This window comes from Pyrus communis, chromosome 15 (genome assembly GCF_041283825.1).
Source record: "Pyrus communis isolate YQ-2024b chromosome 15, ASM4128382v1, whole genome shotgun sequence".
NCBI lineage: Eukaryota > Viridiplantae > Streptophyta > Magnoliopsida > Rosales > Rosaceae > Pyrus > Pyrus communis.
Genome location: NC_142579.1, coordinates 8,158,669 through 8,218,752, shown reverse-complemented (window position 1 = coordinate 8,218,752; position 60,084 = coordinate 8,158,669). Strand labels below are relative to the sequence as shown.

The 60,084-nt window shown below is 38.4% G+C and overlaps 4 protein-coding genes and 1 non-coding gene across 7 annotated transcripts; 2 read left to right on the top strand and 3 right to left on the bottom strand.

Annotated features, from left to right (window-relative positions):
• Positions 1-1,057: 1,057 nt before the first annotated feature.
• LOC137718599 (uncharacterized) lies at positions 1,058-3,109 on the bottom strand. Its single transcript, XM_068458152.2, has 2 exons — positions 2,115-3,109; positions 1,058-2,028 (listed from the first exon to the last, which is right to left on the bottom strand). Exons 1-2 carry the CDS (start codon positions 2,469-2,471, stop codon positions 1,408-1,410), a joined length of 978 nt encoding a protein of 325 aa, XP_068314253.2. The 5' UTR covers positions 2,472-3,109; the 3' UTR covers positions 1,058-1,407.
• A 25,240-nt stretch (positions 3,110-28,349) lies between these two features.
• TRNAW-CCA (transfer RNA tryptophan (anticodon CCA)) lies at positions 28,350-28,421 on the top strand. Its single transcript has one exon. It is a non-coding gene; the product is annotated as a tRNA-Trp (tRNA).
• A 12,005-nt stretch (positions 28,422-40,426) lies between these two features.
• LOC137747921 (phosphopantothenate--cysteine ligase 2) lies at positions 40,427-44,464 on the top strand. The gene is given in 12 exon segments (XM_068488051.2): positions 40,427-40,468; positions 40,595-40,648; positions 40,875-41,046; positions 41,149-41,272; positions 41,353-41,397; positions 41,507-41,592; positions 42,566-42,618; positions 42,716-42,775; positions 42,889-42,990; positions 43,481-43,600; positions 43,990-44,190; positions 44,192-44,464. Coding segments are annotated over 10 exon segments (978 nt in total). The 5' UTR covers positions 40,427-40,468; positions 40,595-40,648; positions 40,875-40,898; the 3' UTR covers positions 44,231-44,464.
• A 26-nt stretch (positions 44,465-44,490) lies between these two features.
• On the bottom strand, positions 44,491-46,931 carry LOC137747931 (uncharacterized). Its single transcript, XM_068488057.2, has 5 exons — positions 46,490-46,931; positions 46,305-46,379; positions 45,472-45,611; positions 45,180-45,317; positions 44,491-44,880 (listed from the first exon to the last, which is right to left on the bottom strand). Exons 1-5 carry the CDS (start codon positions 46,731-46,733, stop codon positions 44,671-44,673), a joined length of 807 nt encoding a protein of 268 aa, XP_068344158.1. The 5' UTR covers positions 46,734-46,931; the 3' UTR covers positions 44,491-44,670.
• Positions 46,932-49,264: 2,333 nt separating this feature from the next.
• Positions 49,265-52,543, bottom strand: LOC137748898 (transcription factor TGA7). 3 transcript variants are annotated; one of them, XM_068489108.2, is made up of 10 exons: positions 52,042-52,530; positions 51,864-51,921; positions 51,569-51,730; positions 51,383-51,460; positions 51,132-51,191; positions 50,965-51,042; positions 50,787-50,850; positions 50,378-50,649; positions 50,059-50,286; positions 49,265-49,633 (listed from the first exon to the last, which is right to left on the bottom strand). In XM_068489108.2, exons 3-10 carry the CDS (start codon positions 51,725-51,727, stop codon positions 49,481-49,483), a joined length of 1,092 nt encoding a protein of 363 aa, XP_068345209.2. In that variant the 5' UTR covers positions 51,728-51,730; positions 51,864-51,921; positions 52,042-52,530; the 3' UTR covers positions 49,265-49,480. The 3 variants fall into 3 exon arrangements, with proteins under 3 accessions (XP_068345209.2, XP_068345202.2, XP_068345195.2); XM_068489101.2 differs by lacking the exon at positions 51,864-51,921 and having other exon boundaries at positions 52,289-52,543; XM_068489094.2 differs by lacking the exon at positions 51,864-51,921 and having other exon boundaries at positions 52,042-52,180.
• Positions 52,544-60,084: the final 7,541 nt, after the last annotated feature.

The window sequence follows — 60,084 nt, the reverse complement described above, 5'->3', positions numbered from 1 at the left end:
TGGGTGACCCACTGGGAAGTTCTCCTGTGAGTTTCCAGAAACAAAACCGTGAAGACGTGGTCGGGGGCCAAAGCGGACAATATCGTGCTACGGTGGAGTCGAGCCCTGGATGTGGTGGAGCCCGGGTCGGGATGTGACATGACTTATTCAATATGATATCCTTTGGTGTATGCTTTTCCCAAATGATATAGTGTTGATAGATGAAATGCAGGAGAGAGTAAATGCGAAATTAACCTTTGGTGGGAAATGTTGGAATCTAAAGGTCTTTGCCTAAGTAGGTCAAAGACAGAGTATATGGAGTGCTTGTTCAACGATAATGAGGGTCCACATAAGATAACAGTAAGGATTGGAGATCAGGAAGTACTAAAGAATGGACGTTTTTGTTATCTTAGATCAATCTTGCAAAAGAACGGAGAATTAGATGAAGATCTCAACCATAGAATACAAGCTGGATGGGTGATGTTGAAGAGTGCATTTGGTGTGCTGTGCAATTGTTGTATGACACTAAAACTCAAGGGAAAATTTATAAGACGACAATAAGGCCATCAATGTTTTATGACACAAAATGTTGAGCGGTTAAGCATCAACACGTGCACAAAATGAGTGTAGCGAAAACTAGAATGCTTCGTTGGATGTGTGGGCACACAAAAAGTATAGGATTATGAATGAGGATATCCGAGGTAAAATAGGAGTGGCCACAATTGAAGATAAGATGAGAGAAAATCGGTTAAGGTGGTTTGTACATGGGAAACGAAAACCCACATATACTCTGGCTAAAATGCGTTATGAAACAGAGGCTAAGTGTGAAAGAGATAGAGGACCTAGGAAGACTTGAAAAGAGATTTTAAGAAAGAGAACTGTTATTGGCACTTCAAAAATCTCATTTTACACTCTAAACTTTTTATATTTAGAAAGAAAAATACAATTGTGAGGAGTGTAAAATGAGATTTTTGAAGTACTAATAACACTTCTCTTAAGAAAAGATAGGAGTATTTGAGCTAATGAAATATTTGGCATAAAACCGCAACAGCATTCACCTATGTATTTAGCTGATCTATTTAGTGAAATAAGACTTTATTGGTGTGGTTTAAAAATAAAAACTCTTCATGAATACAACCATGGTAACTGGTAACTACTTGTTGATGAGTCTATGCTACATCAAATCTTAGATTACACGAACGAGAATTCAAACTTGATTATAGACGAATAACTATTAACTATTAGAACAAGAGAGAAGAAGACACTCGAGAGAAAGTGAAAAGTCTAAAAAAAAAAAAAAAAAAAAAAAAAAAGAAAAAAAAAAGAACTTTAAAAATACAAACATAAGTAAGAAGGAGGGTTAAAAAGGTACAACAAAACCCTACTAATTAACTCCTCTACTCTGTAATTTTTTTTAGTTATTTACTTTTACCTATGACCGCAAAAGTCCAAAAGCTTCTTCCTCCCCTCAACAATTTCATCAAAGAAATCATCAAGTTGGTTCACAATATTCTCCGCACCGGATCTCAACACCCCAAAACACTCTCTCAAGTTGTCCACTCCCTCCCTAATCCCGCCGCCCTCCTCCTCCCACTCCACCACTCCCTGTGGCCCCCTCCTCTCGAGATCCCCCCTCAGCTCCTCCATCGCCGCCTTCGACCTCCTGAACTCCCACATCAGAACCCCCGGCCTCTCCCTGATCTGCCTGATCTCCGCCGCAACCCTCTGCTGCAGCCTCGCCGTCGATACCATGAACGACGATCCGAAGATCACGCACCCCTCGTTGTACCCTCCCCTGCAGAAGCTCGACTCCTCCTCCGGCCAGCAGAACACCAGTCCGTACAGCAGGATAATTAGCAGCAGCGAGCTCACGTTCCTCATTGCGTACAGGACTCCCCTGAACCCATTAAATCCATTGAGCTTCGATTCGATGGAGACGCTTTCGTCGAATTTGAGCGACAGCGGCTGGATTCTCGTCTCCATCAGCCCCCTGTTCTCTTCCTCCAATCCGAACGCCTGTCGCCGACACCCAGAAATCGCGCGCACCACCTGTTTGATGAAATGCCACAACGAATCAGTCAAACGTATTAAGCAAGTTAAAGATTGTGAATTTGTGATCGAATTGAATAACCCACCTGGCGAGAGAGCTGGGGAGTGAGATGGCGGTGGGAGTCGAGGGTGGAGGTGATGTTGAGGCCGGAAGTGTGGTAATTCTCCATGGCGGAGACGGCGGACTTGAGGACATGGCAGGCTTCCCAAAGCTTGGAGCTTTCGTCCATGTACTCGTCGAGCCACTTGTCTCCGACGGGCAAATGGAGCTTCTGGACGAGAAGGGTCAGCTGGGAGTGGAAAGATCGAAGAAGGGAAAGAGCCCTTTGGAGGAATTGGATTGACATAAAGTTGTTGGAAAGAAAAACCCTTTCGAGATCGTCGATCCCTCGAGTCAGAAACGAGTAGAAGCCATTGACAGAGTTGGTAGATGAAGGATCCATTTTTAATCTTCCTCTCCTTTTCAATTTCTTTTCAAATTTCTTTTGTTTTGCTTGTGTTTGAAAGCTTGAAATTTTGTGTGGGTTTAAAAAACAGAGGGTGGTATTTAAATGATGAGAGGAAGAAGAAGGAGGGGAGAGAGAGAGAGAGAGAGAGAGAGGAATGGGATTCTAAGGAGGGAATAGCTTTACAAGTAGAAGAAGAAGAAGCTCAGGTTTCTAAGGTTGAAAACGACTGTTGGGAGCAATGATGGGTGTTTCCTATAGAGGGAAAATGATGAATGGTAATATGCCATTTTCATTGTTTAATGGGATGGGATGAAGGGATGTGTGGAAAATAATTATAAAGACATAAGATTTATAAAACAAAACAAAATAGAAGCCTCCAAAAATACCCAAAAAAGAAACTATCTGTATCTGCGTGTGCGTCTTCTTAGTTCAGAGAGAGAAGCTAGAGAGAGAGAGAGAGAGAGAGAGAGAGAGAGAGAGAGAGAGAGAGAGAGGAGTTTTGGGTCATTGGCTAATTAGCAGAGGAGAGGTATACTTATACAAGAAACAGAAACAGAGCATGAAGTTTTCATGAGCCAGCTCCCTTCCAATTTCTTGCTTTCTGCCTTTCATTTCTCCCACTTATTTAAAGCAGCATGCCCAATTGCCCATGATCAATTTTTATACATGTAGGGTGGGGGGTGGGGAGAAAAAATGGCTAGAGAGAGATGGCGAGAGAGAGGTGCAAATGCAAGTGGGTATGTTTACAAAATTTTAGTTGGAATTGTGTATCATTTTTATTTTTGGATTTGAGGTTCTTGGTTTGCAAAGTGTTTGACTGGATTGACCGACTTTTTTCTCTCTTGTTTCTACTTCTACTATCAGTTCTTCATCTTCTAGTTCCTTTGGTTTCAATATTATTTGTTGGGTAATATTAGGAAGACACTAATTAAATTAAATTTTTTAAATCATATGACGTGGTTGTTGATAATTGAATTATCACTTAAGTTTAAATGTTGATTAATGTGCTTATTTTTTATTCGTAATACATGACATAATTTGTAAATTTAATCTAAAAATTGCTCTACCTAAAATTGCATGCTCTTTGGCTTCTTCTTTCCTCCTTTCCTTCCTCGAGCTACTGACTTGGCTCCTTATTTCCCCTTCTACTCTATTGAAATTCGTGGGATTTTCTATTTCCTAGATATTTTTCTTGTTTTGTTGATTTTTTCAAAAAATGGAATGATGAGGTTCCTTGTATGTTGTAATTTGTCTGGTAATTTTTTAACCTTTTTACCAATTCCAACCATGCATAAATCAGTCTTTTTAGGCCAAATTTCTCTTTTAATATGTAACTTCTACATGCTCGTTTTCTTAATCATTTGGTGACCAATGATTCAAAGTTATTTACGTTGAATTTAACATCAACTCTTGAAATTAAACATTAAAAAATATCTATTTATTCTTCACTCTTAATATCAAAACAAACGATATGTGATTGTATTACTTGATTATTAGATGATCAAGAGAACATTTATATTAATATATAATTTATAGTTAGTTACTTTTTTTCCTTGGGGACAAAATGGATGATGCTTCTTCACGAATTATGCTTTCAAGTTGAATTGAATATCAATACATGACCCAATAAATTAATCCTAGCCGTTTAATGGTACTCTTCAGGACCCATCTAACGGCGGAGAAAGCAAACCAAAGTGTGAAACGATCAACTGCATGGGTCCCAAAATTTTGATGCACCCAATGGGATTATGCATGATTAAGTTGGCTTTAAGACAATAATATATGGGTAATATAAATATGTTTAAAGTTAAGAGGGGTTTTATGTGTGTGTATGTTTATTGCTTAACAAGAATTATGAATTAATTAATTGTTTTCGTTTAATAATTATGAAAATTTTATTTAATTATTTAAAGGGGTCTTTTGTTTCTTGATGTGGGGAAGGAGGGGGGGACCAGGAAATCTAATTTATGTTGGGTTATGTGCAGTTTAGTTTTGATTTTATTTTAGTCTGGTTGGGTGCTCGTGGGTTTTTGGAAAATATGAAATGACCTTAAGAGGATGTTGGTCTTTTGAGATTTCATTGGAAACTGAAATAGAGAAGAAGCTTATTTAGGATCGGGTAATGCTAGAGAGATTAAAATTCTAAGGTTAAATTTTTTCATAATCCTTGTGGTTACACGACACTTTTAATGTGACCCTTGTGGTGAAAAAGTTGTTAATTAAACCCTCATAGTGAGTCTTGTTAGCAATTGAGGTCCAATCCAAACTTCTGTTAGTCTTCCGTTAAATAAACTCATGTGACTATCACATGGATGGGTTAAATTCATCATTTCAATCCAAATTACATTGTATGTGGTGGACATCTAGTATGACTTTAGGGTTTAACTGAAATTAGATTTTACATAAAAAAAAAAATGAAAAAGAAAAACACAACGCAGTGAAACTAAACCTATAAAACCATGTCAATGGCTAGGAGAAGAGGTGAACGTGAAGTCGTGCCTAATTTCTTAGGTATGATTTCGTTTGGAAATCCTAATACTTTTAATAAACTATTGTTTTCTTTTTTAATGTCAACACGTCTTTGATCATAAGTTAGAGACTTAGTCTTATTTGAATTTTAATTCTTCTATCAATTTGTACCAGTCTACATATATGCCTTTCAATTTTGTCTTTAATTGGTAGTGTGGTTTGATGTAGGCTGTTGTCTTGCAGTACACAACCTTTCAATGCACCTTGGAGACCTCCTTGAATGACCTCTGCAATATCATCAAATGCTAAAAATCCTTGGAGACCTTCTGGAATGGCCCCAATGCACAACATGCAAAATCAACAAATGAAAAAGCACACTACCTTGCAAAAAAAAAAAAAATGATGAAGCGAAGGGAATTGAATTTGTTTTGTGAAAAACTAGATTATTTGTTTATTTTGTGGAAAACATTTTTAATGACTTTTTGTTATGATGAACCACAATATATTGTGGAAGACATACTTTTGTTTTTGTTTGTTTGTTTGTTTTTTTTTTTTTTTTTTTTTTTGGGGTGGGTGGGGGGGGGGGGGGTGGGGTTGGATATATGCTTTTGTCATTAGTGTGCAAAATACATTATGGTATGAGAAATGAAGTTATCTTTTCTTTTGTGAACGGTTAATGTAAATTATCTCCCCTTTGTTTCAATTTGCTTTGTATACTGGAATCAGATACCAACTCACAAGAGAAACAAGTGTATGTCATAACTCATCTAGAAAGAACACATGTATACAGTATACCTAAGTCATGCTAGATGTCTATGGAATAGGATGTCATTTGGATTGAAATGGTGAATTTGACTCATCCACGTGATAGTCACATAGTTTATTTAACAGAACACTAACGGAAGTTTGGATTTGGACCTCAATTGCTAACAGGGCTTACCACAAGAGTTTAATTAATAACTTTTTCACCACAAGGGTCACATTGAAAGTACTGTGTCATCACAGGGACCAAGAAAAAAATTTGGATTGTTATTTAAATGTTGATTAACGTTTTTATTTTCTATTAGTGATTCATCATTTGATTTGCTAATTTGATTTAAAAATTTGTTCTCCCGAGTATTATCTTTTAGGACCAGTGTTTGAGGTGGAGGGCATTGATCTGAGTGTCCCTAGTTTTATGGTTTACACTAAAACGGATGGTGGTGGTGATGTTACCATCTTCGTACTTTTATCTTTTTTTATACAGCTATATTAGCAAATGAGAGATTAGGCTACGAGACACAATGGATAAAAACTACTACCATAAAATTACAATTTTAGTACCAATTGGTGTGATATTGTTTTAATCGTTTTCATTTCATGTGACCTTGTTTTAGGTGAAAAGGACATTATTTTGAATAAAATTCAAGCTGTCTTGGATCCAAAATTTATTTAACTATCAAACTGAGCCAATAAACCTTAATTATCCTAGTAGTGGATTTATTTTATTTATTTTTAATTTGTTTTTCTAGGTGAACTGTAATAATTGAATTGTTCACCTACTGAATTCCATCCCATATATAGGTTGCCGTACCCCATACTCACCATTATACTCGCCATTATAGTAGAGAACGCATAAAGGAAGAAGATGGCTTGCCCTCTACTTTTTGAAAAGAGTCATATTTTGAGATTTGTTTACAATACATATAACATATATGTATTTTATACAATCACTACATGATCGTCGTGGTAATTATGTTAAATACATGTAAGTACTACAACAGTCTTCATATTTTGAATCCAACAAGACCACCATGGAAAGAGAAAAATCTTTGTTGCACAGTTACAACGCTACCATAACGTTTCTTGTTAATAGTACAATGTCATGCAACACCATAGTAACGATCTATTACTAACACACAAGACGTCACAAAATGGGTATATTCTGACCATGGAAGGACTTCTCCAAGTGAAGTGACAAGCGATCTGCTTAAATTAATTATACGCAACATAAAGGGAGAAAACTACTTATTTAGTTCGGAATTTTGTTCAATGTTGCATGCAAGGAGTTCCCATTTTTGCCAAGCAAACAAAGGGGCTTCCTAGAATCCATATTTTGCCAAGTGAAAACGGGTGGCTGTGGATTTAGGATCCGGTGGGTGGGTGAGGGGTTGTTTGATTATTAATGGTAAAATAAACTTTCCCATAGAAAGTATAAGGAAAATCGCAAGTTATTTTGGTGGTTAGGCTATCTCCAATTTAAAGCTGAGATATTTCAAAATTTAACCCATTAGGTGAATAATTAAAAATTTAATTAGGCTATCTCCTATTAGGCTATCTCCTAGGATTGCTTTCACGCGAACTTGCTTAACTTCGGAGTTCCGATGGAATCCGAAGCCAGTGAGGTCCCAAAAGGCCTCGTGCTAGGTAGAGATGGAAATATACATATAAGGCTTACAAGATCCACTCCCCTGGGCGATGTGGGATGTTACATGTATAAACTATCTTGTTTTATATTTACGAACATTTTAATGCAAAAAAATTCAAATTCTCAAATTCTCAAAAAAAAAAAAAAAAAAAGTAGTGAAATATGAGAAAATTGATTTATTTTTTTGGATAGTGAACAAATGGATGTGTATTTATAGAGTTTTGGTGTTAGATCTAATTTGGATTAATTAATAATATTATTTTGACTGTTGGAATTAAATTTGAATCGTTGGATCTTTTTTATTACCATTAAAATTGATTAAATTGGATTTGAGTCGTTGAATTTAAAAAGGCATGTAGTTGTGTGAGCCGCACTTAATCAAAACCCAAGAGGCGCTCCAGCCAATAGGTGCCAACGACGCTTCAATCTAGGTCGTAGAAAGCATTCCATGCGCACAGACAAAAACCCACCCCCAAACCCAAAATCCCAAAATTCTCACTCTCAAAATACATTCCTTGGAGAGGTAGTGGGCCAAATTTTGGGGTTTTTTATTTTATTTTTTGTCATCCTCTTGGAGACAGCCTTGAGACTTACTTCTTCAACTCATTGGGTTTCAGATTCAAATTCTACTTCAAACTAGAACAAAATTGTTAGCATTTTTTTTTTTTTTACAGTTGAAAAAAAAGGTTGACACCCCATGTTGATCCATCATTTGAGGTGAAAGTAAACGCAATTGATGGCTAGATTTGTCCAACACATCCCTTTCATCCTCATCATGATAATTACCAATAAAAGTCTATTGAAGAATGTTTCATTTTCTTCTTGAAATGAGCTTTGATGGACACAACTGGATGATGGTCCAGAACCACACCACCCCCCCCCCTCTCTCTCTCTCTCTCTCTCTCTCTCTCTCTCTCTCTCTCTCTCTCTCTCTCTCTCTCTCTCTCTCTCTCTCTCTCTCTCTCAAGCATGAAAATGATACAAAAGGAATGAGTCGAATGACTGTTTTATTGCAATTCGAATGAGTCGAATGACTGTTTTATTGCAATTCAAATTAGGAGACAATGAAAACCCTAAAAAGCAGAGGAAAGAGTTGGTTGTATCGAGAGAGTTTGACCTGTTTTATATGATGTGGAACTTTTGATTTGAATGTTTGGTTATGTGAGTTTTTATGAAGTGCATGATTCATGTCGGCAATGTATATGGAGTGTTTACGTATCCGTAATCGGAATGAACACGTAGAATTGAATTTCGATTACGGAGTACTCCGGTATTTACTAAACATTGAGGAATCAAAAAAGCAGTGGGACTCACACAAATTTTGAAATTCAATTCCTTGTATTGGTGGAATTGGATTCCTTAGATATAGGTGGTAATCTAATTCCTGATTGCTTGGGCAATTAGAATGACACTTTTGTTCCCTTTATGCCCTCACTTACTTTTTTTATTTCCAAGACTATTCCTTATAAACCCATTAACCCTAGTTTAATTATGCAGAACTCCTTACTTTTTTATTTTTATTTCCATGCTCATTCACATTATGCACAACTCCATGCATATGCCGAAGAGAAGAAACTACAATTTGAGCAAGAAAATTTAAATATTAAAGTAAATACTTAAATTTATAAAAAAAAATAAAATAAACAAAAGCATTTTAGTGTGTCTATGAAATAAAAAAGCAATTTAATTTTTTTCTTACCATTATATGTTATATCAAATTTTATTAAAAAAAGTATAAAATATTTGATTTGGGACAAGGGCATTTTAGTAATCATACTGGTTTACACTCCGATTCTCCTAAATTAGTAAACAGCTTTATGGAATTAGTGTCATTTCTATTCCGATTCCAGAACATTTATATAAATAGCTTTAACAGGAATCTGATTCCGACTTTTTCTCATTCCAACTCCTCCTCCTCAATTCAATTCCTCCTATTTTCATTACGGTTATGTAAACACGCCAATAGTGCAGTAAAACATAAAACTTTCGATTTGAATCTTTAATTTTAAGATCTTACTTAGAAATGTGTCAATTACAAATTAAGTTGAAGCTTATTAGAATTTAGGTCGATCCAATAAGCACTGTTTAAGTTGAAGTTTACTCGAAATAGAACTAGCTCAGTGCGTTTCAGTTGGAATTCACGTTGAAGTCTCGAAGATTTTGCTTGATGACTAGTAGCTATTAGGTGGATTTGGTGTGAACCATTTTTCTTTCTTCTAAAAAGATACAATGCCATTAAAACAACTTAATTAGCTGTGTAGAGTCGACGATCAAATATGTATAATTTACTAGTATGAAAGTATGAAAATACACATAACACGTGCTATCAAATTGACGTTGCGAGTCATTGCCTCGGTGGTTAGTGTTTTTTATTTTATAACTTTTCATCTCATATTCATTGCATCTTAGATTTAAACCTTATTTCTCGTTTTATTGAAACTTACTAAAAACTTGACATTGTGCGTTTTAACTATTGAATCTTTAAATATAAAAACATTTTTCTTTTTCTTTTTTATAGCGAGATATCATCTTCAATACTAATGACTTTTGAATTTTTATTTTATTTTTAATAAACGATATTATCTATACCAAGAGAAAAGTGGGTGGACTTGGCATCACAATGGGCTATTAATAATGTGGTTCAAATTTACGTTTGACAAGAATCAAACCTAAGAACTCTCACTTACAAGTGAAGAGAAATACCATTAGATCGTAGTATTAAATGACGAAAATGTTAATTAAAAGAGTTGAAGAAGAAACTTGCTTCTATTGACCTATGGTAAAATATGAAATGTCTATCAACTTATGCCAAAATATAAAATTTGTTTTAACTAAACTAAATGTTCTAAATAAAAAGACATTGAATTACGATTTTTTACTGATAAGAGTATAGTTTCGGTGTCAGAATAGGTTATGTAATTTGTATTTTTTTTAACAAGGGATAACTGGTGGCGAACCACAGTTATCTCCTACTTTCGGGTTGAGAATTACCCCTATCCATAATCACAACCAAGCAGATTCATAACTTACAAAATATCGAACTCAAGAACCCGCTTACTATTTGATCTGCGCTCTTTGTTCCCCTTCTTGTTGTGCAAACTTATATCCAACTGAGATTAAATTTGAAGTATAAACAGTTCAACCAAAAAATAAGTTGGGAAGGGCGTTATGGTCTTTGAGCAGCAAAGATGCTCCACTTATCACAGACACGAGCAAATCACTGCCTTATTTGGTAAAAAGTGCATAAGTTAATTAGCTAAAGCTAGGTTAAAGTATCAGCGGTTTTTGCATCTAGAACACATGGCAACGAGAAAACAAAACGATAATATATTCTTTGAAGTATATAGTTTACTTTTGTTCTGAGACAACCTGATTAACATATTCGGGGAAATTCTCAAATAAACTAAAGAAAAATAAATGAAGTTTATGCCTTCAAATTCAATCATGTAGTTTTCTGGGGGCTTCTGTTCTGTACCACATAAAAGAATAATCAATAATCTTATGCTATCATTTTTATCATCAATATATTCGCAGATATGACTTAATCGGGTTCGAGTAGTGCATTCTTATTATGCACTCGAGATCGAATTTTCTTTCTAGTAAGTTATATGAATTTAGCATGAACTATCTACCATTCGCCAACGAAAACAAAAATAGTAATATATATTAAGTTATAGTATGTTAACTATAGCAAATGGTCCAATGAAAATGCAGTAGAATTCCACGTCAGGTATGCTCCTTGGTCTTATGCACGAGGCACAAAACTGGCAAAAATACATGTAATTCCTTAGTTGAAAACTTTGAGAGGACGTGTGTCATTTGACTGTGGTCATGGATGGGATAAAATTTCTTTAGTATTTTCGGGCCCCATTAAAGATTAGTCATACATTTGGAATGTGGGATATGTCATGCTTCCGGGAAAAAAATAGTTAGAGTATGCTAGTATAAAATTTGCAAAGGTCATACAATTTGTTTACGAAATTATTTTATTATTTTTAATTTTTGGGTAAAGTACATTTTACCACCTTAGATTTGTGGTTGATTTCAATTCCTTACAACATCTTTAAAATATTTCACTTTCATACTTCAAGTACTATTTTATTTCAATATAGTACCTCCGTTACATTTTTCATCTATTGATCCGTTAAAAGCTGATGTGACTGCCAAATTTGTGCCATGTGGCAACAAATTTTTTTTTATTCATTTAAAAATAATTAATTAAAGAAAAGTCATTTTAAAAAAAAAAACATAAATCGTCTTCCCCGACCCACCCCCTTTTCCCATCACCCCTCCCAAAAATCCCACATCACCCACCACCAAAAATCCCACCTGAGCCCACCCCTTCCGTCGGTGGGACCTAGACCTGACCGGCCGGGGTTCGAACTTGATCGGGTCGCTGGTCAAGCCCCAACCAAAAATGGAGCTCAACGACATCAAGAGGCGCCAAAGTCGGCTTGCACCAGGGCCAAAGTTCCCGGTCGCTGAGGGAGACCACTTGGGTGAGCTGGTTGCTGCTTGGGTGAGACCACTCGGGAGGGAGAAGAGGGGTGGGGGTGGGGGAAGATGGGTTGGAGCAACACCGTAGGCCTTGCATCGTCGGGTAAGCCAGAGGAGTTGCGTGGAGGTGAATTGAGGGAGAAACGGAGAAAGGTGAAGAGGGAGGAGAGGGATAGGGTAGGGGGTTGCGAGGGAGGGAGGTGGATTGGGGGGAAGATGGGTTATGGGTTGGTTTTATTTATTTATTTATTTATTTTAATATAATTTTTCTTTAATTAATTATTTTTAAATGAATAAAAAATTATTATTTTTGCCACGTGCCACAAATTTGGCAGCCACGTGACACAAATGTGACAGTCACATCAGCTCTTAATGGATCAATGGATGGAAAATGTAATGGAGGTACTATATTGAAATAAAATAGTATTTGAGGTATGAAAGTGAAATGTTTTAAAGATGTTGTAAGGAATTAAAATCGATCCCAAATCTGAGGTGGTAAAGTATAATTTATCCTTATTTTTTTATATGAGATTGCCAAAGATGGTTGACAATAATCAAGATAATCATATATGATTTAGCGGAATTCTTGTTTTATTAATCGATTATTTTAAGGTAAAGTTAGTGGGAAACCTCATCATTGTTATTATTGTTTCAAGCATATTTGTACCCAATACAATGTATTTATTTTTCTTCAAGATATTGTAGTAGCTACATTATCTGTCCATATATTTTACTATCGAGCACCAAATCTTTCTTTTCAATTGACTTAGGTGCTAGGATTCTCAATCATGCGGATGAAATCAACCCAAAAAAAAATCATGTTGATGGAATCTTACGATATGTGTTTCTTTTTGTGGAGAACTCAAACCGATCTTGAACAAGCGACATTGGTTGGCTCTCGCTTTTTTTTCTTTACCTTAATAAAAGCTCTTTTTTGTTGCATTTGAGAAAACGAACTCCGAACCTATTCTAATTCTAATCTTAATTTATTATTTTCACTTGGCTCATCAATGGAGCACGAATAACCCCATACATAGAGAAGCCTTCACACACTAATTCACTAACACAATACAGTTCTACATGTTACGCTTCAGTGCAAGCCGAAATGATTCAACTAGTTAGGATATCCATTTTATAGAAACAAACTACTAGATTCTCCACAATGACGATAGATATTGAAGAAAGGGGTCAAGTAAAAGAATAACACTTGCATTTTTTCTTGGTGGGATAAACTTATTCTTACTTGCAAATAATGTACCTTCATCACAGAAATTTTATAATCAGAACAGTTCAATTTTTTAATTTCATTCGAAAAAAGGGTTCATCGTTAATATGCTATTTGGTACCTAAATCATTGATCTATTTGAGTAAGAAATACCTTCTTCTTCTCACCTTGGATTTATAGCCTTTTCTTACCTACATTGATGATAGTGAGAGGTTTCCAAGAGCTAGCCATATATAATTCTTTCTTTGCTGCTTTTTGGTATCAAACTAGGCAAAAACCCACTTCAGGATTCCTTCGCACTATAGGGTTCCTTTCCCTTCAACCCCTCTCTCTCTTTCTCTCACTAGTCACTACCCTAAAAGGAGGAGGAGGAGCATTCCAAAAGTTTATTTTATATAGTGCTTTATAGGCTTTATATACAACTAAACTGGAAGACCTAAAAAAGGGCCTCCAGCTAGGAAACCCTAGTTTCCGCGAGCACGCATGATTTTTGTTAGAATATGCAATTGCGTGAAGGGTTCTATTACTATATCACGATGTGCACGAGTGGGAGCTGCATGCGACGTGGTGCCAAATAAGTGGTTGAAACCTTTCAGTGGTTCATTAGCCCAAAACCTCCAAAGGGGGTGGGAAACAAAAAAAACATCTAAAATTTAGGCCCAAAACCTCTTCAAACGGTGTATTTTGGGTGTCGGAAAAATATGATTTTGGGGTTGGAGGTGGGAATTTGGGATTGCTTTCCACTTTTGAAGTGGGCCGAGGGCCCAATATTTCTCCACCAGCAGGTGAAACAAGCCCACGCGGCCCCGACGATATAGATCCATCAAAGCAGACAAGAGTGTCTCCGCACAGGCGTACCGACCTCGTCCTCTCTACGGTCCAGATTACAGAGGCGTTGCCATCCAATGGCTGGCGCGCGTGCTCTGGGTTTTGATCCAATGTAGTGCGCCCTACTGCATCAGTTTAATCAATTTTATACCCAATGGCTCAAATCTAATTTAATCAATTTTAACGGTAAAAATAGATTCAATGGCTCAAATTTAAATCTAACGGTCAAAATAATATTATTAATTAACCCAAAAGAGAACCAACACCAAAACTCTACATATACCCATCCATTTATTTGAAATTTTAATTTCTTTTACATCAATTATTTTTTTCTTCCAGAATTCGAATACTTTTACATCAAAATGTTCAAAAAAATAAAACAAAATAGATAATACAAAAACTAATTCCAAAATTATTCGCAAAAAGAATCTATGAAATACAAAAGTTTAACCAATTATAAAGGTGGGGTGAGAATTATAGGTTCTTTACCATTGTTGGAAAAAAAACTAACTCAACTCATATGTATAGATGAATAATTGAAACTACAGGGCTAATTTTTGGAATTTATACCCTTAAGTTAGAAATAGCCTAAAGATAGACATTTCTGTTTGTTCACAAATTTTCACCTCACAAACAAAAAAAACTCAAAAATGTGCTCGGTGGGTTGACGTTTAAAGCCACGGATAACAACTTTGGAAAAAAGTGTCTACTTTTATTCATCAAACAAGAAACGACTTTATGATATTTTTCTTATCTTGTGTATAAAATTAAAAATACAGGAAACACTTTCACGTGTGGTCTCTTTTTTCCTTTGTAAGCTTGATTGTTGGGCACTTGGGCTTACATCGAAATTCAGAGATTGATAAAATGGATGTTTAAGGCCTCTGCCTTGAATTGTTAAGTAAAATCAAATCAAACTCAATAAAATAAGATAGAAGAGAGAGACTAGAACCCATAATCGCCTGATTAGAAGTCAGAGGCCTTATCCATTAGGCCACGGGCGCTAATTGTAAGTATTCTGTCTGTTTGTGGTTCAGTATGGATTAAAGGGAACCCTAAAACAAACCAAATGCATTTTTTTTTTAATTTTTTTTTTAAGTACAACGATATTTTTATATTAATGAAAAGGGGGGCTTCGGCAAAACCATGCAATGGGTATTGAATTTGACATTCACGAGATTCGAACCTAAGACCTCTCACTTCCAAGTAAAGAAGAATAACACCAGATCGTTATAAAACAAACCAATGCTGTTTTACAGCAATTTATTCAAAGTAGTAGTACTCAGTTTAGATTTGAACGATCATATATCAATTCAAGAATGTTATTTCACTCCGACAGATCCACGAGAGATTATATCTGTGGAGCCTAAAATAATGCCAAAAATTCTAGAGGCGACATTTTTATTCAAGAAAGACAAGATTGCACTCAAATAAATGGGCAGGCTTCTCAGATGCTCCCATGCGCAGCTCACACCCCTGAAGGTCTCAATAGCTGAATACGACTGCCCACAGCTCACCTGCCATTGACAAGGAATTAAAGATAATGATTAATTACCCAAATCCTATCTTTAATACATTCATAATTGAAGATTGGCTCTAATCAAGTAAGTAATCCCAATTTAAATAAATTAGGGATAATCTCAAGATATTATTTCCTATTTAATATCTTGAGAATATTTTGAGATTATTTCTCCATAAACACCTTGGCCAACAAGATGCCACCACGTGTAGGTAAAGCCCTGACATTGTGGCCGGCCCTATCCCTATAAATACGCCATATTCTACCAAATTTTCAGAGCTTTTACTACCCCTAAAAAAGCCCTAAACACTTTACTCTCTCAGAGAAACTGACTTAGGCATCGGAGATCCATTGGCCTAAGCCCCTACCTCATGGGCGCGTGAGGCTTAGGTCTTTGATCAAAGGTGTTGATTGTTTTGCAGGTGCATTTTCGTTAAGACTGAAGACGGCATAAATTTGCATCGAAAAATTGGTGCTTTCATTGAGAGCTGATTCAAATACTCGAAGAAGCCTCTTGCATTTGTTTCTTGAATTTTCTGTTACGTTGAATTTCTCACACGTTGTATCAATTAATCTTTCTTAGAAAAGTTTCTTGATCAATCCCTGGAGAAATGATACAATGGTAGGAAATTTAGAAACTACAACGAACGGAACCCTGTATGTACAAGGATTTGGACCGGAGAGTGGAGATGAGAACATAACCCCACGACGATGATCCTCAAGGTTTAACGCGACGACAGGAGGAGCCCCACCGCCGCGGAGCCGCACCACTACCATTGCCGTGACCCAGCAGCTGCGGCAAGGCCACTAGGCCACAACACCACTTCTATCGCCGTTGCCCTTGCATCGCCACATCCAACCAAACCCTAGGCAGGAGGCCCAGGTCCACTTCCAACCCATGGGTAGGAAACCCAAAACTTGGCAGTTGCCACACCAGGGCGAGAGCATGAGGCCCAAACCCGAGCCTAGAACACAGCAGCTGCTGCCAACTAGGTTCAACGAAGCCCAGGCCACCTAGCCAACATGCGGCCAGGAGGGCCTAAGGCAAGCAGGCGCCGGTCCAATGTGCCCCTTGACTCGCTCTGGCAATCCGGCCCAATCCAATCTAAGCCCACCTCCGGTGATCCAGATTCCGACCACCGGTCTCGCGATATATTTAGGGTTATTTTTACCTCAATTTTTTGCAGGAATGCCCACTTTGGGCTCAAGTTTTGTACCTACAGTCTACTACACTTTCACCACACATGGAGATGCCCATTTCCCAGGCTTTTCCAATCTAAATGGCAAGCACCACTTGCCCAATCAGGTTGCCAATTTAACAAGCACCTTTGTGCAGTAGACCAACTTGGTGAACCAGTTCCTCGAGTGTATCGAGATGTAGTGCGCCCCAGACGAGGTGTCCCGAAGCAAGGCAATGGAGGAAGAATGTGACTCATTCCAATGACGTCCTAGCAAAGAGCCGCTCAGCTTACCACGAACCGTGTGTTCGGGTAGTGTGCACTATAGTTTGGGCCTTCAGGGAAACTTCTTCTCCCGCCTAGATGCACAGAGAAACATTCATTCTGACTTGGCTCACAAATCAGTGTACATTCGAGGTTGAGTCCATACTCCGATGAGCACTCAGGACATTCCAGGGGAAGCGTCCACACGAGGCTAGGCCCACAAGGAGATCTTTATACGAGGCACCGAAATAGGTAGCCACATGACGAATAGAGAAGAGCACGAGAGCAGTCCAGCTTAAGTTCTACTGGTAGCCCCCGCCAAGCGCGACGACAAGTAGCATAGAGTGAACCACGTGCACTGCAACTGTGGCACAGACGAGTAAGACATACTAAAGAGCAACGTGGACCAGCATGTCAACACCGGAGACAGTTGGAGGCTTCGTTGCCCTACCAAGCACAAATCCAGGAGGAAGTACAAAGGCTCGTAACGGAACAGCTACGCGGATTCCAACACATTGATACTACCGACGATGCCCTTCATAAAGATGTGGCCAACCTTAACAGGTCACCTTTTATGGACAAGGTCGAGCAGACAGAACCACCGCGGAAGTTTAGCCCGCCGCATTTCACATTGTTCAAAGGAGATGAAGATCCGGACAGGCACCTGATGCATTACTGGAGAGCCATGACCCTCTACGCCAATAATGACGCCCTTATGTGCAAGATCTTTACCACGACACTCCAAGACGAAGCGCAAGATTGGTTTCACACCCTATCGCCACGCTCGATCCGGAACTTCAGTGAACTTTCCTTGGTTTTCACCAAGGAATATTCGTTATACTGATCGATCAAGAAAAAGTCTGACCACCTCTTCAACATGAAAAATGACCTGAAGGAGTCGCTCCACACATACGTCAATAAGTTCAAGGCAGAGAAGGCGAAAATCTTTAGATATGATGACAGCATCGCATGCTTAGCTTTCTGAAAAGGGCTTCTAGCAGATCACCCATTTTTCGGAGAATTAATCATGGACGAGAACCTAACCCTGACGAACTCTTATGCTTTGGCATAAAAACACTCTCTCTGGGATAAGGAAAAGTGCTTCCAGAAGTCGCATGAGCAACAGCGTAAAGATGCATAATCAACTTAGAAGAAGGCCAGCGATAAACCGCTCAATAACAAAAACAAGCCAGGAAGTAGACGTAGGGACCGATCCCTGACGAAGGGAGGTACGGCACCCAAGACGTACACCAAGTTCTTAGTCCTGATCAACCAGATCCTTTGCGACCTCAAGGACAAGCTGTGGTTTAAGTTGCCACCATTCCTGAAGGGGAACACCTCCAAGATGGACCAGACGAAGTATTGCGTTTTCAAAGGCCCCAGGCACACAACCAACGACTGCACCATGTGGAAAATGTACCTTGAGCAGCTCGTGAATGAAGGCAAATGCGATTAGTATGTCGACAGGCCAGCTGCCCTGCCAAGGTGAAAGCAGATGCCGAGGCCGAACCCTCAACCAAGACAATTCGAATCAACAGAATTTTTGCCGAATCCGAGCATCTAGAGGTTACTAACAACTCCAAGAAGAGGAAGATTTAGCAGGCGAGATCAGTCTATCAAGTTTAAGCCATATATGCTGTACTTGAACCAATCGTTAGCTTCACCGAACAGGATGCTGAGGGAATAGACTTTCCCCACGATGACGCATTGGTGATTTCTATCCAACTGGCCTATACTATCGTTGACATAATTATGGTAGACAACGGCAGCTCAGTCAACATCCTACAACTGTCAGTCATCCAGAAAATGGGCTTGGAAAACACGATCCAACGCAAAGCAGATATCTTGACCAGATTCAACGGATTCACCTCAATTGTCATTGGCACTATGACACTCGATGTAACTAGCCCACCGATCATCTCATCCCAAACTTTCATAATTGTCAGCAACCTATTTTTCCATAATGGGATATTGGGTCGAACTTGGCTAATGAAGATTGGAGCTGTGACCTTGATCGAGTACCAAAAAATCCTATTTCGCATCCCGGAAGGAACAGTTGAAGAGATCAAAGGCGACTAGGCCATGTCTTGGAGATGCACTGTACAAGTTCTTAAGGAGTTGAAGAAGAAGTCTTTCACCCAAGCAGTAGCAGTTGAAGTCAACAATGCCCTGGAAGATGAATCAGGATGGAAACTCGAGGATGACGCCGAAGACACCATTCTTAACCCTCACCAGCCAGAAAAGACGGCTAGAATTGGCTCACGATTGAGTCTGATAGAGAAGCAGGAACTCATGGTTTTCCTTAGGGTACCTTGGAACCCAATGAAGTGCACTTTTGGCGTCTCATCAGGCCGATTCTTAGGGTACCTTGTAACCCAACGAGGAATCGAGGCTCATCCAAGACAGATCAAAGCGATCCTAAACATGAAATCGCCCATAACTCTGAAGGAGATCCAAAGTCTGATTGGACGAGAAGCCGCACTTAATCGTTTCCTCTCGCGATCCACCGATCGATGCAAGCCTTTCTTCAAGGCAATCAAAAAGGTGCAGAAGGACAAATGAGATGACGAGTACAAGAAAGCAGTTTAGGACCTGAAGCAGTACTTAACATCACCTCCACTACTATCCAAGCCGTAAGCATCGGAGAATTTGTATATCTATCTGGCGGTATCAGAAGTAGCAATAAGCTCAGCCCTCATACGAGAAAAGCTAGGGGCCCAACTGCCTATATTCTATACATCTAAAACTCTTATCGATGCGGAAACCAGATACTCGAAGATTGAAAAGCTAATTTTGATGCTAGTTGTTGCAGCTTAGAAGCTCAGACCCTACTTTCAAGGGCATCCATTCATCATTATGACCCAGTACCCACTGCGATCAATTTTGCATAGTCTAGACGCTTTTCAACGAGTGATGAAGTGGGTGTTGGAACTCAGCCAATACGGCTTAACATACCAGCCCCGCATGGTAATAAAAGCCTATGCATTGGCGGACTTCGTAGCGGAATTCACCCTAAGCCTGAAGAATGCATCAACTCAGCCCGAAGATGCCCCGGAGGCAGCCAGGCACGCCGTAGTTGCACCAGCCCCTCCTACATGAGATTTTTGGCATTTGCACGTCGATGGATTGTCCAACTACTAAGGATCGGGGGCAGGCCTAGTTCGTACTACTCCAGATATTTTGATGCTCGAGCAGGCGATCACTCTAAGCTTCAAGACGTCAAATAATGAAGCAGAGTATGAAGCCCATTAGCAGGTCTCCGATTGGCAAAACACCTAGCGGTGAAGAAGCTTGCGATCTATTCCGATTCCTAGCTGATCGCCAACCAAACCTCAGGATAATATGTAGCGAATCATCTAAGGATAAAACGATACCTCGAGAAGGTATGAGATTAGCTAGCGACATTCCAGGCGTACACATTCACTCACGTTCCACGAGCAGAAAACGCCTACGCAGACGTACTAGGAAGCCTAGGCTCCGCACTAAACCATCAATTTAGGCGTTCTATCCCAGTCGAGTATTTGGAAAAGCCAATCATAGATGAGGAACCAGCAAACGAGGTGGTGTAGATCAGCATAACCTCGAGTTGGCAAGATCCCATTATTGATTACATAGTCAATGAAACGTTCCCCATATATAGAATGGAATCCAGGAAGCTCTAGATGAAGGCAGCACACTATTACATGTGGAACGACATGCTCATTCAAAGATCCATTTCAAGACCATATCTCCGCTGCTTATCGTTTCCTGATAACTTGAAGGTTCTTAGCTTAATCCACGAAGACGTATGTGGAAACCATTTTGGAGGCCATTCCTTAGTGCAAAAAGCTCTTAACGCTAGCTATTACTTGCCAACCATGCATTAAGGCGCCAAAGAGTATGTACAAATGTGCGACAACTGCCAGTGCTTCAAGCCTATGCCCGCACCACCTGCCAGCAAACTCCATCCGCAGACGAGCCCTTAGCCATTCATGTAGTGGACAATTGACTTGGTAGGACCAATGCCGCCTGTTACTGGGGGCAGATGCATGATGATCGTGGAGACCGATTACTTCACAAAATGGGACGAAGCCGAACCCATGACTATAACTACCCAGACGGACATAGAGCGTTTCATATGGAAGAACATCATTTGCCGCTTCGGCATCCCACACTCCATCGTCACCAATAATGGTCCGCCGTTCGTGGGTAAAGACTTAGTGAAGTTCTTCGAAAAATATGGCATTAAGCATCACATGTCCACGCCCTGGTACCTGCAGGGCAACGGGCAGGCCAAGGCGTCCAACAAGATAATCTTCAATTGCCTTAAGAAGACCCTCTCAGACAAGAAGGGCAAGTGGCCAAATGAGCTTCCTGGTGTTTTATGGGCATATCGCACCACCAAAAGATAAGCAACCGGTGAAACGTAATTCTCCCTGACGTATGGTTCCGAGGCGATCATTCCTCCCAACGTCGTGGTGCCAAACATTAGCACTATACTACTGAATTTCAAGCAGAATGAAAAAGAGATGGCCATAAACTTAGACTTGGCAAAGAAAGAGTGCAAGAAGGTTATCACCCGCATTACGGCCTATTAGCAACAACTCCACTCCAGCTACAACAAAAGGGTGAAAATCCGGCAATTCTAGCTAGAAGACTTAATCCTCAGAAAGACCTTCATCATTGCCCGATGGGAAGGCTTCAAAAAGATGGCTCATATCTGGGAAGGTCCGTACAAAATCAACCGAGTAGGCGGAAGGGGCAGCTACACCCTTACTACCATGAACGACAAAGAAATCAACAAGCAGTTGAATGTCTACAACCTGAGGAAGTACTACGTGTGACTTCCTACCATTCCTTGGACTCTGTTCAAGATGAAAAAAGTTCGAATACTCAAGCAGCTTGACAAACAAAACCTCGCATGCCGATGATTATCATTTGTTATACCATTACTGCCTACGAGCAAAGTTAATAAAATCCTCTATTCTCAATGAAGATTGAAAGAATTATTCACAAGCCTGGGCTGAATGCATAAACAAACTGACCAACCATGTGACAAGCAGAAGATACCCTCTTCCCTGCAGATATGGCGTGAGCTCTCTAGTGCAAGAAGGTAAATTAATTCCTCCAACACTCATCTGGGTAAGCTTTTCAGCATAAGAGGGTAAACTAATTCCTCGACCACTCATGTGACAAGTAGAAGACTCCTTCTACCCTGCAGACATGGCATGTGCTCTCCAATAAGGAGAGGGTAAACTAATCTAGAATATCCAGACGTGGATGGGTGGTACAACTGCTTAGTTTCCCTTAAATGCAATGACTACCTGAGCCGGACGACTCCCAGAATTAGCCAAGATAGTCCTTCCCCTAGAATGGACTTAGTCGACTGAAGGATTCAATTTCGTGGGATCCCGAGTCTCTAACTGGAAGAGATGCTAAGTGCAGGACACCTGCCCATGGAAGAGTTGGCGTGACAAGATGGTCCGTCCTCGACGTATAAGTCTTCATGAAAGTGGCTTGGTTTTAAAGTGTTATAATACTAGTTAAGCGACCTACGGAATCAAGTTACAACTAAGAAAGATGTGGCATCTGAAACGCGATTCTGCCTACACTTCATGCCTAAAACACTTCCGAGAGCTAGGGACGACACCTAAAATGGTTACGTGGGTCGTTTGCTTCTGTAAGTAAAACGCCCATCCGACGACTTGAAGGCTGGCAGCCCAAGGCAATCTGTAAACCGAGATAAACACCTTATATGACTACGCGTACTCGTTTGCTTACTTAAAAGCAACGATTTTGGCCGATGGTCTACGATTTAAGTTTTGCTGGGATAAAGCCGAGGTACGACTATATCAACTATGCAGACCTCTTCTGTTTTCTACGAGAAGCATGAGTCCGACCGATGGCTCTATAAGTTAAAAACCTCGCAACATGCCCTATCGACTTTTCTAAGGTATCTGATTCATGTTTGCTTGTTGCCCTTAGGAAATTTTATTCAATTTTGTTAGGTTTGTCATTTGTTTGTGTTGAGAGAGAGAGACAAAGACAGAGACAGAGATTTTAGCTTATTTATACTATTTTTGTGGTTTGATCTGCAGGAATTTGTTTTTCTGAAACCTTTGTTTGGTAAAGTTTGGAGCTTTAAATTGATTTCAAGTGAATTGACTATATTTTTGTACTGCCATTTTTCGGGTTGATGAACTTAGCTTGGGCAGCCAATGATATTGTTTATATCATATTCAGTCAATAACAAAAATGGTGTATTAAGATACCTGGATGCAGAAGTTTTATGTGACAGTTCTTGTGCATTGTATTTACTTTATATGTGATGTTAAATTGTTACATTTGGTTTCGTTTGATATTTGAAGGCCAAGGCTCAAGAAGCTACTCAAAGCCGAAATACAACCATAGTGGCTATGCAGACTCTTCTGCTTTCTACGAAAAACATGTGTCCGGCCGCTGGCCCTATAGGTTAAAAATTTCGCAATACACCCCAGGAGGGCTAAAGCTTGTGAAGCCATTCGAAGCCAAGATTGATAGCTATAGTAGCTACGCGAACTTGCCTGCTTCCTATGGAGGTAACGAGTTTGGCTGTTAGCTTTATAAGTTAGAAATCTCACACTTTTTCCTATTGCTGGTAAAGCTTTAGAAGCCCCGAAGATAAAGCTAAAACCTAAGTGACGATGTCGGATCGGTTGCTTCATTGAGGCAGCTCACCCGGCCGACCGTCCTAGGATAAAGTTTTGCAAAAAAAACATGGCGAAATAGAAGGATGAAGCAAAACAAGGAAAGTTGTTTATTAAATTTCTAGCAAATTGGTAAACCAGCTCGAAGGCCAACAATGTTCAAATAAAGTAGAACATAAAGGAAATGAAGAAAATTCCTACGTCTAAGCAAAAAGACTACTTCTTGGCAACCTGCGCGACCATTGGTTCCTCGACTGCCAAGCCTTCAGCAGCCGCACTGCTCATTGCAGCCAAAGTTTCCATTAGCTTATCCTCAATCGCCCCTGCCTGGACTGCCCCACCCTCATCTGCTTTACCAAAGGTAGCCTTAAACGAGAAATCAAGCAGATTAATTGGGGAAATGAAGAAAGTCTTGAAGTCTTTCTCGGAAAACTCATAATCCGACGGCCTACCCCGAAGATGGTCTACATAGCCAAGCTTGTAGAAATTAACCTGACAAGAAGCAAGTGCCACTTCGTGACCATCTTTCTCATTCTTCAGCTACATATTCTCCTCAATAAGCCCAATGTAAGCACCCTGCAACTCATCCAGTTCATTTCTCAGGTTTTCGTTAACAGACAACGCACCTTGTAGATCAACTTCCTTGGACTCAAGCTTACTAGCAACCTCATTGAGATGAGACACTACAATATGCATGAAGATAAGCTCCTCATCCTTGGCAAAACAAGTAGATCGTAGCTCCGAATTGACATATTCAAGGTCCTTGACCATTGGAGAAACATGATCGACTTCATTCTCTGCAGCTTCCAACATTACTTGAGTCGCACTAAGTTTAGTCTTCAAGTTGACGACCTCTTGATGAGCGATCTCCAGCTACACATAAGTGGGGGCAAAAACATCAGACCCCTTCAAAACGGCGAGTTCAGATTCAAGCTTCTAGGTCTTTTTAGCAGTTGAGCCAAGTTGAGCAAAGTTGAGCCATCAATGCCACTTCGGCATCCTTAGAACACTTAGACAACATCCTGATCAACGCGTATAGAGTAAGCAGGACGCTTTGCAAAAGTGTCTGAGTGGATGACAACTTTCTTGACACTGTTAATGAACTTGGCGCAAGCATCAACATCTTCAAGCAGGTCATCCTTCAGCAATGCACAAACCTCGGGAAACTTACTAGCTCCAAACTTGGTGGATCTCTCACACTTACCCTTGCAAGCAGATTTCCCCTTCTCAGCAGATGAGTTAGTCATGGCAGAATGAGGAATAAGCCCATGTGCCATCTTAAAAGCAGAATCCACCTTTCCACTCTTCATAGCGGTGAGCCTTTCAGAAGCCGAACTAAACTTAGCTCCCGATGAACTCTTTGATACAAACCTGGACAATAGGAGCACCACCGAACCCTTCCGTTGGGTAAGCCTCTCAACAATGTATGTGGTCACCTTCGAAGTAGCAGATTTTATAGGCTCAGGCTTAACGATTTTCTTCGCCCCCTTAAGGGAAGTTAGATTAATGACAAGCTTCTCAGCAGCATACGAGCTCTCACGGGCAGCAGAAGAAGTCCTTAGCTTCTTCTTGGCCAAAGGCTCACAAGCAGGTGAAGAAGATTTATTCTTTCTACCTTCATTGGCAGTAAGCTCTACAGCAGTGATCGGACGAGCCAACGCCTTGTCATTTATCCGTCTTATCTATTCATTCGGAGGCAGACCATCTTTCTCCCGACGAAGAAAGCTGAGCAGCTAGCACTACTCACGGTACTCAGCAGGAATGCCCAAGGCAATGTGCACTTTCTTCATATCTGCCAAAGTCCTTGGGGTTGAGCCAAACTCCGAATCTACACAAAGTGAGAATGACGATTAATAATTATGATTAATAATTTGAAGTCATGGAGCAGCTCGACAAAAATTCAAGCAGGATAAGAAGGAAGCAGTTCACTTACCACTGATAAAGGTAGTCGGGATACGCAGCTTAGGAGAAGAGTCAAACTCCCACTCCCCGCTCACTTCCAATGTGTCTCTCACTCACTCATGATCGCCTTTGCAAGAAACATCAAGCAGCTTAGGGGTAGACCTCAGCTGCCCTACACCTTCCTTGTGGCTAATCTCGAAGAAGTACCATAACTCATTTATGGTCAAGCCAAGATCAAAGAACCTGCTCAAGTTCGAGAATCCCACCATCGCATAAACTGCATTTGGGGAACATTGAGCAGACGCGGATTTCATGGAGCAGATCACCTCCTGGAAAAGACGCGGCATGGGAAAAGTAAATCCCAACACGAAGTAATATAGATGGAATTTGATGGCCCTTTTCTTAGCAGTAGCGCCCTTACCGCATGGTTCATGGCCGCTGTCATCTTTCACCAGTTTGACACAAATCCCTGACGGAATCATATGCTTGTACGCCTCAAGAAAATCCTGAAACAGCTTGTCGGAATTGATCTTGACATGCGCAGCCTTGAAATAGCCCACCTTAACGGTACAAAGATGAAGGATATTCGTCATTTTTGCGGTCAGATGAAGACATCTTAAAGTCTCTGCAAAAAGCACGAAGAAAAATATTTAGAGAGTAGCTCGCGAGAATAATAATAATAATAATAATAATAATAATAATAATTGCAAGCCTAGTGCCCCCGCACCAGGCCTCATGGTCCTCACATTTCCTTGCAAGCAGCTCGGCCTAACTCAGGCGGAGGCCCACGCCTTCTCTCCCATTCTCCTCAGCGCGCTAGGCGCCCCAAGAAACAGGCCTAGGCCTTACGACCCAAGCTGCACGAGATGGTTCGAGACGGTCTCTCCTACTCTTTCGCCTCACAGTTGTACATGCCTATGCCCAACAGTGCTCCTAGCAGGCCCCGTGGCTTACTACCTAGTCCAATAAAGAAGGGGGGGGGGGGCGAGTGCCCATGCCTCTCACCATCTCTGCTACATTCTAGCAAGGCCCAAGGCATCTCGACCCAGTCTCCCTTTCTCTCTCTCGCCTACCATAGCAGACCCAAGTCTGCTCTAACATGATTGACCCCGGCCGAGCTCACCTAGATGGGCTAGAGCCTCAGGGCTCGCCTAGCCTAGCCCAGCGTTCCAGCGCACCACGAATTGCATCGTGACATCCTTGCCATGCGTTTCTCACCTCCTCGGCCCCCGCCGAGCCAATTTTTTAAGTCCCAAGACTCCCAAAAAATTCAAGCAGAAGAAAATTCAAAATTTTCTTACCTTGATGAGGCACAGAGAAGAAGAACAACAACGAGAGACGACTCTTTGCAAGGGCAAAAGAAGAAGAATGCTAAGGGAGGGGGAAGAAAAAAATTTCCTATGGCTTCTCTTCCTTGTTGGAATAATGATTGCTCTCCAAATTTATTTAATCCACTGCTTAAGGAAGAATTAAATAGGTATTGGTTCCCTTTCCTAGAAGAGGTCTATCTCCAAATCAAGAAAGAAGATCAAGTTCAAATTGGGAAACAATTCTAGCATCTTGGGATTCCTACACCTATTATGATTTTCCTATGTGCAGCCTAGTAGGTGTAGGGGAATTTGTGGAGCCTAAAATAATCCCAAAAGTTCTAGAGCCGACACATGGACTTTTATTCAAGAAAGATAAGATTGCCCCCAAATAAATAGGCAGGCTTCTCAGATGCTTCCACGCGCAGCTCACACCCCTCAAGGTCTTAGCAGCTGAATACGACTGCCCACAGCTCACCTGCCCTTGGCAAGGAATTAAAGATAAGGATTAATTACCAAAATCCTATCTTTAATACATTCCTAATTGAAGATTGACTCCAATCAAGTAAGTAATTTCAATTTAAATAAATTAGGGATAATTACACCATTATCTCAAGATATTATTTCCTATTTAATATCTTGAGAATATTTTGAGAATATTTCTCCATAAACACCTTGGCCAATAGGATGCTGTCATGTGTAGGGTAAAACTCTAACATTGTGGCCGACCTTATCCCTATAAATACCCCATATTCTATCAAAATTTCAGAGCTTTTGCTACCCCTAAAAAAGCCCCAAATACTTTACTCTCTCAGAGAAACTGACTTAGGCATCAGAGATCCATATGCCTAAACCCCCCCACCTCGTGGGCACGTGAGGCTTAGGTCTTTAATCAAAGGTGTTGATTGTTTTGCAGGTGCATTTTCGTCAAGACTAAAGACGGCGGAAATTTGCATCGACAATATCCATACAAAGAGAGACCGTTGTATCTATACCTCATGCTGACCCTTTTTACAAGTTTTTTTGCAAATTTAATTTTACACTGCAAAAGTGAGAGACCATATCCACCTTTCTCTTCTATACAACTCGACAGCTATCAACACAACATTGACGCTGAGTTTGTGTCTTTCTGTCTATGTTGTTGCAATAGTCACCAAGAGTGACATTTTCTATGAGCATATCACACTGCACAAGCCATTCACCCGATCTTGAAAGGTGTTCGTGTACGGAAGGCCACGATGTGGAGGATCACGAAGAGAGAAATTAGCCAAGTGTCAGCTCGACGTCAGTTGCGGGAGGTGAAGAAAAAGAGCTTGGGTTCTTGGAGAGTTTCGGGAGCTGATAAGGATTGATGTCGATCTGGGTCTGAAGCTTGGGTCGGTCGGCGACCATTGTCGGTTGCTCTCTTTTTCTCAACAAGAATGTGAGGATATGGGGTATTGGGGTTTTCTCGGAGAAGATGACTCAGTGGTTTCTAGCTGCTATGCGGTTGGGGCTCTGGCGGGAAGGCTCTTTGAACCCTTTTTGTAGCGTGCTTAAAGAGTTGAAATGACGTCGCCCAACAGATTTAAACTTAGGATTTTACATATTAATAAGAGATGATTAATAACCGGATTCGTGGCACAATGGTAGCGCGTCTGACTCCAGATCAGAAGGTTGCATGTTTGATTCATGTCGGGTTCAATACCCTGTACCGGTTTTATTTTTTTGTTATTTATTTTGGTTGGTACTATAAAAATAAGTAAAAACTCCCCACATTCTTTGTTTTCCCCAATTTCCATGATATAATTAGTTGCATTCTCCTAAATCTTTTAAATTGTTATTCTACAAGAATTAGTGTTTTACGATGCTATTTGATATATATAAAAATAAAAATAAACACACACTTTCTAGAGAAGCACAAGCTAGACGATTTTTCAAAATTGTTCACTCTTATCAAAGATAATATGTTTTTAAATTTTAATTCTTGATATTCACGTTTGAATTTTAAATAGATTTTATGCTATCTTGTGTACTATATATAATTTTACATAAAACATCTAAAGAATATGACAAAAGTTTGTACTTGAGAAAGTTATGAACATTATTCCCCCTTAATATGTTTTTCTTTTGAAATAATTAGGACTCAAACTTAGAAAAATTGCCAATTCTCTTTAGGGTGCGTTTGTTTGGCCTCGTTACTGGGACTGAACTGGATTGGACTACTTACTAATGTAGTCCTATGTTTGGTTTGTAACTTTGTATTAGGACTAAATTAAATGGGACTAAAGGATACTCACATGGACTAGAGGCCTTGCTAGAAGTTCTTAGCAAGACCCTCCACAAACCACGGGACTCGCTAAGACTATCTCTGTTAGCCCTTTTCGCTTCACCCCTGCTTCTTCTTCTTCGCTCCCACATCCATTTTCATCTTCTTCCTCCTCTCTGCTTCGCCCCTTTGCGAATTCTGGGCTTCGTTCTTTTGGATCTCGAATGAATTTTCTTCGATTTGCAGATCGTTGGGAGGAAATGGGCATTGTGGCGGCGATTTGCTTCGAGCGTCGTCGTGACCGCCATGGATGCCAAACCCTTGCAAGCTTCAATTCCCAACGCTTTAGCCCACAACGCATTAAGGCCTCCAATAGCCACTCCCGATTTGGTCTCCCCCACCATTTCTAACATGCCAATAATTTTTTTCCGATCAAATCCTTGAAGAAAACTGCTCCATCCTCTCCAAGTTTCTTATTCTTCTGCAACCTCTGCCATTAGGTAAAGACGATTGCCTCTCTTTTTTTCCTTCAATTTTTTAATTTTTTCACATGGGTTGCTTGGTGCTATGTTGTTGCTGATTAGCGTCATAAAAAACTGGGAAATTCCAATGGAAAATAATCAAAATATATGGTTTTCTGAAAAGAGAGTAAATTGGGATTGTATATTGTGGATGCAAATTTCCGCCTTCTTGATCTTGGAAAAAATTGCACCTACAAAACAATTAACACCTTAGGTCAAGGCCAAGAGCCTCACTCGCCCACGATGAATTTGGAGGGGGGGCTTTGGCCAAAGAACCTCCAATGCCAAAGTTGAATTTAGAGAGAAAAAGTGTTTGGAGAGTTTTTGGAGTTTTACAAGAGTGTGGAACTAGGTTTTTAGAGAAAAATGGGTAGTATTTATAGGGCATGGCCGGTCCTCTTTGGAGAAAAGGTGGCCGGCCTTTGAGATGCTTTTTGTGTGCATTTTGTGGTTTAATGTGTGAGTTATTTGGCAATTAATGGATTAATTAGGTAATTAATCCATTAATTAGCCAATTAACACATTTTGGGAATGAATATTTTGGAGGTTATGTAATTTATGTGGAATATTTTGTAAGTTATGGAATGATAGCTAATTGATTAGCTAAAAGAGGGGAAAAAAGGTAAAAATATATGGAATGAAATAGGTTTTGGGAGTTACCTTGTAGAAGGGATTTGAGGAGATGGATTTTGAACTTGTTACCTATTTTGGGCACTTTTGACTCGGTTGATGGATGATTCTCCACTGCTCGCGTGTAGGAAACCCGGTGTGTCTCATGGGTAATTTTGTCCTCTTCACCTAAAAATCCACGTGTTGTCTCTTGATTATTTTTGGTTCCACAAATGCCCCCACACTTGCTGAGCTACTCGTAGGAAAGGGCAGCAGGTGTAGAGATCTTCTTGCTCTAGGAAACTTAGGACTGCTTCTTATTTTGATGTAGATTCCCTCTTTAATATGAAATTAGATCTTTCTAGGAAAGGGAAATAAATTTCTCTCAAAGCCTATTTAAGTCCACCTTAAGTGGGTTGTTAAATCAATTTTGGAGAGCGATTTATTCTACCCTACACGAGAGAGAAAGCTTAGAGGATATTTGTTCCCCTTCCCTTAGTAATCTTCTACACTTGCCCGTGCAAAGGATCGTCTTTCGTTGCTTTCTTTGTTTTCTCTATGCCACACCGATGTAAGAAAAATTTAATTCTCCTTGTCTTCTTTTTGGGAGGTGCTGCCACGAAGCAATCGTCGGGGTGGTACGGCATGTCAGCTGGTAGGGGCCAGAAGTCGGTCTTGTCATGGTACGGCATGTCGGCTGCCACGAAGCATTTGATCTTTTAAGCTATGTGGCCTTCTCGCACTAGAGAGCTTACCTAGATGGGTGTTGGGGAATTAGTTTACCCTCTCGCACTGGAGAGCAATTAGTTTACCCTCTCGCACTGGAAAGCAATTAGTTTATCCTCTCACACTAGAGAGTAAACTCATACGGGTGTCGGGGAATTGGTTTACCCTTTCGCACTGTTTATCCTTTCGCATTGGAGAGCAAACCCATACAGGTGTAGGGGAATTGGTATACCCTCTTGCACTGGAGAGCAGACCCATACGGGTGTCGGGGAATTGGTTTACCCTCTCGCACTGGAGAACAATTAGTTTATCCTTTCGCATTTGGAGAACAGACCTAGAAAGGGTTTTTAGCAGTTTTTGTGGACAGCAGTTGAGCCAGGCTTATGAATAACTTCTTGAATCTTCATTGAGAATAAAGAAATAAATCAACTATGCCGGAATGTAGAAACTGCATAACAAACTGGATAATCTTCAGCTTGTGAAGCCTTATTCATCGAGCTGCTTAAGACTTCGAACTTATTTGGAAAAAAAATCAAACGAGGTTTAGGGGATGATGAAGACTTCCCCTGCTTATGTAGGCCGTTTTGTTGACCTGTCAAGATACTCGTCGCATCGGCCCTCATTTGTCAACTTTGTGAATGTTGATGCGAAATATATAAGCACACAAATTAAACCCTCTTTTCGACAATTGTAGTATAGATATAAGTAGGGATCGTTCTAGGCCGGGGATTAGGAGGGATTGCTAATCTAATGATAATTGACTCAAAGATGTGAAAATATGTTTTAAAACACTTTAAATAGACTCACAAGACTCTTACTAACTTATATGACTCAAAACAAACTTTAAAGACTCAAAACAACCAAAAACAACCAAAAAGACTAAATTTAGACTCTATGACTTAATTTGGACGAAAATACACTTGGTTTTGACTCTAAAGACTCAAAAAGACTCTTTTGGACAAATTTGGAACAAATAAGAAAGGGGGTTTTGATTTTGGACGAATTTTAAAAGAAACAAGTGTCTTAAAACTTTAAAACAGATTTTGGACGAAAATAAGAAAAACTAATGGATGATGGGATAGCCAAGGGATACTTCTCCACACATGATACTTTCTAACATAAATTGATTTCCAGTTGCTTTTCCGATAAACCATGAACCTCAATACCCCAGATTAACCGTGACATCACTAATTAACCCTCAGATTTCCCTTAAGTTAGTGGATTGGATGACATCATACGACAACCCAAAGCATTCTTCAAAAAGTCCCCTACATGACATCATAATAGAGATACGGTTAAAGATCATTACGTTCAATGGAAACCATAAGTATTGACAAAGCACTTGTAACTATGACATCATGATACGCATGCTAGGAATTTACTTAACATGATTGTGAAAACAACCTTAACTACTTGTGAATATAAGTTTGTGACGATTATGTGAAACACCCTTATATTCTAGCCCCAAATTCAAGCATGCAAATTAAGTAGGCCTCCCTAATAAACATACAAGAATAAGTTATCCATCAAACGGTTAAGTAAACTGCATTCGCAATTTATGAAATCACAACTGGAATTAATCAAATCATATTATAATTGTAATCATGGTTTCAAAGCATCCCTAGGCTAAAACGAGTTTAGCCTCTCATGTTCATGACAAAACAAAGCAATATAGATTTAAACATTGAAAATAAAAGATAGATTACACCTAGACACGTCCAACACTCCAACTTGAATGTACAAACGTCCAAGGCTTGGTCTTCCTTCTCCTCCTCCTTGCTAGGTCACGGCACAAGGGTCTATGGTGAGTTTGTGGACGATTTTCTGGATTTTGGATGGTTTTAGGTATATATGGTGGTGCGGCAAGGGGTTATGGTGGTGTATGGAGGTTGGGATGGATGTATGGAAGTAGGGGAATGATGGATGGGTGGTTGCAAGGTCACGGCAAAGGTTGATTTCTGAAGGGATGTATGAATGTTGTGTGAAGGGATGGTGATCATTAAATGGCACGGCAAGGCTGTTTATATAGGCTAGTTTTGGCACACTTAGTGTAGGAAAAGGATTGCCTAATCCCATTGGAAAAAGGTTAACTCAAGGCAGAAATTAAGTGGGATTTGGAATAGGGAATTCAGCTAGGATTTAGGGATTCTAGAAGTATATGTGCGGCAAGGGCTGTAGGGATAAGATAAGGCTTCTAAAAAGAAGGGTTTAGAACAGATTCCTAATCCTAAAGGGATATGAACATGTGATATGAGAGTAGGATAAGGTTTTCAATTCCTAAACCTACTAGGAGTGGTGTATATGCGGCATACAAAGGAATGAGGGTCTAGAACCTGTTCTAAGTGTTTTAGATATATATCTAATCCCACCTAAATAGCTAAGTTTAAGTCCCCACCTGATTTGGATAGGAAAGAATAGGATAATGTTAGAGATAGGATAGGATAAGGTTTGGATAAGATCCCTTGTTTCTTGCTTCTTCCTTATCTTCATTGGAATAGAACTTCTTCCACCAGATTTGTAGCCTTTCCTAGCTCTTCTAGTCTTCAATTTCGTCCATCCTCATTGCTACATGATTAAGCTATCCAATCCATGCCCAAAAATGCTCCAAATAGCCTCAAAATGCACTTTCTTGCTCCTTTTGCCATTAGGACCTAAAAACACACGAAAATACTTTAAACGACTGAAATACATAGTAATTAACTCACTAAGTGTAAGGAAACAACACAACTAAGTAGCATAAATATGCTCCTATCAAATGTTTCATGCGCTGAGTCTTCTTTGGTCCGGGAATGTTCCATGTGCTTCTTTTCCGACTCGTTTTTGTTAGACTGCTTAGCCTCATCCCATTGTGCATGCTTTTCTGCCAAAGCATATGAAGCTGCTAGGGTCAATTTTTCTCCTATGATCAGTTTTTCAAATAAAGGATGTTCGATGGGAAGCACATTTCTGAATGCTGCCGTTGTTATATCTTCGTAGCAGCCAACAATCTTAGCTTTCTCCGCTTTGAACCTCTTGACATAATAGCGAATTGTCTCCCAAGGGTCTTTTACAATGCTGAAGAGATGGTCGGATGTCCTTTTGATTGAGCGGTTAGCTGAATACTCCTTAGTGAAAACAAAGGAAAGTTCGTTAAAACTCCAAATTGATTGTGGCGGTAGAGTGTGAAACTAGTCTTGCGCCTCATCTTGTAGAGTTATGGTAAAATTTTTGCACATAAGTGCATCGTTGTTCCTGTAGAAGATCATGGTACTACGGTAGTGCTTGAGATGTTGATCTAGATCTTCGTCTCCCTTGTACGGAATAAAGTGAGGTATAGTGAACCAGCGAGGTGGATCTGTCTACTTGATCTCATTCGTGAATGGTGACATGCTTATGTTGGTCATGTCTTGTCGAAGCTCATCGTCAACAACCTCGTTATGTTGGAAATTACCCAATCGTTCATAAAAGATCTTCTTAACTTCTTCTTGAATTTGCCTCTGTTGGGGCAGTGAAACTTTCGGTTGCCCCTAGTTGTGACCTATGGGTTTGGGCTGCTCTTCCTTATGCTCGACACATCTATGTCGCGGCTGCAGTGTATATGGCATGTTCCTGGCAGGCGAACGAGCTGCTCGCAGGTTACCGGTTGAACTTGAGTCCGATTGAGTGACTGCTTCTCTCCAACTGTTGTGCTGCCTACTCCAATGTGAGGTGGTGAATACTCTTTGCGAGCCTAGTTATGAATGAACATTTCGCCTGAAAGGTTGTCCATATTGATAATTGGAGTGTGACCTCAACCATGAACGCGTGCTCGTCCATGGGCTTAATCGGGAATATACGCTCCTCCGCATGCTAAGACGAGAATATACGTTATCCCAAGGACCCAAGCGGGAGTGTAAACTTCTAGAACGCTCAGATCGTGGCTGGTTGATAGGCTACTTGCCTGGATGCTGGTGGAGAGGTTCATCTGCCCTTGTCCTACTTCGGGACACTTCGTCCGGGGCACGTTGGATCTCAGTACGTTGCAAGAGTTGATTCACCAAGGTTGTCTATTGTGCAAGTGCCCTCGTCAACTCTATGACTTGTCGAGACAAGTGTTGTTCACTATTTGAATTGGAAGAGCTTGGAAGAAATGTGCCTCCTTGAGCAGTGGAAGTGTGGTGGGCTCCAGGCCCGAGATTTGAGTTGAGAAATGTCAAATTCGTGAAGAAATGTGGTGAAAATGCCCTCGTCTTGATGGTAGGTTCGGATGGTTGAGATAGTCTTGGGCCAACTTGGGCTGCTTGGGAGGCCACGGGAGCAGGCTGGGCCACAAGAGTGGGTTGCTCGGTGGGAGCCACTGAAGCAGGCTGGGCTGCAGGAGCATGCTGAGTCGTGAGAGCAGGCTTGGCCACGAGAGCAGGCTACTCAGTGCATGATGCATGCGAATGCGAGGCTTGGGCTCCGCTTGGTAACACATTGGGCTCGCGTTGGGCTTGGAGTGACATGGCTTGGGTTGTGGCCTTTGCAAGCTTGGATGGCATGGCTTGGGCCGTGGTAGTGGTGCCATGGACCTTGCCATGGGTGGTGGTCGTGGTGGCCACCGCGGTGGTTGCCAGGGTGGTGCCCTTAGCGGTGATGCCACTCCACCTATGATTACATTTAGCCTCGTGGATCGCCGCGGTCCCATTTCTTGAATATTGAAATTTTCACTTGCAGAATTTTCTAAATCTCTAGCCATTGTATTTCTTTTTTACGTTTTATCAAAGAATCTTTGCAAATAAAAAATTCTAATAATAAGAACGTACAAAAATATACAAATGGACAAGAAAAAATAGAGAAAAACCTTTTATGCGAGAGTCTTCTACGAGTGTGTGTACTTCAGCTCTCAATGAAAGCACTAATTTGTGGATGCAAATTTCCGCCTTCTTGATCTTGGACAAAATTGCACCTACAAAACAATTAACACCTTAGGTTAAGGCCAAGAGCCTCACACGTCCACGATGAATTGGGGGGGGGGGGCTTTGGCCGAAGAACCTCCGATGCCAAAGTTAGAATTTAGAGAGAAAAAGTGTTTGGAGAGTTTTTGGAGTTTTACAAGAGTGTGGAACTAGGTTTTTAGAGAAAAATGGGTAGTATTTATAGGGCATGGCCGGTCCCCTTTGGAGAAAAGGTGGCCGGCCTTTGGGATGCTTTTGTGTGCATTTTGTGGTTTAATGTGTGAGTTAATTGGCAATTAATGGATTAATTAGGTAATTAATCCATTAATTAGCCAATTAACGCATTTTTGGAATGAATATTTTGGAGGTTATGTAATTTATGTGGAATATTTTGCAAGTTATGGAATGATAGCTAATTGATTAGCTAAAAGAGGGAAAAAGAGGTAAAAATATATGGAATGAAATAGGTTCTGGGAGTTACCTGGTTGAAGGGATTTGAGGAGATGGATTTTGAACTTGTTACCTATTTTGAGCACTCTTGACTTGGTTGATGGATGATTCTCCACCGCTCGCGTGTAGGAAATCCGGTGTGTTTCAAGGGTAATTTTGTCCTCTTTACCTAAAAATCCACGTGTCATCTCTTGATTATTTTTGGCTCCACATATATGGTTTACTGATTGCATAATGTTCTTGTAAGGAAGGGTGGTGTATAATGTGCACTCGAGTAGGAACGACAGAGAGATGGCAACAATGTTCTTAGATCCTACATTTTACAATGTTTTTCAAACGTTGTGGAACAAATGGGCTTTCCGCTGTTTGTTTTTGAATATTTATTATCGGTTTGTTGCAGTGAGTTCTCCATGCATTTCAATGCTTGTCGTATTAAAGTTTTTCAGGTTCATGATGTTGTGGTTAAATCCATGAAGGAGTCAGCATCCAAGAAGCTTCTGAATGCGAGCCAAGTAAAATGATAATTAGTTGTCCTGTGAGAAAAGTAAAACGATAATTAGGTGCAATTTGTGATTGAAAAGTAGTATTAAGGACAAAGAATTGTGTGCCCCAGCATGTGAGCTCGTCTATTTCCTATCAAGTCAACAATTTGATGCAGATGCAAGGCTTTGGATGCAGATGCAGAGCCTTGGAGTTTGAGTGTTGTTTTTGGTAAATTATTAATAAATTATCTTAATAGAAAAGGAATTAAAATGGAACTTTTTTTTTTGGTAAAAAAAAAATGAAACTATTTTCATTATTCTGCTTCTTAGTCCGACACTGCATCAAACGCTTCACTAAGTCAGTCTAGCTTAGTCTAGTCTAAGCCAATCCAACTTAGTCCTTGAAGCTAGTCCAGTCCAAGATAATCCGATACAACAAACGCACCCTTAATGTCTAATTTCTACTCATTTCATCCATTTTTTTTTTTTAATTTCTAATACATCAATATTTTTACAGTAAAGGGAGAAAGAGTTAGGTTAAACCATAAAATGAACAGCCTAATTTGGTATCGAGTTCAGCATGTACCACTTAGCCTAAACCCTCATTTCATCCAAAGTCAGCATGTACCACTTAGCAATGTCCTGTGTTTTTTTCCTTTTAGAATTTTTGGTGTCTTTGGGGGGCGTTTGTTTGCCCTCACTAAGTTGGACTGGACTTGACTGGACTAGCTATTAGTCCAATACTGTGTTTGTTCCATGCTGGGACTAACTTTAATGAGACTAAAGGGGACTAGCATGGACAAAACCCTTCACTAAGAGGTCTTAACGAGACCCCCCAATAACCATGAGACTAGCTAAGACTATCCTCTCTTTCTCGTTCTCGTCATGATCAACGACCACTCCCGACAGACTCCTCGTCATCTCCGGTCACCTAGATCAATCATTAACTTTCCGACTCCCTTTCAGATCCATTTCACAACCAACTTTCATATAAAATATACCAAATTGAAGCTGGGAGTGACAAGATTACGATTTTACCTGAATAGAGGCCAAAATGTGGTCGAATGTGGCCGAAAAATGGCTTGGAAGTCTCGGCCTATTTGGGCTTCTTCAAATCCATGACAGATTCGAGCATTCAAAGCTAAGATCTCGGTCTAGGGATGGTGATGAATTTTTTGGCGGTGCTAACTTCATCCAATTTAACGAGGGTTGGCCGGAAAACACATCGGGAAACTTGCAACTCGTCGGGAAAATTGGAGCCGTGAGGTTCCATTCGAACAACACATAGCTAGAGAGGGAGGGAGGACAGAGAAATAGACACTGGAATCAATAAGGAGTTTGACCAGAAATGAGAAAGAGACATGAATTGAGAGGTCTAAGAGGAAAAAAAGAGGGAGAGGGTGGGACGATGAGAGAAGAGGGAAAGAGTGGGACGGAAATCGTAGGAAAAGATGAAGAAAAAGATAAGATCATAATAAAATATTAATAATTTATATATTAAATAATATAATATTAGAATTTGTTATTATCCAGCTTCTTAGTCCAATACTGCACCAAACGCTTCACTAAGTTAGTCCAGTTTAGTCTAGTCTAAGGCAGTCCGGCTTAGTCCTTGAAGCTAATCCAGTCCGAGATAGTCCGGCGCAACAAACGCCCCCTTGATGTATTGTAGACGTTTTCAATGTAACTATAGGTCTAATCAATAAATATTAGTCTGTGTTAAACTAAATAGAAAAAAAACTTACTCAACTAATTCTTTTTGTTTTTGTTTTTTATTAAAAGGAAAACAACCGATGACGAATTATGATTATTCACCCTTTTTAGGTCTTGCAACGTATCGAACTCAGTACCTCTTTTTTTTTCTTTCTTTTCTTTAGGAAGCAGTTGCTCACGCTTTACCATTGAGCCACTTATCGTGGTTTCTTACTTATAAGTAAAGAGAAATACAAATTGTAGTATTAAGAGGAATACCAATAAATTATTTTTGGACTATTTTACTACAACAACTCACACTCATACACCCAGCACCGCATCAAACCTTATGTTTAAAAAGTTGGAGCATTTTTGCCCACTGTCATAACTATAGTGTATGCTTATCATACATTTAATTATTTGTCATATATCATTTCACTTAACTCTAGTTAACTTTCACATTAAATATTACTTTTGCAATTTTGAAAAAAATTAACCAATGTTAATTGAAATGATGCATGACAAATGATTAGGTATATGGTGAATATACACCAAAGTTTTAGGGTGGTGAACAGTATCCCGTGCTTTTTTCCCTTTAGAATTTTTGGGGTCTTTGATGTACTCTAGACGTTTTCAATGTAAGTATAAGTTTATTCAATAAATATTAGTGTGTATTAAAAAAAATTAAAAAAACTTACTCAACTAAATTATTTTTGTTTTTTCTAAACAAAGAGACAACTAGTAGGGAATCATGATTATCCACCATTTTTGGGTTTGAAAGAATCAAGTTTGGAATTGCACTCTACTTGTGGCCACGATTAAGCAGATTCACAGCTTACAAAGTATCGAACTTATGACCTTTTTCTTTAGGGACTTGTGGTTCGCAATTTTCCATTAGGCCACCTGTCTTGATTTCTCACTTATAGTAAAGAGAAATACCATCTAATCATACTATTAAGAAGAATACCACTAAATTATTTTTGGACTATTTTACTACAACAACTCTGGTCACACTCACACATCCAGCCAACACCATAAGACCATCTCCAACCGAATGGTCCAGAGGGTCAAATGATCGAAAATAGCCCAAAAATTGTCTCAAACTAAGGGCCAAGCCAAAAGGGCTCATGGACCTCACGAGACAAGAAAGGGCCAACCGGCTGGCCCAAAGGAGCTAGCCAACTAGCCCCGGGCAATGCCATAAATTTGAAACCAACAGCTAGCTGACATCAGTTATCGTTATTTGAATTTAATTTTTTTGGACCAAATTTTTTTTAAAAGTATTTAATTATAGGCCCAAAAAGTATGTTTAGTTAAATGTTTGGATGTTCTTTTTACATGCTTTAGTACTTGCTCAAATCTCTCTCACAGCTGATGTGGGACTCCCACCCACTTCCATTTTTTTTTAGTTTTTTTTTTTTTATACTTTCTCTCCCACAGCCGATGTTGGACTCTCCCACCCACTTCCTTTTTTATTTTTTTATTTTTTATATTCTAAATAAAACCTCTTACATTTGACTTGAAATATATAAGTTGTATTTTTTAAATTTTAGTTGTAGTTTTTAAATTTAAATAATAAATTATGTTTGTCCCTATAGCCCTCGATTAGAAATAATTTTTTGTCACACGGCTATATTTGGCATGTGGCCTTCTGGCCCCTCGGTTGGAGATGGTAAGAAATATGACATGCATTGTTCATTAAAATATTAATTTTTTGAAAAACTAAAGGGTTAAAATGAGCTCTCTGCAAGGTTGGAGATGGGCTAACAAAATCAAGCTCGTCCCTCTGCCCCCAAGAAACATCCGAACACTGCTGCTTCAATTTCAGGTTTCTTCGGTTTTCTCAATTTATTTTTTATTTTTTATTTAATTGTGGCGCTGTTTAATTTTTATTTAATTTTCATCACATTGACCTTGGATATTTTACCCTCCACTGTAAACAGAAAAAAAACAGTTGAGAGGTCGTTAAAAAGTTAAAAAACTTTGTTTTTATCCTTTATATTTTCGCGGGAATCAACGGCTACGAAACGTTTCACCGTTCGATACTTCCCAGAATATTGAATCACCGTTCGATTTTCAGCAGCTGCTCTCAGCTCTCTCACTGTAGGTAGTTTTTGTTTTGGGAAATTTTTCGAATTGGGATCATTGCTCTGCTTTCGAATTTTGAATTTGCTCTCAATTCAAATATATTGTGGAATTTCATGACTAATTTTTTATTTTTTCTGATTTGTAGTGAAGTTCTGGTTTGAAATCCCACATACATATGTGGGCTTTGGGAATTTAAGGGGTATATTTTCCCCAATGTACAGTCACCTACCATGATCCTTGGGTTTTTTTTTTTAATTTTTTTTTTTTACACTTTGTGTGGTCAATATTTATCTGAAAACAATTGGTTTTATTCCGTATCATTTCTAACATGATAAAATCTGATCTTTTAGTCCTTTTCCTACTTATATATGGTTATTAATTATGTTTATGTGAAAATTGAGGGTTTTTTGTGGGTTTTTGACAAGGAATTGGCTGTAGGGCAACTTCAAATGGCTTTATCAAATGGGTTGGAAGCTCAAAAAGAAATACCGGATGCTGAAATCAAGTCATTTTTCGACTCAGCTCCTCCTTTGAAGAACAGTGATGATATCAGTGGAAAGCTTGAGGGATTTGTGAAGAAGAATTCGACACCTTCTGGTATGTTTACCTTTTGATTTGTCGCATTTATATTTTTCATTTCTTTTTCTGGGTGATAGAGTATGGTTAAGTGGATTTTAATTGATTTGAAATGTGATGTAGGAAGTGGAGGAGCTAGGAGGGTTGTGTGTGTGACATCAGGTGGCACCACCATTCCTCTGGAGCAACGATGTGTTCGCTACATAGACAACTTCAGCTCAGGTCACAGGGGAGCAGCATCCACAGAGTATATCACCCTGCAAATCAATAAATATGCATTCTTTAGTAATACTGACTTATGGATTAGACATATCTGTAACGTTGCAGGTACTTTTTGAAGGCAGGTTATGCTGTTATTTTTCTATATCGAAGGTTATTTCTGATTCTACCATTTTACATATCATTTGGTCATTTCAACAATTTAACACGATAGAAGAGAATTGTAACTAAACTTTTTGGATTATTCCACAATTTTATGCAGGGGTACTTGCCAGCCATATTGCAGATCACTTCCCGCTGATCCTTTGCTTGAATGTTTTGAATATACGGATGACTCAAATATTAACGGTTTGTAGTTAGTATTTGCAAAATGATTATATGTGTCTTTTCTCTTTCTATGTAGAACAAACAATGGACATGGATGACGGGAGAGAAACTTATGTTTCCTTCTCTCTAGTTTAGGGATCAAGAATGATACTTAACTTCTTGAATACCAGTACATTAGCAACAAATTACTTCTACCTTGAGAAAAGGCATGAGATAGAAACACATTCATTGTGCAATGGATATTTAATTACATTTCTCAAATAAGTAATATTGATGCCCTAGCTAACAATGGGTCTCTTACAAACCTTAAAGGCAAGTAATAAGCTTTTGACTCCTTGATGGCAATAGCTTTTGAGTACTGGTTGATTCTTGACTATTGGCATTAGAGCCAACCGCAATGTGCAGGTTAAAGTTCCGTAAGATGCTAGTGGCTTGATTAAAATGCCTAGGCATACATGCGTGTAGTGCTAAGTCATTAAAACTCTTAGATTATACCCAAAAGAAGAGTGTGATTGGTCTCGTATCATAGAGTAGGCTGATTTAACTCAGCTTCGAAAGCAGGCTGGAAGGTTATATCCAAAAGGTTAGAGTATTAAGCCCTGAAGACTCTAGCTTTTGAGGCTGTTCTTGAGGAAAAATTTAAAAAACAAGAACTCAATTATCAGAGGAAAACCAAGCTGTTTTTGTCTGCATTAGTAATAGAGATGTCAAACTTTCTGCTTGTCAGCTACATTGATGTTTCCATTTGTTTTGACATGTTTGTGTGGGCAACTATGATATTAGATTTTTGTATGCTATTATAGGATTTGATTGTAGAGTTTAATTATCAGAGTTGGTTTTGTGCTTGATGATTGGGTTTTGGGGAGATGGGAGACAGGAATTTTTGAAGTTTTATTTGCAGCTTTGTGGTGATGTTGAAAGTTAAATCTGACAATATTATACATATCTTTGACAGTCCTTATTGAGATGACTAAATCTTGTATTATATTTCCAGTGTGCCAGTCACATTCAGAAGCAGTGAGGAATGCCATCACTGAAAGTCATGCCGTACGACCACTTATATTTATCTTTCATTGAGTATTATATGTATTTACTTATTGCATATTTAAACTTCCTTTATATGTGGGGATTTATTCTGTTGCAGGCAGTAACAGGAGGCCTCTTGTTAAAACTTCCCTTCACAACCATATTTGAGTATCTTCAGGTTCGCTTCAGTTGGTTATTAACTTCCCTTCACAACCATATTTGAGTGTCTGGGTTTTAGATATAACAGTTATCCTCCTATGCTTGACTAATCTGTCTTTGCATTTTGGGCAGATGTTGCAGATGATTGCTTTTTCAATAAGAAGTCTCGGGCCACATGCAATTCTTTACCTTGCAGCTGCAGTGTCTGACTTTTATGTTCCTTGGAAAAGCATGGTAATGGTTTAATATATTGAAAAGTTATGTCATACTTGCTCTGGCTGCATTCTGTAACTCAATCGACAGATGACAAAAGCAACCCCTTTTAGAAATTGCTAGAGGACATATTTTTTTCTCGATATTCCTTGAAATGCGTAGAAATGACTTGATTGTGAATTTTGAAAGCTTGATAGCATTTCTTTAAGGGCATATATATGAATCTCTGCAGTTAGATAACATAATCCAGTCCTTTGCAAATTTATACAGGACATGTTTATGATCACAATATTCCTTTGAATATATAGGAATGGGTTGACATGTGAATCTTGGATGTTTAATTAATAGCTTGTTTGAATGAAAAAACTGTTATATAAGCAGATCAGTGGTCCGAAAGTTGCTTATGAAATAAAGGAAAAAGAATCATAATACTCCATCTTGTGTTGTGTATAAGTTTCATCCAAGTCTAAGCATTAGCTGCACCATTTCTTAGCAAAGCATGATTGTGCAGGCAGAACACAAAATTCAGTCAGGATCTGGTCCATTGGACATGCGACTTGTTCAGGTGCCAAAGATGCTATTAGTGCTGAGGAAAGACTGGGCGCCAACGGCCTTCTGTATATCATTTAAGGTTAGATAGAAGCTTCTGCTTATTTCTAATTACTGGCATTTCCATTCATTAGTTCACTTGCTGCACTTTAGCGGAAGAGCTATTTTTTACTTGCATCCATAGACTATCTATATGAGATTTTTTTTTTTTTTTGGTCGAGAAGGGTTGAGGGCGTGGCTGGGTAGCAGTAACCTGAAAATGACATATTTCTGGTAGGGGTTTTTCGTTTAACAGATCTTCCTCGACATGCATGATGCAGTCATATATGTGTACCTCTAAATAATCAAAATCATACCCCTTACCCTTTTAGCTTTGTCATATAATTTTCATCTGCTAAAAGTTTTTGACAGATTACAAGATGCAGTATTACTTTTTGGAGTTAAAAACCTTTGACATGCTTGCCAAAACAGCTAGAGACGGATTCGAAGATTCTTTTGGAGAAGGCTGATATGGCTCTTAAGAAGTACAAGGTGCATATGGTTGTAGCAAATGAGCTTTCAACCCGCAAGGAAGAGGTTGTAGTTGTCAGACGCAATGAAAAGATATCAGTTCGCCGAAACCAGTCTCTGGGTGTTGATGATGTGGAGAAACCGCTTATTGACCTTATCGTGGGGAAGACATTCGGCTTATCTCGAGAATCCTGATTTATGATAAGTATGCTTGATTTCATCCGACAGCGGACCAGTGCAACAAACAGTTCCTATTCTGTTCAAGGTAGCTGTTTTATGTCAGCGTAGAATGTAGCTGTTTTATGTCAGCGTACTACGTTCGAGCCAAAGATTGCAGAACAAATTTGCTCTTGAAAGCAATCAAATTACTTGTACTTACTTGTGATGCAGAGACCTGGTGAACTTTTGATAGATCTATTTGAAGCATATCAACACAGGTGCACGAGAACGGATGCACTGATATAATTAAACGGGATTTTTTTTCATTAATTTCTATAAATTTCTTCAACGAAAGATATATACAGATTAATTTTTTCTCTCGTTGTTGAATATAAGTATGGACGGATTTGTCTTCAGCGGCCATTACAAAGTGTATTCTATAGTACAAATTACACTGTCAGAAGCCAAAGAGTAAATCTTGCTCTACCGTTTTTCTTCATCCTGTGTGTCGAGCTCAAGTCCCTCCGCGGCTAAAAGCTGACCGATGAGCTTTTTCTTGTCTTCCTCTGCTTTCTTTCGCATTAGGTCCCTTTTCTTTAAGACTAGTGTGTGTCGCTTGAGGGTACTGGAGAAATACTCTGCCGAGGCCTTTTTTTCTCTTGCCAGGATTCTCTTCTCTTCATCTGGGTCAACCTGGATGTCAAATACATTGATCTTAGGCCATAAGACGAGAAACGCAGCCAAAACAAAAGAACACAAAAGCTTTACTATAATTTCAAACAATAGATCACAGAGAGAAGCACGAGCTTCTGAACATAGTGTTTGATCAGTAATGATAAGAGAGATAGCCGTTGATGTTTTGCGCATCCGGCAAAGGGCAGAGCTTTGCAGCATTTATCAAACCGTTTGAATACAGAAATTCCAATTTTATTTCCGAACTACCGAAACTATTCTTCACAGCTGATTCGTGTACTAGCAGAATGATTCTATACCTTGGAACGAGAAAGTCGACGTGCACGAATATTCATCTCACGCTGCTGTTGCTCTTGCCAAGCAGCTATTGCCATATCACCTCGCTGATCAAAAGCTTTTCGCTTCTTTATTAGCCACTCCATCCATGCTTGAGATGCCTGATATAACAGTACACACAAAGATTCCGTTACTAAAAAAAATACAAGCTGATCTGTTTACAAATCATGAATCTACTCTACATTTTCCTGTATCTATCCTAAAAATATAAGCAAGAAACTACAAGGCAACTTATATGCAAACTACAAATCTTACCTTCATTGGGTTGAGTCGGTTATCCCTATCATATTGTCCCCTCTTCTCGTCATCCATGAGCAACTCATAAGCAGCTTGAATCTTAATAAATCTAGCTTCAGCTGTTTCCCCCTCCTCTAGAGTCCCTCTACCATCATAGACTTGAAAACAGAAAGAAATCAGTTTTGAACGTTCAAGCAAAAGCTAATAGACCAAAGGAAATGGCACAAAATATTAGGAAGAGCACATTTACTGATAATCTAACTTTTTTACACCTAGAAACCAATACATGCAGCAATCTAACACGCAAGGAAAGACGATAAGCAATATGCCTGATATCAGTTTTTTTTTTTTTTAAAAAAAAATCACATGAAAATTAAACCACTCTTGGAGACTAGAATTGGATTCGAGGAATATGAGGGAAGAAATGGATGCCAACTTCAAAATTTGAACAAGTTGAAAGAATTAGATAGATTAGTCAGAAACCTTATCCCTCCTTCAACTTGGACAAAATTTGGAATGGCCTTCGTTTCTTACTCTAGTAAGTTATCCAATTCAAAATCTAGGCCTCAAACGCAGCCGTAAGGAATAAAAACAACTTCTAATGTCATAAGCCCTTTTGCACAATAACTTTGTTGCACACAAATTGCAAAGATTCTTCAAGTTGAAATTAATGACGATTTTACTGAAGCGTTTCACCATATTAAACCAACAATTGTTTACATACATTATCTTCTTACAAAGTATTTCTTTTGATTTGTGATTAACACATAACACCACTAGCAAAGTAGCAAATTACAGATATGAAATCGAAAAATTCGAAAAGAATTTCGAAACAAGACAAGGGAGCATACCATCTGGATGATAAAACTTGGCCAACCGTCTGTAAGCAATCTTTATCTGGTCATCGTCAGCGTCCCTCTCTAATTCTGATTTTCAAAAAAACAAAATCCAAAAATTAGAAAGTTAAAGACAATAAATATGTTACAAATTCCAGATTTTTTTTTTAAAATCAAAGGTTGAAGCTTTATCCAATTACCAAGAGTTTCGTAGGGAGATTTGGGATGGTCCCAACTGGAAGCCCTAACCACCGTCCTTCTCTGATTGACCCGGGACCACGAGCCGCCCCAATTCAATCTCGCAAAATCGGACACCGGCGGAAAGCGAGGACCGCAATTTGGGTTTCGAAATGAAACCCTAGAGCCGAAGCGAGCTTGGTGTCTGCAACACACGAAGGACGTGAAGACCGTGTGCGGCCGACAGATGGTTCTCAAATTGCTCATTGTTTTGTTCTCTTCAGGTACTATCCCAGTCTTGTCAGATCGGAGATCCGACCAATTTGGGAAGAATTGGACACAATCAAATTGGAAATGGAAATTAGGGTTTTCAATTTGGGCTGCGAAGGTCGAAGGCGTCAAGGAAGTGGAAAGGTTCTGAACTTCTGATAATGAATATTTTTCAGAATCTGGGTTTTTTTTAATTTTTTTCCTTTTTTTTCATTTTAATTTGTAATTTTGGTTTTTATATTTTCCGCTTTTATTATATTTTTCACGGGAAATTTTTGTGGACAGAGGCTTCCTGCAGCATGACAGTTAGGATCTTGGACTCACCCGCCAAAAGTGAAAACAAAAATAAACACAGTACCCCAAAACTATGGTATTTTGCGAATTATCTTTTATTATGTCAATCTATACTGGGTTAACCATAATAATTTTGTTTAAAATATACCATTGACGAGAATCGAATTTAAGACATATCACTTACAATGACGATGAATACAACTATATTGTAATACTAAATAACATGATAATTATTATTAAACTATTGACCAAGAATGCACATTCATATATAATTTTTCATGTATACATAAGTCTACCCTCAAAGAAATTTTTTTCTATTGTAGTTGTATACACTAATTGTATACGTATCTCTTTTCACGTCACACAAAAGAATGTTTCGTACAACAACTTCAACTAAGTTTTTCTCCTGATCTTGCATGGCATTTCATGTTCAGAGTTCAATTTTTAAGCTCAAAAGCGGAACTTTTAGCTAGACTTAAAATTGTGTATCTAATGTTCAAAATAATCAGGCAAAGTTCCCAATAATAATAAGAAATGAGGTTAAAATATAACTCAACAAACCTTGATATTTCAGACAAATTTACACATTTATTTAGTGTTAATAACTTAATATCCCTCCCATTTCAATCAAACTAGTATATGCTACAAGCATTGGACAATGGAGATTTGACTTGAAAACCTATATGTGTGTTTTGAATTGGTGACACTCAAGCACTAAAACTTCTTCACATTTACAGCTTCTGTAATATATGTATCAATGGAGACTAGGTGGTAGCTGACTGTCGGTTCACGGGGGGCGAACGGTCCAAAGAGAATCGAGGGCACGTAGCCGGTGAAAGTCCTCCCTCAGTGCAAGCAAGCCTCGAGCTGCTTGGTGCCCGTCTTTTAGGATCTGAGACATTTTCTGCAAAGTTTCCTACCGGAGATGATATTCCTGCAGCCTTGGACAAGAGCAACGTATACAGTTCAGCAAAGTAACAAGGAGTCCATTGTCACAGTGGTAGTTGATAATACGATAATCTAGATGGGAATAGGTATTTCCTGCTTTATGCTTATTAACAATTTCTCACCTCATCTAGGTTTCAGTTCAATGAGTTCAAGAAGTTATATAGCAGAATTATAGTTAATATTAAAATGCTGCATTTTTACAAGGCAAATGTAAACAAATAGAACCTGTTCCGGTTACAAACTTTTAATCAACACTAGAACTAGACCGATACATTAAACGGCACCAAATCTTGGTTTATATATGACTTATTCTCTGTTTAGATCCTTAGTTCTATTTGTGATTAAAAATTGGTAACTATATATGTAGTTTGAAAGCATGGTTCTCACATGTTTGACCCCAAAAAAAAAAAAAAAACATGGTCCTTATGAAGCCACAAATACCTCAAAACAAATAGCACAAATATTTGGTCTTTTTCAAAACCTGAATTTCATAAGAATATTTTCGTCATATCGCACACAACATATATTTATTTTTCAGCAGCACATTCGTGTGATAATAAACTGCATAATATTTAGTGGTAGGTGTTTATTTTATATTGATGGATGATTGTAAACAATGAACTCTAATAACTTTGAGGTATAGGAGAAAATTAAAAATTCACTACATAGTTAAGACTTAGTCGATTCACGATATGCCGACCATCAAAAGTAAAATGTTAACTATAAAGATCACTAGTGCTCAAACTTTTGTAACAAAAAAGTTTGCATCAATTTTGAGCCAGTTTAGTTTTGATCGTAAATCACACAAACACAAGAATACACAAGATATACTCTGGTTCACCCTGAGTTGGGGCTACATCCATGTTGGTGTAGATCCGGTTTCACTATGTAAATACATGTTACAATGGACATAAAGGCTTCTTGCCCTTTATAGAGTAAAAGAGGCTATGAGAGGCCATCCCTAAAATGAGGGTGAGGATCCCTTTATAGAACAAGGGCTTCCTATTCGACCCCAAAAAAAAAAAAAAAAAAAAGAAAAAAAAAAGACCTAGGGCTTCCTCACCTCGTACATAGGTTAAGTAGTGAGACCAAACTATGATACAACAACTCTTAACCTGGCATTCTCGGAATTCCAACATATTGTTTTAGTGTTTATTTTACCCTTCCCGTGCGAAAGAGAAAATTGTTGGATGCAACGGGTTCCTCCATGCATGACTTATGTGGATATATTGTTCAGAATCATCAGGCCATATACAGGAATATATATATCAATTGTGGCCACAATCTAATAACTCGACAAACTTAGTATATGCTACCCTTAGAGAAACTTAGTATATGCTACATTCATTGGAGACCTAACTTGAAAACCTACATGAATAGGTAACACTCATGAACTGAGCTTCTTCATATTTACACGGTTACACCTTCTGAAACAGGGAGATAAAAGTTCATAATAATGGAACAAAAAATACATATAACTACGGAGAATACGTTGCAGCTGACTATGTTGGTTTACGGGGACGAGCAGTCCATAGAGAACTGAGGGCACGTAACCGGTGAAAGTACTCCCCCAGTGCAAGCAAGCCTTCCGCTGCTTGGTGTGTTGTGAGGATTCGAGACATTTGCTGCAGCGTTTGCTGCCGAAGGTGATCTGCCTGCCATGGACAAGAGAAGCATACTTTCTACTTCAGCAAACTAATTAACAAGGAGTCAACTGTCAAAAGGTATTTCATGCTTTATGCTTATTAACAATTTCTCACCCCATTGAAGTTTGAATTCTTCAGTAAGTTCATGAACTTACATGGCAGAATCTAAGTCAAATTGTGTTGGGGCATTTTTAAGGGAAAACGGTTCGGTTACAAACTTTTACCAAAAAATAGAACTGAAGGGACAGTGGGACACTAAACATAGACTCAAGGGGCTCTAAACGTGAGTTTATATACAGCTTATGCAGTTAGTAACCATTATATTTGTACATATTACCCATAATCTAAATATAATTAGTGTTGAATATGCAATTTCATTAAATCCCCTACACTTATGGGACTAATTGCAAAAACCATTTGGAATCTGATGTCACCTGGCTCACGAAGCTCTCTAGTGCTTCAAGCTTCTCAAGTGCAGAAGTCATATGACACCCAAAACTTTCTCCACTCATTTGATCAGCTTCTATGCTCAATGCCAGAGTCTGCTGCAGTTTGTCCATTCCCTGTGATAGCGCATCCTCCGCTTGCTGTGACGATTGCTGCAGGTTATAGAAGTCCAGAAGTTGTTGATCAGTCAATGGTTGAAGCTGTGGCAACACAATCTGAAAAAGCGAAACAATATGCACCATGTTACACAATAAAAAAACTGTACTATAACTCATCAGAAATAATGTGAACTAAGTTCAGCGTTACATTTAGCAGCTCCGACGGGCGAAATCCACCAATCCAATGAAAATGGCGTTCGACTGGTGTTCTCCATATGCCAGACAGTAAGTAAAAGATATCAGCCCTTGCAGCATCTGCCTTCATTCGGAAAAGAATGGCATAGTGGTTCAAGCCACTGTCTACGAGTTTTCGAAGTTCTATGTCTGTTGCATGATCATGCAGTGCATTTCTGAGTTCAACAATTTGTCTGTGTTGTTCTTCAACCCAGTGTACATATTCCATCTCAAATGTAGTGATCCCTGCAAAGATTTGCAGATGGAATTACAGAATGGAACCATAATCACAATAATCTAAGAGAATCACTTAAAAATTCTCAAAAAAAAGAAAAAGAAAATAGTGATCAGGTCATTAATATAAGGAGTTCAGAATCACAAACCTGAATTCAAAGCTCCATTGTATCCCATATGGCTAGTACCTAATGAACTGCTTGCATAGGCACCCTGCAAATCAGGCAGTTACGGGTTCATCCAATGATACTAATTCAATTCTGATTAATAAGGAAATGCATCAGGTAACATGAACAAAGATGAAAAAAGTTTCTTCTTTCAACTCACCCGTTTTCTAACTCTGTCAATTTCCAGTTCCAGCTGTGCCAATTTTAAGCGGCTTGTTTCGAGTTGTTGAACATAAACCTGTGGTAGTACAAGAAATCATTCAAATAATTTCACAAGTTGTAGCAATGAAATAGACCAATAAATCAAGACATGTGATTCCTACTCACCTTTTTTCGCATACGACTCTTTCGTGCAGCTTCACGATTTTGTTCTAACCGTCTCTGCACCTGTGTATATGTGCACTTCATAATCAACTTACACGAAAATGAATACAAAAAACAAAAATTGCATCGATGATAGTACGATCTTCTTTATAATTGATGAGATAAATGAATAAATAACAAAAACATGACACAAATATGTTGCCTTGCTTGGAAAGAAAGACAGACAGACAGTAGGGAGAGCAAAGCTATATCACCTTATCAGCAGATCTGCTCGGTTCGTGATCATTTCCGTTTCCGGAAGGCAGCATGGGTTCATGAGAAACAAATCCAATCTAGAGGAAGCAAAATCAGAAAATTAATTGAAGTTCATCAATCAGAACAAATAAAGTGAATCTAACATTGAGGAAAAAGGGAACAAAAGATTGGTTTTTCGGTTTCACCTTGTTTTCGATACCAGAATCCTCTTCTAGAATTGTGGAAGCAGCTGTGTTAGAGGTGTGATCACCTCTGAAGGTTTCTTTCCACACACCAATTTGGCGGAATGGCTCGTATATCCCCATTTGTCTTGAGGTGGCAAATTGAGTTGATGAATAGCTCATACTCTATCAACAAATTCAACAAACGAAACAAGTAAACAAAGAGATTTCATAACCACTCTGCTGCAAATTCACAGCTCCATGAATAAGACCAATAAATATGGCCCATAGGTATGCGCAGACAGAATCGGTTACAAACTTTTAATCAAAAACATAACTGCGGTACGCTAAAAAGACAAACTTGACTACAAAATGGCCTGAAAATTCAGAAATTGAAAACACATAAGGTAACAAGCAAAATCCAAACAAATTATAACTTGAAATTGTCCTAAACTTCTAAGTTAACTACAGTATCAGAAAGTTGGATGACTGGGAACCTTCAAAACTTGGAAACGATTTGCATGGTGAAGTAGAAGCCTCCACAAAAACCAGAAGAAACATCAAAAAGCAAAGAAGAAGCATGAAAACATGAAAAGCTTACACTTTAAATAACCACAAGAAGTGGATAAAGATCAGTGAAAAGTTGGGGAGGGAAGTAGATAATTGCGGCAGTAATATTATACGATATAAACTCCTCGCAAGAAAGAAAAAAAAAAAAAAAAAAAAAAGGATGACTTTAATTACGTTATAGACAATAACTTGAAATTTCAAAGCCTTGAGTCATTCAATCCGACCCAACAAATTAATCTTGATTAATTTCTTCAAATGTGGGAATTAATGGAGGAAGATGACGAATTGGGTTGTCTGGGTTGGGTTGGGAGGACCCTGGCAATTCAACACTCCCACTGATCATTTGGGGAGACCCAAATTTGCAGGAATCATTTGGCACAAAATTTCTCAGAGGCTTTTTAAGCACAAGTTTGCAGGAACCCATAAGCCGTCTGTCCACCTTAAAATATTCATTATTTTCCCAAAGAGCACTAAACGTTAACGTCGCAACATCCCCACTAACGTCTTATTCATTACTTTTTTTTTTTTTTCTTTTCTTTTGCTTTTGGCGAAAAAACAAAGAAAAGAAAATTGAGCAAAAAAGAGAAGAAATAATTGTGTATTTGGAAAATTTTTTTATGGGTGCTAGCACATAGTGTATCCTGAATATGCTATATGATGAGGGTAGACTATAAGATTGATATATTACCCCTTTATGATATATTAATAAATATTAAGTTTATTTGTTATAATTAGAATGAAATATTAACGTCATGTGACCGTATTTTTAATATATGAAAAAGTTAGTCGTGTGCTAGACATACACAACGTAAGTTGGCTAATGAGAGCATCACTGCATCAAGGTAAACCCTAATTGGTGAACCGATATGCAATACACCATACAAATGATATAATACAGGTAGATAGATCATACATATGAGTATAATTATGTCACATAAATACAGTAATATTTCGGCATGAATGACGTCAGTTACATTTGGGAGGACAGGTGGAAAATTGTGGATGGTTTGTAAATGGAATGGTGACGGGTGAGGATAGAGAAAGCAATGTATGTACGTTTAATAAGGGACCAGGGGCAGTTTTGTCATTTCGAGAACATGAGTTGGTGAAGTTGGGAGTACCGTCTTACTGTCTCATTGTATCCTTCGTACCAGAAGAATTGTACCTGCGATCGCGAGAGGCCAGAATTTCCAGCCACCAAAACCAAACATGGATGATGGATGGGATTTTTATGTGTATGGGAGAAATATTTTCGTTTTAAACTACTTTTGCATGCTAAAAATTACAAAGTAACCAAAACAATATTTCAAGTACAATTAATCACATTTATATGACTGATTTGCTAATTTAGCACCTCAAACCTAATCATTCAATAACTTAACGAACCACTTATTTTGGCACACTTTATAAAGTAATTCATGATCTTAACCATTTATTTTAGATCATCATTCTTAGATCATACAAAATTTCAAGTACGATTAATCACATTTATATGACGGTTTTGCTAATCATTCAATAACTTAACTAACCACTTATTTTGGCACACTTTATAAAGTAATTTCAAGAGCTGAACCATTCATTTTAGATCATCATTCTTAGATCATACCTGTAAAAATTCACTCAAATTTGAAATCGTTTAGTCGTCTAATTATTATTTTGAACATTTCAATATTTATCGACAATATTGTGTTCGTCTATTTATCAAGTCAAAATTGGAGGGTTAAACATTTACTGATCTTAGTGATTTTTTGCAAAGTTGATCTTTCAATGATAAACTAAAATAATGATTCCTTTAGACTATGCGAAACACAGTGAAGCAAGCCTAGAAGAGTGGCTAGCATTTTATTAATTGAGTTAGCGCTTGAGTGTTCTTGATTACAATCAATCTTGTATTTGGTTTTGTAATTTTCTCCCAAAAATAGTTTCTATTATTTGATTTGTATCGTAATATGATTTGTAGAGGATCTGATTATAATATTTTTTATCTTGAAATAAAATACAAAATAAGGTATTGTAATAGTTCGTGAAATCGTATATTAAAGAATTCCAACTTAGATCCTAGAATGATTATTATAAGGCTTGAAAAGTGAGAGCATTTTTATGTACGAGAATGATGGTAAGAAATGTGTGTCGTTCTCATTTATGTCATATCTGATAACAGTACTGTAAGAACTAACAGATTGTAGAAGAATGAAAGAAAGGAATGCAGTTGCAGAGAGAGAAAGAGAGTTATGAATTTCATAATATTTCACCGAGTGAATTACAATGACAATTTACACACTTATATATATCTCAACAGCTACATTGCGCTCCAAGCTATTAGCACCACCAACTCTAACTAATAGCTGCAACAATTCTAACTAACTACCACATCAGCTAGCTAACAACCTTACTAACTGTTTTGCCATATCAGCACATTTAATCTTTAGACAATACTACCATTCAATCAATACTGGGCAATACCCCCCCTCAATCTTAGCTTGGGTTGCCAAGTTTAAGATTGTAGCAGTGCTTGACAAATGAAGGACCATGTAACCCCTTGGTTAGTATGTCAGCAGATTGATCTTTAATAGGAATGTAGCTAACTTCCAAGTCACTTTGCTACACTCTCTCTCGAACAAAGTGGTAATCGGTATCCAAGTGCTAAATTCGAGAATGAAACATCGGATTTGCACTCAATGCTATCGCAGACATATTGTCACAATGAATGATTGGAGATGTAGGCAAAAATAATTCCAAATCCTTCAAAATATACCCGATCCAGGCTATATCAACAGCAGTGTGAGCCAATGCTTTATATTCTGCTTCTGTAGAACTCATAGAAACTGAACTTTGTTTCTTTGACTACGAAGATATAGGATTGTTGCTAAGGAAAACAATATATCCAATCATAGATCTTCGAGTATTCAAGTATGCAGCCCAATCTAAGTTTAAGAAAGCATTAAGAGTTGTGTTTGCATCTGATGAATACACAATACCATACTTCAATGTTCCTTGAAGATATCTCAGTATTCGTTTCACAGCCTCAAGATGAATATCAGTTGGTGTTTTCATAAATTGACATCCTGAATTTCTTGCAAATGCTATATCTGACCTAGTGAAGGTCAAATATTGCAAGGATCCAACTATACTTCTATAAAATGTAGGATCACTGAGAGGAATTCATTCTGTCACTAACAATGAGTTATGTGGTTTACATGGTGTTGAAGCAGGTTTGCAAGAATCCATACCAGCTTTATGGATTAAGTCTTTAATATACTTTGACTGGTTGACAAAGATGTCACCACTTGGCTGATATGTAATTTGAAGACCCAAAAAAAAAGGTAAGTTTACCTAGATCCTTTAAGTCAAACACTTCAGATAACTCATGAATAACCTGATGTACTTTTATAGAATTGGAACCTATCAAAATGATATAATCAACATAAAGAAGGAGTATGATAATATCAGCCCCATCTTTCTTCGTAAACAAGCTTGTATCAGACATAGAAACACAAAATCCCATAGCACTCAAATAGCTTGTAAATTTAGAGTTCAGCCTTTGGTGCCTGTTTAAGGCCATTCAAGGATTTGATGAGTTTACAAACATGATAAGAACATATGGAATCAATAAAACCCTGAGGTTGTTTCATATAAACCTCCTCCTACAAATCTCCATGTAAGAATGCATTTTTAGTGTCTAACTGTTTCAATTCCCAATGGTTCATTGTAGCCATTGCAAGAATAATTTTCACTATTGTGTGTCTAACAACAAGACTAAAAGTATCAAAGTAATCAATTCCATACTCCTGAGGAAACCCTTGAGCAACCAACTTAGCTTTGTATCTGGAAACACTGCCATCAACATTTTTTTCACCTTGTACACCCATTTACTACCAACAATTGACCTATCAGTAGGAGGTGAAACCAATATCCAAGTACTTTGTGCCTTAAGAGAGTCGTAATCTTCTTGCATAACATTCTGCCAATGTGATATACTTGTAGCTTTTCAAAAATTGGATGGTTCTGTGTTATCAGTAATCTCAGTGACAAATGAATAACCACCAGAGAATGGTTCATCTTCAATGATTTATAAGGTTTTCAATTCTAGAAAGTTGTTAGATATGCAACATAATTTTGCCTCTCAATAGTCCCATTTTTCAATCTTGTAACCATGGAATGTTGAGGAAGTGAATATGTAGCTGATACATGATTTTTAGAATTTACATTCAATTGAGATGAGAAGGGAAGAATTACCTCAAGTTGAGAACTGTGATGGACATGCATTAAAAGTGATTTGTTTGTTGTAGGAGTAGAGTCATGGTGATGAGAAGTTGATTCTGAAGATAATTGCTGCATATTTTAAGCACTGAGAGGTGAACTAGAAACTAGCAGATCCCTAATATCATTGTTGCTGAGAAGTATTCCCTGACAAGGATTCTGTTTGTAATTCCTAAATTGAAACACTATTTGATGGTGGTACCTGATCATGAATTGTGGGAACTAGCATTTGAATCACGATATTATTAATTCTTGTATTCTATGACTATATAGAGACATTAGAATCTTGAACTGATGCAGTCTTTATGGAAATTCATCTTCATTGTGAATTACATGTCTTGACAGAACAAACCTTTTGTTTTGCAAATCATAACAAATGGCTCCTTCATACCCCAAAGCATATCCAAGGAAAACACATTTTAAAGATCTAGCTTAAAGCTTATTCACAGTGTATGGTCTCAGAAGATGATAGATTGCAGTCTCAAAAACTTTGAAATTATGAATATCTGGAATTTTTCCAAATAAAAGATGATATAGAGATTTCGAATCCAAGCATTTAGATGGCATTCTATTTATTAATAGCACTGCATGAGAACAAGCATGATACCAAAACACCTATGGCAAGCTTGTTTCTTTCAATAAAGTAATAACAGTCTCTATGACATGTCTATGTCTCTTTTCAGCAATTCCATTTTGCTAAGGAGTATATGGGCATGAGACCATGTATGTAATACCCTTTCTTGCTAAAAATTCCTTAAACACTTTACTCATATACTCAACTCCACCATTATATTTAAAACATTCAATTGAAGCATTAAACTAATTAAACACAAATGCAGTAAACTTGACAAAGATTAGAAAAGCATCTAATTATTTATCATAGGAAATATCCACATGAATCTTGAAAACTCATATACAAATGTTATGTAGTATTTATACCCTTCTACAGACTATGTTGGAGATGGACCCCATACATCAGAGTGGACTTTCTTAAACATAAAACTAGCCCTGTCATGTCCAACAGGAAACACTTGCCTACACATTTTCCCTTTAATACAAGAGGAACACATATTTGACATGAATCTTTACTAACTATAATATCAGCACTCTTCAACATTTGATGCCAGATTGCAGCTCTCACTTTCTATCCCAAGAATGCAGCACATTTACTTAGACTTGCAGCAAAAGAATTAGCAAACACATTCACTGGAATCTTGAAGAGTTCCCCACCATCGCTCATTCCTTAGTACAAAATCACCCTTGTTGCCTTGTCCTATATAAAGAAATCCACATCATCACAAATAAACCAACATCCATTATCTTTACATAATTTCTTAATAGAAATAAGATTCAGAGTTATTTGAGGCACATGCAAAACATTATGCAATATTAAAGCATTTGAAGGAGTAATAATGGATAAGGAACCAATATGCTTAACTGCCAAACCCACCATTTCCAATAGTGATTTTCTCATCTCCATTGTAAGGATTGACTTAAGATAGAGCATTGACATTTGCTGTCATATGGTGTGTAGCACATGTATCCAGGATCCATGCATCACCATTTGAAAAACCATGTCCATTGTTCTGTGGTGCACCTTGTTCAATGTGAGCTTATGCAATCATTGCAGTAAGAGATGATGATGAAGCATTTCTCTAGTAAGTGAAGTCATTTCGATGACAGCATTTAAAAGCAATATGCCCCATTGTTCCACAAATCTGACATATAATGAACCATGTGTTACCATTATTAGACCTATGATAACAATTGGCAACAGTGTGTCCTCTTCTAGAACATATCTGACACTCATGTGAGATACTAGACCTGTAATTTGAATTACCATTCCAATTGTTACTCTTCTGAAACTCACTTCCAGAGAAATTACCATTATGTGACTGAAGACTCTTCCCATTTCCAGATAAATTAGCACTAGTGTTCCCATTACCATTCTTGTTACCAAAGTTGCTCGAAAAAGATCTTGAATTGTTGTTATCGCTCCTATTATACTTTCTATTCCATTCCCCATGAAACTAGATCCTCCTTGAAACCAAGATTGATAACCATGTGATTGACTTTACCCCTCTTTACTTATCATGATAGATTGCCTAAACAAAGGAAAAATAAAAAAGAAATCGCATTGAAATATATTTTTATTGACTAATCAGAATTGCTCCCTTCATAACCACCTTGATACCTTTGTGAATTAGAGCTCTCACCAGTTTCAAAACCATTGTAACCACCTTGAAATCCATTGGAACTAGACCATTCTCCTTGAACATACATTGCTGCCATAGATGTGCTCAAAGATTTCATCCTTGACTTAATACTTGCTTCTGCTCCAAGAAGTTGAGCCCTTAAATCTTTATATGATATAGTTGAATCCTTAGCAAGTATTACAATTTTAATCATCTCAAACTCAGGTGGTAATCTAGACAAAACAGCTATAAGAAAGTCATTCTCAGTAATCTTTTCTCCAGCAGATAAAAGTTGATCTTTGATAGCCTTGACTTTTAGAAGAAATTTATCTATTGACCTTTCTGAATGGTGTGAAATTCACTTTTCAACTGATTGATTTGCACCATAGAAACAGATGCAAATATTTCTTGTAGACAAGTCCAAGTCTCATGTGAGGTCTTGCAACCAATTATGTGCTTCATGGCATCATCAGGCAATGTAGCTAGAGTAAACTAAGCAAAGCCAAATCTTTCTTTACCCAATCTTTGTAAGCCGAAGTGTCCTCTTTTGTTAATCATGCCTCTGTATTGATCACAAATCTTGGAGGACATGGAGCTTCTCCAGTGAAGTAATCGAAAATATCATAGCCTTTAAGAACTGACTGAAACTGAAAACTTCACTTGACAAAATTGTTATCTTGTAACTTTACTGTGAGCATACCAAATAACCCTTCAATCTTTACAGTTGATTCTACCACTTGAACAAAATCACAACTAATTTTGATCAAACAATTCTTCTTTCGTCATAGAAAACTGTGTTCTTGAATATCAAGAACAAAATCACAAATTTCTCAATAAACCACTATTTGGCTATCGGTTTAAGTGAAAAGTAACAATCTTCAAAACTTTAACAAGTTGGCTATTGACTTTGCAATCTTTCATAAAATGGCTATCGAGCTTCTAATCTTGAACAAAAAATACAAACTTTTACTGAAGCATCAAAACAAATAGTTGGTGTGCACAATAAAATCAGAAATGAAGAACCTGATATACACTGCAATCTTGAACCTCGACGATCAAGAACTTTGATCAACCAACAAAGAACCTTCAATCAGCAAAGAACTTCGATCGATCAAGAGAAATTGCACATCATAATCGGCACCGAGGATCGACGAGCGAGTTATACCATGATAATAGTATTGTACGAACTAATGGATTGCAGAAAAATGAAATAAGGGAATGCAGTTCTAGAGAAAGAAAGAGAGCTATGAATTTCAGTATATTTCACCAAGTGAATCACAATGACAATTCACACACTTATATATAGCTCAATAGCTACCTTGCGCTCTAAGCTATTAGCACCAACAACTCTAACTAATAGCTGCAACAATTCTAACTAATTTCCACATCAGCTGGTTAACAACCTTACTAACTGTTTGGCCATATCAGCATAACTAATCTTTAGACAATACTACCCTTCAGTCAATATTAGGCAATAATATCATGTGTTTAATTATTGAGAATCAAAAGTACAAT

Excerpts from the sequence above, each read along its gene's own strand:
- LOC137747931 (XM_068488057.2), bottom strand. The coding sequence starts at position 46,733 with ATGAGCAATTTGAGAACCATCTGTCGGCCGCACACGGTCTTCACGTCC. Across the intron at positions 46,380-46,489 it reads ATCTCCCTACGAAACTCTTG|AATTAGAGAGGGACGCTGAC; the intron begins GTAATTGGATAA and ends TTTGAAAATCAG. Across the intron at positions 44,881-45,179 it reads GTCGACTTTCTCGTTCCAAG|GTTGACCCAGATGAAGAGAA; the intron begins GTATAGAATCAT and ends TTTGACATCCAG.
- LOC137748898 (XM_068489101.2), bottom strand. The coding sequence starts at position 51,727 with ATGAGCTATTCATCAACTCAATTTGCCACCTCAAGACAAATGGGGATA. Across the intron at positions 51,043-51,131 it reads AGAGTCGTATGCGAAAAAAG|GTTTATGTTCAACAACTCGA; the intron begins GTGAGTAGGAAT and ends GTACTACCACAG. Across the intron at positions 50,650-50,786 it reads CAATGGAGCTTTGAATTCAG|GGATCACTACATTTGAGATG; the intron begins GTTTGTGATTCT and ends AAATCTTTGCAG.
- LOC137718599 (XM_068458152.2), bottom strand. The coding sequence starts at position 2,471 with ATGGATCCTTCATCTACCAACTCTGTCAATGGCTTCTACTCGTTTCTG. Across the intron at positions 2,029-2,114 it reads CTCCCCAGCTCTCTCGCCAG|GTGGTGCGCGCGATTTCTGG; the intron begins GTGGGTTATTCA and ends TTCATCAAACAG.